The sequence below is a fragment of the Physella acuta genome, unplaced genomic scaffold (genome assembly GCF_028476545.2).
Source record: "Physella acuta isolate Inbredline_101_S28 unplaced genomic scaffold, ASM2847654v3 ptg001099l, whole genome shotgun sequence".
In the NCBI taxonomy this organism is placed as follows: Eukaryota; Metazoa; Mollusca; class Gastropoda; family Physidae; genus Physella; species Physella acuta.
The window spans coordinates 123,823-179,531 of NW_026732616.1; the positions used below are offsets into that span (position 1 = coordinate 123,823).

Below are 55,709 nucleotides of genomic sequence, written 5' to 3' on the forward strand. Positions count from 1 at the left end.
AGTCAACGGTCAACGTCTGTTGATTTATTAAATTTATTTAATGACAAACGTTAATAATTAAATTAATAAAGGCAGTGCTCTGCAATGTATACTAACAGTATATTAAAAAAAGTAACATGAAGTCAAGCTGAATGTCACGTAGATCTAGTTTATTTTAGTATTATTCTCTGTCCTCCCTGTAGTGAATTGTAAAACTTCACTGCTTTTTTAGGCCTGGGCCCAAGCTGTAAATCATAAAAATAAAATATCGAGAGTAATTTCCCTTAGCGGAATGATATCAGTGACCTCTTTGCGTACTAAACTCATGACGTCATTAATTTTTACACCGTCCATTTCAATGACGTGAACACAAGTGTCTGTTTATTTTTGGTTTTCTACGATAAACTGTTGAGTATTTCACATGGTTGCCTATCCAGTGTAAACAGAACAAAATAGCGGTTTCGATATGAGTTCTTTGGCATTTGTTGTAAGTGCATGTTTTGTTTATAAAATTGCTTTTTGCATGCATTGCTACTTAAAACTTAGGTGCTTAAAAATTAGGGCCTACCAAAATTCGAAAATTGAATGAGATTTTTTTGGTACAAGTCAAGCAAAAGCAAGATGAAATCTGTCAATCTGAATCTGATCATCATTGTTTTGTATGATTATTAATCATTGATCAATGATTCGATAAATGTTGAATATTCCAACAATAATCTCTCTCTCATCATCATCTACTAGACTACTAACTTACTAGATTCTAGTTCAAGACCTAGAGCCTATGCAATGGAATGAGCAGAATGAATCAATTTCTTTTTACATTAGTCTTAGTACTGATTACTAAACTTATTAACTTAACATTAATAGTTTAATAATTTAGTTTAATTTATAGTTAGTTTACTAGTTTAGGTTTGCACTAAACTTCAAGGACAATGACAATGATTCAGTTTTATCATTAGTACCAAAATTCCCCCCCCCCTCCCTTCTTCCCACAGATAAAAAGTTCCATTCTGCAGAAAATCTACAGACATTTAATTACTATTAATTAGTCCTAAAGTTATTCTGGAAAATGTGTTTTAAATAACATTTAACTGTAATTTTGCAGACACACCCCAGTGTGAGAATAAAAGGTACTGAGAATAGTTATACACCTTCCCAATGTCTTGATGATAGATGTCCAGTTAAAGCACCCCATCTACATTGTCCATTCTGTGTTAAAACTGATGCTTATCAAGACCCTGTCATACTCAAGGCGCATTACAGAGTTAAACATGTAGATAAGGGCATAGAATTTGCAGGTAATTGGTTTCCAATATTTACCAAAAATATACATTCATTATATTCTATCATAGTGTGTTTTAATAAAGATAATGCTAACGCTTTTTAAAAATAATGTAGGTTTGAAAATTCTTCGATGTTGTGATCAGTGTGACATCATTGGAATAATAAAAGGAGAAAAGAGATTTAAAGGAGCACATTGGCACTGCTACAGGTGCAGAAATGGTTTCAATAGAAGAGATGAGGCTATCAAACACTACAAAACCCATTTTCGAAATCCACAAACAACATTTCAGATTCAAATTACACAAGTAAGAAGTTTTATTTCAAGGTTGTTTTTTTTTACGTTATAAAAACCAAGCAATTATAATTATTATTTTACATTTCAACTTGAACAGACTCATGATTAAAACTAACTTATTTAAAATAAGAGGTTACAACCAATGTCCATTCTTATTTTCCAGGACTTAAACTCTCCGCCTGAAGTAAGGCATCATGATGATCTAAGTAACTCTAGTCAAGATGCTTTTGCGTCCATTGAAAATCCTGTCCAAGAGATTATTCACCCTACTCTTTCCCAGACCACCATAGGCTTAACAGATAAAAGTAAGTAATTGTTCGTATGCAGTAGTAGTTTAAGCAGTATATAGTTAGAACATATCTTCTGACTACTTTTTACAAAATGTACCATAATTTATCATCATTTTTTTATCACTCCTGCTGCAGTATGTGCCCTTTACTTCAGCTGGTTCCAATTCCAATTGGTGTTCAAAGTTCTTGTTTTTGTAACAATCTTTTATACTTCATGATTTATGCACTGTGTGCCCCATCCAACCATATCTCCTGTTTTTTTCTTCAGTAGGAAGTTTGCAGGTTGTTATTGGTTATATTAGTGTCATGCCTGTGAATATGGAGAATAGAGAATACTTTTAAGATTTGTTCAATAAACAATTGTATAAATAATGAACTTTTAAAAAACGCAAATAGGTTCCACTAGCAACAGGCATGGGAATGTACAAAAGATCAAAGTCAAACATGAGTTGCTTGGTAAGGGAGAAGGTACTGGAAACCATGAAGATGAAGAAACAATCATGATCATACAAGGGGATCAGTTGGAATCTGCATTTGCTAGTCATATCATTAATTCAGGGGTAAGTACTGTATTAGAAAGATGCATTATCTACAAATACCAGGACACTATTTTAAATTTATTATATTAACAGTCCTTGTATTCCTTTTCACAGGAGCTGACATCTTTAAGTAAAGGGAGTGTGGATCCTAGCTTATCCTGGGAAATCAGATTTAGGGTGGAGGAGGAGGAAAAGAACATGTACAAATCAAAAGCAGAAGAATACAAAGCCCAAGTAAAGCTGAATTTTATAGTGCTTATTTGTATTACATTATATTCACTTTAAAAAGGCCTTACACTTTTAATATAAAATTGGTAGGATAATCTTAGTTGCATGAAAATCATTACAAAACCCCATACTATTTAAACATATTATTTTAAGGTGGAGCTGCTTCAGCAGCAGTTAGCTGAGATGGAAGCACAACTTGCTCATCAAAGCCAACTCAAGCTTCAAGAACTTATTGATGCTCTCAGCTCTGGTGATGCCAATAAGCAAGGCTTAAGCCAACAGCTGTCTAAGTTCCTAGAGCAGTGTCAGATGCAACCACCACAAAATTCTGTGACCATCATCCATCAGGAGAATCCCCAAGAGATGCATCACCATCAGGAGCATGTTATCAAAGTTGAAGACAATTTAGGTCAGGATTTAGCAGAGAACAGTGACAATTCCTTGTCGGATAATTTAGAAGCTGCTGCTGTGCATCAGCTGGATGATGCTTCGACTGTCACCCACCTAAATGAAATTCCCGAAGGTTTTCACGTTTTGTGCACTACTTCTGAAGGCCACGTTGTCGTGACGCGTTCCATAGACTCTGTTATTTCTCTTTCAGCTGGTGATAGAAAATCCAGTTCGGAGAATAAAGTTGGTTCTAGTCCAAACAATTCTACGTCCACTGCTTTATCAGACACTGCTCAACTCATGTTTGGTCATGTTTTAACAGCGCAGGAGAGTGACAAATTATGCTCTAGAACCAACAATGGCTCTGGTGATGGACTAATCCAGCTAGACAATGATATGAAATCAGATGACCACGTGAACACGGTCAGCGGTCACCACTGTCACTTAGAAGTAGTAGCTGCAGCCGATGGTCTTGCATCCTTGGGTACAGATGTAACAGTAATAGAAGGTGCTAATGATGATCAGGAGCTAGGGGGAACATTTGTAATGGATATAGACAGTGGTGAAAGGATTTTTGTGCAAACCTCAGAAGAGAACATTAGTTTACAAATAGATCAGTCTGGGGAGGATGAGCAGTATGGGTCAGACGAACCTAAAGTAAAGCTCTTAAGATTAACATGATAGTTTGGTGCTGTTTGTGATATTATAAGTTACTTCTATACAGAATGAGTTTATTTATATTGATGTATTTTTTTGGTTTAGTAATATGATAATTTCAAACTGGTTTAGCTGCTTCTTAAGTACAGTATTTAATTGTTTTATTTCAGCATTTTATTGCACACCTAAAAGTAATTCAACAAAATTTCTTTCAATATCTGTTTAAATTTTGTAATTTTTAAACTTGTTTTTATTGCCTCACCATCTTCTAATATTACATGTTGTTTTTCTAAGTAGAATAAACAAATTGCTTTTATCTGTGTGCAGTTTCAGGGTTACTAACTTAGTTTTCGTTTATAAGTTTCATCAATAAAAAAAAAGTTAAAACTCACTTAATTTTCAACCTAAGCCCCATTGTGGCAATATCAGTTGGTTTAACAAGATTGAGGGATTTGTTTATTTATCAATGATAAAAATAAAAGATGTTGGTTGCATATCATCTGAGCTGAATGAAGTAAATGAAAGTGAATGAGGCTCTATAATTCAGTAAAGAAATAAATTTTCCTTGTTGTTCCTTTTGCTTTTGTTGTAAGTTTGTGTACACTTTACAAGAAGAAAGTTGGCTTGCTCTTTGTTTAGGCCATTAGCTTACCTTGAATTGTTTTTTTTTTTCAAATTAAAAAAAATTTGCTTCCATCCAGTTAAAGATGGACTGGCAGTGTCTATCAATTCTCTCCATCTTGTATAATTTGTTGTGTTTATACTGTCCATATCACATGTTTTAGTATATATTTGATGATAATACCATTGGGTATGCTTGAGAAAGTTGGTTTCATTCATTTAATCTTCATGATATTCAACTTAATGTTTATTTCTTTAGATAAATAAAATTTCTCATCAAACGTTATTTGCCTGATTATGTCATTTAAATTCTCCTGACAGACAGCTTCCCCTGGCTTTGAATCCAATGTCACTTTATATATTGGCTCACACTTTTAAACCATTTTTCTGCATTTGGTTTATCAACAATTAAAGACATTCTTTTTGGTTATTGGTGTAATTGTTGTATAAACCAGTAATAACACTATCAGCCTTTGGAGGAGTTGGTGCTAAATGTGTTGCATATAGTTATTGGAAGAGCGAGTGCTGTCATACATAGCCATTTGAAGAGTGGGTGCTAAATGTAGATAGTTGTATGTAGTTACTGAAGGAGTGGTGCTACATATTTGAACAAATCATAGCCATTGAAAGATTGTGTGCTCTATGTTGTACATATTTATTGGAGGAGTGGGTGTGATAAGTTTTATGATAGTGGGTGTGATATGTGTAAATGAATCACAATATAGTGGGTGCTGTATGTTGTGTGAATGAGCTTAGAGGAGTGGGTGCTGTATGTTGTGTGAATGAGCTACATGTGTGAATAGGAGAGACAGGTTAGGTGATAGACAGCTTACTAGAAAGTCTCATTTGTTTAGGACTGCTGAGTCTACCCAATTCTTATGGGTTCTGGTGTAAATAGTGACTGATACGATCTTCATTTTGGTAAAGACAAATGGTTAGTATTTAAAATTGTCTGACAAGATGCTTGATCACACAGTAAATATGTGCTGTTGTAGACTGGTGGTCTCTGATTCCATTTTGGTGTACTCATCTGTCTTTACAAATAACAATTTCCCTGTACCTTTGTCTAGATAGTGTGTAGTAACAACAGTCTAATATAGTTATTTATGCTACACTGCCTGCTTCCAGACACTCTTATTATGTGTGTATGTGCAGAAGTGTAGTGATCCATTCCAATGTATGGGGGCAAACTATCAATGTTGTGCCCCCTCCCCATGTATTTAGAGTTATTAACTTTGCCAGAAAGGAAAGGTCAATTTTGCTTTTTATCTGTCACAACCCCTTAAATGTTTTTGTTTTGCACAATTTATATAAAGACAGTTAGATACACCCATTACACCAAGAAGCAGTATATTTTTTAAACTTTGACCTTGTACAGTTCAGTAAAACAGCTATAATGTACTTTTTTCTACCCTGATTGGCTCATCACCTGGTCGGCTCCTGGGGTGGCAACTCTACCAGCTCTCCCTTAGCTATGTCTCTGTGTATGTGACTTTGTGTATCCCTAAAAGATATAATGTAACATTTTAGGTCATTTTTATTGGCTGTTTACAAAATTGACCATACCTGGACACCAAAGCTTATTCCACAGAAAATTTCAGCAGTATTTTATTTAGTAAAGAGTTGTGTCAATGAAGAAACTGACCTAGCCATGAGTTGATTTTTCCATTAAGTAAAATTGGAATTCATCAATAACTACACACATTAATTAATACTTTAACTTGCTACATACTCCCAACAAATGGTTACACAACGTGCCACTAAGTTATGCTTCCTGTTAACTAATGTTATAGAAATAAAGATGTTGAAGACTTGGGATTGTGAGATAGCTGTCACATAAGACTAAGAGAGAAGGGTGTTAAAAACATGGAATATAGCTGTCAACTACAACTAGATCTAGATCTAGGAGTCTTCCAGTTGGTAGGTGGTAAAGCTCATGATTGTTCGACCAAAAATTGCTGAATTCAAACCCATATAATGCCATATATCAAGGAGAGAACATTCCAAAATCAAACAACTGCTGCAAATCCAAAAAGGAAAAGAAGGCTCAGGGTATTTGGAGCATATTCCGCATAACCAGTTCATATTTATTTTTAATATTTTGATGAAATCATGAAGAGGAAAGCTGTCAAAAAGTTTTTTTTTTAAATAAGCTGGCAAACAGTAATTTACTACTCCCGATTTATAATTAATATGTGTTTCGTTAATAAATAATAATAATAAAATCTCATTTGGATAAAAATGTTATGTCCCATTTTATTTTGAGACATATTTTCAATAGTGCCATATTATGATAACAAATTCTACTTCCGAGTTTTGTTTACATTCTACTTTTACTCTCAACACGTTTGAGAGTTCACGACCAAAGTTACGGTAAGTTGTGCAATGACATCTGAAATATCAGTCTTGATCTAGTCTAGATCTAGATCCAAGTTTGGAGTCGCTCGGGGATTTTTCATTGTCGTGATTCATCATTCATGACTTGATTGATGATTGAATGATTGGATCTGATCATCATCTTGACCGGATCATCCTCCATCATTCAAACTTTTCAAACATAGTTAAATTATTCACATTAGGCCTAAATAAATAAAATAATCACTCACTCACTCAGCAGTGATCATTCACAATCTCTCTGCAAACTGAGTGAATCCGGTCGTGGTAGGATATTTTTGCTTTTTGTTTCAGATCTAGATCTAGAATCTAGTGACTAGTCTAGATTTAGAATTAGATTTTGTAGTGTTAAGAAGTGTACTACACTACTGACATACAGTGTACTTTCACTTTGAGTCCGTACTGTGTTTTGAAAACTCAACTCTATTCATCTGTTATTCAATAGGCCGATTCGAGCCGGAAAAAGATACGCTTGCACAGTGGAGAGAAACTACCGCCTTCATTCGTTGCAATGTTTTTGATGGTACTGCGCTAGTGTGTGTTTTACAAACAAACCGCAGAGCCCTAGCTATTAAAGTCACTATGCATGCGGAAAACTTTTGAGTTTTGTACCTTCTGCTGAATAATGTTTTTCAGAGTAGTCACTTCGTATTTAATATTAGTGTTATTTTAAAAATTTAGGGCCTATTGTTTACACACTAGTTTACAGTTGGTTCATTCACTAAGATCAAAGTCTCAAGTACTAAAGTAGCTTGTCTTGCTAAATTTTTTAAATTAAATAATTTCTAATTTACCATATTTTATCTAATATTTAGAACACTTTTAGTTGCCGTTTCATGTTCCTGGTAAAATGTCAGGAAAAATTGTACAACCAACCGGCCAAAAAAGATTAACAAATGTTGCTATTGTGAGATTAAAGAAAGGAGGAAAGAGATTTGAAATAGCTTGTTATCCCAATAAAGTCACTCAGTGGAGAAATAAAATGTAAGTAAAAATATTGCTCGTATTTGTTAAAAAAATTACACAAAAAAATGCTATTTATTGAAATGTTACTTTAGTGAAATTCATTTACATTTACATCTAGTATTACAATTTGATGTTTCAGAGAAACTGATATTGATGAGGTGCTTCAGACACCTAAAGTTTTTACCAATGTGTCCAAAGGCGAGTTTGCCAAACTGGCAGATCTTAAAAAAGTTTTTGACATGGATGATGAGTCTGAAATTTGCAAACTAGTAAGTAAAACCTTGTGCATTTAGGATTTAGGTATTATAGAAATTAAAAATAGTAGAGTAATTCAAGAATTTGATTTTTTGCATAAACTTAATTGATTAAATGTTACAAGCACTATAGTGTTAATTGATTATTTTTAACTGTTATATTTTTGTAAATAAAACCTTGAAATATGCCTTTCTTTCAGCTAATTTTCATGATGTATTATATCAGATTCTCAGTAAGGGAGAGCTTCAAGTTTCTGAGAAAGAACGCGCAGCCCAACTGGACGAGATGTTTCGTGATATCGCAACCATTGTGGCTGATAAATGTGTTCATCCTGAAACAAAAAGACCTTACCCTGTGACAATGATAGAAAAGTCTATGAAATCAATGCATTTCTCAGTCAAACCTTCCAAAAATACAAAACAGCAGGTTAATTTTTTCCTAATTACAGAATTACTATTAACAATAAATTGTTTGTCATAGGAATAAGATTTCTGCTGTATTTGTAATAAGGCTAACAGGTGTTCATGTATTTAGGCCCTTGAGGTAATCAAACAGCTGAAAGAAACTGGAACACTAGAAATACAGAGAGCCCATATGAAATTAAGAGTTGTTGTTCCAGGTATGTTATTTACCTTGCTAGAAAGTGTATGAATAAAAAAATTCTTTTTTTAAGATCTGTGGCTAATGGTGGAATTTAAAAACAAATTGTGTTTAAAATTGCAGGTAAATCTGGTAAGAAAGTCCGGGAGCATCTACGAAAACTTGCACTTGAAATAGAAGAAGACAGTTTTGAAGATGACTTAGAAATGGTGAGAAACTGATTTTTCAATTATTACTAAAACATTCTTCTGTCTGTTTTAGCTTACTTTAGTACTTATAGCTACAATAGAATTAAATACTTAAGAGCTGTAAAAAAAAAAAAAAATAATTGAATATTAAAAACTACAAAAGAATTAAATCTCCAGTTGAAGTAATCACTTGAAGATACATTAGAAAAAAAAGTAATTTAAATCTAAAAACCATTTTACGTGTTGAGTTAATTAGTTAATTAATATTTATTTCCTCAGGTTTTCTTAGTCGACCCAGGTTGCTACAGGGAAGTGTTTGACTTGGTGACATCAGAAACCAAAGGGAAAGGTCAGGTTGAGATGATGAGCTTAAAGGAAGTGGAGGAGGGGGAGGAGAAGTTGTAGCAGTAGCTGTAACACATGATTCGACCTATTGGCATAATGGACTGCATGGCTTGTTGTGTCGTTATCCTTGGCCCACTCTTGAGTTTTATTTGAACTCGTTGCTTTAGTGAAGTGGTTTATGGTGCTGTGTGTCCAGTGACTTGTGTCCAAACTACCAGTTTCAGCCACCACAAATTTGTCTTGGTGATGTTTCTATTTACAATCAAAATACAGGAGTTTGTTACGTATTTTGAAGCATGCTTTAATGCTACAGTATGTATATTTTTCTAAAAAGATAAATATTTATTTGGAGCTATTGTTTTTGCCCAACAGAATACAAAACATGGCAAAATGGATATGAGATTCATAGCTTTCTAAAAGTTTGTCATTCATTTGCTGTGAATGATTGCAGTCATTTAATGTAAATTTTATGTATTGTTAGTCTATGAAGAGATTACTTTAGTGGTTTAATGTAGATTTTATGTATTGTTATACAAAGACAACAGACAAAGAATTGTTCTGCATTTACTAGAAAATCATTGAATTTTGACAGTATTGTGTGAGTGATCCATCATTATTCATTCGAATAACCCCAAATATCCCTTGTATCCTTGTTTTTTAAAGTTTAAGTAAGCTACATTTTTTCAGCATGTTTTAAAAACATTCTTCTGTTGTTTTTTTTTAATGTTTCAGTATTTTTCATTAACATTAAATAAACATTTAAACTTAAACCAGATTTATTTTCTATAATACCAGAAGAACTGCTGTTGCCTTCAAACCTATTGTTTTAAAATTATCTAGGTATATGAACATCTATAAGGAGGCCATAGCCTTCAGTGGGCTGTAGGGTCACACAAATGATTATAAAACCTTGCTTAGTTCATATATTCAACATGAACATTTGCAAATACAATAAGTAACAGTATGATAAAGAAGCAAATTTTTTCAAAACATTTATTTAAATATTGCATGATTATTTTTCATTGTAAAAAGAATAGTAGAAAATGGTGGAATAAAATGAGACAATAAAAATAATTGTTCCAGTGTGTCTGTGATTGTTATAGAGATTCTGTTTGGAAAGAAAACCTGCTTAAACATCATATGTCATGTCTGTTTAAATTGTCAGTAAAAAAAAAAATTAATATATTTGCTACAATGTTAGCATCTCAAAGGCCAGTTAAATCATAAATTAATCTCAGCTACATAGCCTGCAGATGTGTTAATTTGCAAGCAATGTAGTTATTTTCTATGTTCCTTTTAGATGCTGTGATTGAAATGTGTTTTTTGTCTGTGATCATTAAAAGAGATAGAAATTCAAAGAAATGTTTCAAAATTATATTGATTTGCAATGTAAACATCTGTTTATTGAAGTGTATAAAAAAATTCTTGCTAAAATAACAAATTTTTTTTCTACTTGCCTAACCAAAAAAAAAAGACCAAACTATATTGAGCTGTGTATTTTGTAATCGGTAGTCAATACAAAAATTGATTTGCATATATTAACTATATTTATGTCCCAATTCAGCAAAACATGCATACATTATGAAAAAAAACCAAAAAACAAATCAACTTTTTCAAAAATCATGTAAATGTTTTAAAACAAATAAATACTTTGTACATTTGTAGTAACAGTTAATTTAAAAAAATAACAAAATAAAATGCAGTTCAATATATTTAAAAAATAAATACCCTAAAAAGTAAACGTCATTTGTTTTTAAATATCTCATCACAATTCTCTTAAAACGCCAGGACCACCAACAGAAATTTTTTTCCACACTTGATATCCTAAGTCAGTGAGTTCAGTCTTTAAACTTTCTATTGAATCATCAGATGAGCCTGTTTATGCAAAGAGTAAAAAAATAATACCAATGTTTATTTAAAGTATGTAAAGTTAAATGACTTATAAATATATCATATGTGCACCTAGCATTACATTACAATGATGCTATTTAAAAAAAGGTTTAATACAAATTGTAATTTTAAAAGTTCAGTGTATGGACATGCCATGCATTTTTTTAATGACAAAAAATGCCAGAATTCACATTTTGATTTTTTAACTAATTACTACATTCAGTTCTTGACAGGGACATAAAGGTGGGGTCTGTGTGCGTTTTCTGAACAAAAAAACATAAATTTGTCCATACCTTTCAGCAGTTAAACGAGATAGAACTTACTTGGTGGGACAAGAACAAAGGCACAACCACCACCCCCGGCTCCAGTCAACTTGGAATGGAATCCATGCTTCTTTGTAACGGCAACAATCTGATCCAGCGTTGGATGCCCAACTCCCATAGCATTGAGAAGATTGTGGTTCAACTCCATTAGTTCCTGGTAAAGAGCAATGTGTGCTATATGATGTTAAGTAAACTATTGGAAGAGACGGTGTGGTGAGAACTAGTGATAGCCATTATTAAGGGGTTTATATATATATTTATATATATTTACAATGAACCATTTATCAGTAGTTTAAGCCGTCTGTGGTCAGTATTTTAAAGTTATTTGCATCTGTTGTGATAGTGACTGAAAAAGTTTTCAACACCATTTTTACAGGTCCAATCCATTACCAATTTAAGATCAATAGATATGATATAAATTGCAGAAACAAAAAGCACAATCATACAAAATGTATGCTGTAACAATATTTTTTTTGTAAAACAAAAAAAAAACAACAGGTTTACAAAATGCAATTTTTTTTTAAAAAGTAAAAGAATCAAGTTTCAATATTATGATAATTTTTAATATTTTTTCTACTTCCACTGTTCAGAGAAAAGAAGGGTTGAAAACCAATTCATTATTTTATTTACTAGACTAAAGAAATTTATATCCATCTTACCCCAAGTGTTTTATAATGTTCAGGGCTAATAGACGACTTGTATATATCTTCAGCTCTCTTGCTAATGGCTTCGACAGCATTTAAAATTGGGTCCATTATATCTTGATACTATTAGTGAGGAATTCACGAAGCAATGTAAAATAAAAAGCTACCACAGTAAAAAATTTAAGGAAAGATAATTCTCGTTTTACTGTGCAGAAAGAATCAAATTTTAATTAAAATATATTGAAGCAACTAAAATAAAGCTTTTTAAAAGGAACCTTATATGGAACGAAAAAAAAAGAGTATCAAATCAAGTGGTAATTAATAAAATGGTGAGAAATAGACTGATATCAGAGAGACTAGGGTATCACATAAAATTTTTACCAAGTTGTGTTTTTGCCGAACCCCTGCCACCAATGTCATTGTGCTTCTGGGTACTTGTGTATTGACTAGCATCACTGATAAGGTTGGCATTCTACAATAATAAAAGTATCAATTAGCATGACTGATAAGTTGCCATTCTGCCAAAACAAAAGTATGAATTAGTATGACTGACAAGCTTGGCATTCTACAATAACAAAAGTATGAATTAGTATGACTGACATAAGGTTGACATTCTACAATAACAAAATCACCATCATTGATAAACAAGATTTAGCTGGAACTACGCAGACTTCCTGTTTTTTCTTCTTATAATCTACATGTGATTTCAGTGTTTAAGATAATTTACCTAAGAAATAATAATGTGGAAATCTCTTAATTAAGCAGTTACAATAATTTTGACTTAATCTAAAAACCTTATCAGCCGACATATTTCTAGTTTAAGATCTAACCAGAACAACACAATGTTTTTCTAATCCATTGAAAGGTGGAGAAATGAAACACATTTCATTTTAATTTTAAATGTGAAATTAAAAGAAATACACCACATAACTGAAATAAATAGTTTTAAAAAAAGGGACATACTTTTCAAATGCAGTTATGGTTCCACTTTGCATCTTTAAAGCACCACCTTAAAAAATCCCAACAAAGTTAGAGAAAAAAATAATGTATATACACAATATTATTTCAATAAAATTTATAGCAAAGAAACTGTAATAGCTTTTAAACAAAATGTAATAGAAGAAATACCATATGTGCTAATAGCATTATCAATGCCTGAGGGTCGCCCATGGATAATTTTTTCCCCAATAAAAGCCCATTTGTTGATGACAGTTTTATCTTCTGGTTTCCATGATAACCCTTCATCCTCTAGCTTTTGACTTTCAATAAAGCCTGCAAGCTGATCATACATTACAGAAATACATTTCAAAAGTTACAGTTTAAAAAATTAAAAAATTACATTAATTTATTATTAATTTATATATAATTTCTAAATTTTCTCAAAAACAATTCAGTCGAGCATTTTGTTTATTACACTAATTAAAAATCAAATAATCTCTGCTTCATTAGCTTACCTCAAGAAATGCTGCTGCCAAAGATACAGAGAATGCAGCAGATGACCCAAGCCCTGCTCCAACTGGCAGATCAGATTTCATAGAAATGGACATGGCTGGATATTCACTGAAAATGTAGACCAATTGGTTAGCATTTGAAAATAAAAGCAACTGTATTGAAACATTGTTAACTAAAGTTAATAAGATAAGCTATTAAATTTATATATATAAAATCCACCAGTTAACAAGAAAGCATGATTTAAAAAAAAAGGAACTTCCATTGCCAAGTATGAAGTAGTTAGGAAAGATTTAATAGTCATAAGGGGTTATGCCTCAAGTTTAAAATTATAGTTAATAATAACTACTCTGATTGTTCAGACATGAGAAGCTTGATTACCCTTTTTCATGGAAAATATTGCTATATAAATAAAGAAAAGCTACAATGGCCAAATTTTTTGTTTCTTTGTTCTCAGGATCAATGCCAGCAAACTTTTTAATTTTTAGAACTATGTCATCTGTTGCACCTGATGGGTCCTTGATTGAACCTGCAGATAACAAAAATAAATTATTTAATTTGGTATTTGTATTTACCTGTATATTTGCTAAGATAATGAGTAGCTTATTTGTAAAGGCCAAGCTGATAAAGGTAATTGAGGACTAGTTTAGGTTAGTAAATTAGAACTAGTAATGGAGTTATACAGACCAGCATCCATAAAGTTTTCTAACTGTTCTTTAATGGATAAAACTGACATCTGAGTGTTAATGTTTACATCAGGCAGGCAAAGTGAAATATTTGAATCTGACATCACCTTAAGCTTCAGAAAACACCTCACGTTTAAAGAAGCAGCTATTGCTGCCTAAAGAAATAAATTAAAAACGTATTAGGGCCTTTAAAAAAGATTAGAAAAATTAAAAGATTAATATGAAATCACTATCATCATCATTCCTTTGTGGCCCCTGGGGAGCAAAGGGCTGCAATTACACATTTCCAGCGGACTCGGTTTTGGGCTGCTCCCTTAATCTGAGCACCCTGTGAGCCCAGCTGTCTTAGCCTCTTCCTCTATCGATCGTTCTTTTCCATGTTTTCTTTGGCCGGCCCACTTTCCTTTTTCCCTGTTTTGCAATATTATCTTTTTCTCTTCTTAACATGTGTCCAATTCATCCCCATCTATGGGCCTTGATATCCTTATCTATTGGCTGTTGTTCTATAATGATGTGCAGCGTGGCAATGTGGTCAGTACATGACCTGTCTTGACGAAAACCAGCTTGTTCTTATCTCAGCTTTTTGTCCAAGGCATCTCTAAGTCTCTCTAGGATTATTCTTGTCAGCTCCTTACTTGGGACTGAAAGAAGCATTATCCCTCTCCAGCAGAGGCGTAGCGACCCTTCCCGGCGCCCAGGGACAAACTTTCAATTTGGCGCCCCCTCGGGAGTAAATTTGCACCCCCTCAAACTTTCGATTTGCACCCCCCCCTCAACTTTTCGATTTGCACCCCCCCCTCAAACTGCAAAAATGCAGCTAAAATGACATTTTAATTTATTTTTACACCCATTTTGGCGCCCCCTAAGGTTGGCGCCCGGGGACATATGCCCCCCCCCCTGCCCCCCCCCCCCATCGCTACGCCTCTGCTCTCCAGTTATTGCATTGTGTCAGGTCTCCCTTCTTTGGCAGTTATGTCAGGTAGCCCAGTTTCCCAACTCTGATGGGTACCTCACTAACGTTAGGGAAAGTAAAGGCGGCTGGGCATAGTGCTGACCACACTATCTCTTCATATGCCGAGGTCACAGAAACAAGTGAACTCTACTTCACTTCACTTGCCCCATAGACTGTCAGGTTTGAAAGGGAAACTTTAGTTTCCAGTCTGATGGGATTATCTCATCTTCCCAAATCTGCTTAAGTAGAGGATGTATTTATTAGTGAATAATTTAAATATGTCTGCTGGTACTGGTATCATACCACTGATACCAGGTATGGCTGGGTCTGCTTTGAGTGCCTCTGTTGGGATGCCGTCAGGGCCAGCTGCTTTGCCATTTTTCATGTTCTTTATTGCTCTTATTATTTCTAACTTTGAGTATGACATGACCATGAGTGAGTTTGAGTGAGAGTGACTGTCACTGTGTCTGTGAGTGTGAGACACACTTACTGACAGCGACAATAAAAAAAAAAAACTTAAGTCATACCTTTCCGTAAACAACGGCATGCTCTCCGTGAAGTATTACTTTCCCCGGAGCTGATATGTGAATTTCTTTAGCTGGCCATTCTACAGAAGACATGATTCACTAACAAGTAATATGATACCCGATGCCGTCGCCGTTCACTGAGAGATGCCGGCGTTATTACTTTGTTGAACGAATCGAAAGTAGGGAATATCACGCCATAAAATTTAATCATAAGAGTAATGTCCCTTCTATTTGTTGATTAAAATTTTAGTTCTTCATTTACCGAATAATATTGGAAAATACACGAATATATTTGAAAAAATGTGAAAGTGACCTAATATATGACCTTATATTATAATCTGAGTATCGGGGAGTTTCGTAAGTTTCTCCGTGTTGATACAAAAAAATGAAACAGTTGGCACCGCATGCCTATAAATTTATAATTTGTAAAGTGGTTGTAAATTAATATGTTGATGTCCTATTTAAACATTCCAAGCTTTGCTAAATTTGAAAAGTAATATGATGTACGACATTAACTATATTACTATATTTAAAAACTGAAAGTTTAATTAAATCAGAATATGAACATACAGTATTTTTACTTTTTTAGTAATTAATTTTATTTAATAAGAAAAGGGGGTCATCCATAAATGACGTCACGCTTTTTTGGACGATTTTTACCCCTCCCCTCCGTCACACGTCGTCACAAAAAGCCAGACCCCCCCCTAACCCCTAAAATGACGTCACACCTCAGCCTACAACTCCCCTCAAAACTGCTGTTGAGTTTTTCTTAAAACATCGATATTTTTTCCGAAATCTTGTCAGAACTCTGTCAAAATAGAGTATTTTGATCAATTCCTATAACAATTTATTAAAACCGTTTTCTTAAACGCAAAATAACGGCTAAAACTCGTTTTCTAACATTGCTTTTTTATAATGCTAAAAAGTGACGTCACACCATCTGAACCCCCACTCCCCCTCATCACACACCGTCACAAAATTACGGACCCCCTCCCCCTACGAGTGTGACGTCATTTATGGACGATCCCAAAGACAAAAAAGGAGACGTAATAAATCACGTCTTTCTCCTTTTGGGCGGGAGGGGAGGGGGGGGGGGGGAAGAGAGGACTCGGACTTTTGCGACGATGGAAGTTGTGGAAGTGTAACGCAACGCTGAAATCTTCAATATTAAATTGCGATGGGAAATATGTTCGGCAAAAATCAATTGGGCTATAAAATAATAATTTCTTAAATTTTTTTTTTATATTCATTGAAGACAACATTTTTATCAACACATTATTTTAAAGTAAAATGCAGTTTAGGGGGAAAGGGGCTGAGCTGTAGCGTTTTTGGTGAGTTGGTGTGTGTGGGTGGGGGAGGGTTGAAGGGATTGATTGGTGTGGCATCATTTATGGATAACAACTACGGGGTATTATTAATACCAGAAGAAAGATAATTTCAATGTGCGTTCATCCCTTCTAAAATCTATCGATGCTTTGTTTTCCGATAATAAGAATATAGAAATATAAATTATTGCAACAAATAAAAACGTCTGAACTTAATTTAAGTTTTCAATAGACATTCAATGTAATTTTGGAAAAATAAATAATAATTTAATTAAAAAAAATCACAAAATAGGTAAATGAGCCTATTCTGAATTGCTTTCCGGAATTAGTTTTCATGTTCTCTTGAAAATGAGATTTACGCTAATACGGAACTAGGCCAAACATCAGGCGACCGGCTTGACGATAATAGAACGGGATTTCGAATAGCTTGGGGAATTTTAGACTTGTATACTCTACTTTAGGCCTTTTTTCCACAGTTAACTGTACTAGCAGTCCTTTATAAAATGAACGGTTTAAAAGCTGCGTCTCAATTTATAAACATTCTTGTAAAACAACATGCACAAATGATCAGGTAAAAAAACATTTGAAAATGTAAACAAACTTTGCAGAACTTGGTCCACTTTCCCCTCTTTACTTTACTCTCTTTACACAGCTTTTCTTTTACTCAGCTTGTTGATCCCTCGGAATTTTCATTGATTTCAATTGTTGCAATTAATCAGTTTAATGATTTATTTTCATGTAATGTTTAGCGTATGGTTATTATAATCAAGTAATATAAAGCTATTTACTATTTAAACTTCATAGGCCTTTCTCAGTGCTGTAGTAAAAGTATTATTAATTTAAATTTTAGTTTGGTTTTGTCACTTTTGCAACCCTCAGCAATTCTTTCAAATAGTCATTACCCTAATCTATTTAATAATTTTTCCTTATTAAATTATGCCTACATTCCAGTTTTAGACCTAATCAATAAATCATCATTTATTAATTAATGTAGTTAGGCTTAGGCTAATGTATGTGTATTAAATTACTCTTGTGATGGTGAAACAACAGATTGTCTTGTATATTCTGTGCAGGGTGACCTCTCATCCTGTGAGGTATTTCAAAAAAATTTATACAAGAACTGGTGATAAAGGTAAATATTATATACAAGTCCTACTTTATATAGGCCTATTAGAAACTGCAGCCATAATTTTAATTTATTCTCTTTGTAAATTCTAGGGACAAGTATGACTTTTACTGGTGTCAGAAAGCCTAAGGATGACACAGTTTTTCATGCTCTTGGATCCACTGATGAGCTTTCCTCAGCCATAGGGTTTGTAATTTTTCAGTGTTTATTAAAAATATCACTGCAACATATCTATTATTTAAAATTGTTAATATTTTACTTTTATTTGTACACTGCATGCAATTTTATAACTTTTGTTTACAGTTTGGCTGCTGAGTATTGCAAAGAGGCAGGTCATTCTGTAGATGAGAAATTGCATCTTGTAAGTATAATGAAGTAGCAGAAAAGGTTAATAACACAAGAATAAAGAATTATATTTTTCATAGAAAAAATGTCAAGTAATGGATAAAGAATAAGGTTTTTAAAGCAGTTAGGTATTGTTTAAACAATGCTAAAACATATACATGATCCCTCAGATTCAGTGTGTTCTTCAAGATGTTGGATCAAATATTGCCACCCCATACAGTTCTGCCAGAGAGGCACATTTGAGTAAGTTTTCATTTCATCTTGTCTTTCAATTAAAGTATTTGCTAACTTGTGGCTTTATTGCTGTATGCTACTCTTAATTTTATATGTGAAAAAACTTTACAAGTACTATGTTAAAATACTACTTATTACATGTATTTATATGTATCATACAAATAGAAAGTATCTTCAGAAAAAAAATGTTTCAGTAGCATAATATAACTATTATAGTATCTAACTCCAATTGCAAACTGCTGAATTAATATCATAGAATTGGGTACAGAAATTTTAGTTGAACAACTTCTTTGGAAAAAAAAATTGCTACATTAAACATATATTTGATTTTTTAAATAATTTTCAGAACAAGTTCAATTTGACAGCAATATTATTAATGAACTGGAGTCATGGATTGATGAATTAGATGCTGAATTGCCTCCCTTGAAGAATTTTATCCTGCCTGTAAGATATCTGTTCACCCAATAATCTTTTTTACAGTATTTAATTACTATACAATTTAATTATTAGTTTATAATCTTGACATTTGCCAATGGAATTTATTTTTTTAATTGTGTGAAACTAAATGAAGCATTTGTTATTTAATGCTAATTTATGTTATCTGTTTTTAAGTACCAAACTGATAACTGTAATTAATTATTCCTAAAAGATGAATGTATACATTAATGTTACAGTCAGGTGGAAAAGCTGCGTGTAGCTTACATTATGCAAGATCTGTCTGTAGACGTGCTGAGAGATGGTGAGTTATTTCTTCTTCCCCTTTTTTAAAAAATTTGTTAACAAACACTTTTTTCATAAATGTTGTCACCTTTTTGGACCTGATAGCCGCTAGGGTAGATGGAGTAGAGCCAGCCACCAATCAGAGTTGAGTGGACTCAGTGATGTTTCCTGATTCAGAGACTTTTATGTTAGCAGTCGTGCTCTCCACGGTCCGACCATGCTCTTTCTTACATCTAATTCTTAATACTTAATTTTATGATTTTCAAACTAACAACTTCTGATAGTCACTGAATGTTGCACTAATAAATAGCTTCACAATAATTGGATGTACTGTTGATAAAAAAAATGCTAGTATGTTATCATTTTTTTCTGTTTTTTTTACAGGATGGCCCCACTTGTTAGGGACAAAGAAATTGATGTGGAAACTCTGAAATTTGTCAACAGGTTTTAATTGCTTTTAATTTTAATTAAGTTAAAATAGACTCCAAGATCTTTATTATTGATGTCATAGTAACTTGACTTTTAACAGCATTGGAAAATCTATCTTATTGACTTTTGAAATATTAGTGCATATTACTTTTGTATTTTTTGTGTGTTAATCTTTAGGTTAAGTGATTACCTTTTCATGGCTGCCCGATATTGTGCTATGAAAGAAGGCAGGGAGGAAAAGATTTACACCAGAGTTTCACGCCAGGACCCAAATGATAGATCTGCAAGGAACACAGGAACTTCCATAGGGAACATGATGACAAAGAACTGAGGCCTGACTCTTCTTGGATGTGGTGTTTGCAGCTTTATGCAATCATCTCTTGCTGCATGAGGTCATGATGGGAGACAACTGGTCATCAGAGAGAATTTCTCATGTTGTGGGATATTTATTTTAGGAACAGCTTGTCATGTTAGGATTTGTGACAACCAGGAGTGACTTGTCACACATTAGGACATGATTATCAGAAACCATGTGATAATCAGAAGCAATGAAATGCGATCATCTGATTTAAGGAAAGTAAGGATCAGTATCATCTGATTGGATATATAACTTAAAGACATTGTGTCTTGTTAGCGTAAGTGATTATAAGACATTATGTATATGTATGGTTACCAAATTTTTCATTGTGGTAATGAATTTGTTTTATTATACAAAAACAAAGTAATGTATGAAAACCTGAAGTTTAACTACATACATGTGATTATTTAGCCAAGTGCACATTTAGTCAAAACACAGTTATTTTGTGTAACCATTGCTGTCAACATTTTTTTGTGTGTAAAACATAGTAGTAGGGTAGACCAGAAAAGTTTTTTTTTAAATTGAGTGGTGTTTAATCTGCAATTTTTTTCGCATTTGGTTGTGTGTGTTGTTTTTTTTTTTACCATTGAGTAAATTACAATGCAGTCTTTAACTAAATTAGTATTACTTTAGAATACTTTATCTGGCTCATGCTTAAATTTAAATACTATATTTAACTAATTTATGTCTATCTCATTTATATGCTTTTGCATCTTAACATTTATTTAATCCTATATTTCTAAGATTTTAATATGTAAGAATGTTTGAAATATTAGATCTCCAGGCATGGCATGGCTGAATAAAAAGGGTAGTTATCAAGTCCATTTCAAATTTTTGATAGATGAATAGATGTTGTAATTAAAAATGATAGTCTAAATTTTCATTTAATTCATTGTAAAAATATACATAATACAGTTAATATAATGTAATTATGAAAAATAGACTTGTATTAATTTAAGAAAAGTAAATTATAATCCTGATGGCCTCATTGGTTGTAAAATCAAATTTTTTATTCTCTCCACAACCAAATTATGGCATGCTTTAATATATTTGCCTTTTTCCCATCAATAAACAGATTTCGACAAACATTATTATTATTTTAACTGTCGCTTTAATTTATATCATATATTCTTTACATAGATTTCTGTTTTGCTTTTTCTATTTTCATAAAAACATTTTTAAATAGTTCATTATTTATTTGCTAAATATGCACATTTTTAATAAATTGATCTTGCACAAAAAATCCATTCCATATCATATTACTTACTCTGACTTTTCAAACCACAAATGAAACTTAATGTAACTACATAATTTTTATTAATTTTCTATATTAATGTTAAAGCCTATAAAAAAAAATAGATAAACATGAACCAAATATTTTCTAAATTTTTAGTCATGACAAGCTAAAGTTTCTCAATTGTATATAATGTGCATTTGTGTTCTTAAAATAATAAAGATTATTGTATCTTTAAGTTTTGTTTTAAGAATTAAAATGTGTGTTGAAAACTATTGCCACTTTTATATATTTTCTATATCTCAAAGTGCATTTAACAGAAAATATTTTTTCTTTGCCTCTGCCGCCTTAAGTGTTTTTTTTTGTGTTTGGTAAAGATGGTTTTTATTTTTGAAGTTTTTAAATACGATTTACATTTATCACAGAAAATAGTATTTTTTGAAATACGTCCAGTAATTTTCTAAGAAACTTGAATAAACATCTACAATCATTGAAGATTTCTGTTGAATTTCATTTTTTAATAATAAATGAACGGCAAAATGAGAACACGTCTGAACAAGGGTTCATCATTGTCTGTATACAAAATGTTTGTCAATACTGATTTTGTGAGCAAAAACAGATGGATTACAAAGGTTCCTCTTGAATGGCTAGTTTATTAGAGTACAGTACTATGCCCAGCAACCTTCACTTTCCTTGTCATAAATTTGAGATGAGAGCTTGTGCAAAACTTCACTTAAGACTTTAGGTTTGAATTATATGCTCTACCACCTGACCAAAACATCCCATATATGTGCAGCAATATTTATTTTAAAATAAATGTTATGTATTTTAAGGGGGGGGGGGGGCATTTTCATTTTATAAATCTTAGCTTCAAAATAATGGAACCTACTAATAACTTGAAAAACACCGGAAAAATTGAATTATATGATCTTATGTGAAATTCGTGAATTAATTAATATAATTATACAGCTTTATATAAACAAAGAGAGATAAGTTATGTGGCTTTGTATGAAGAAGAGAGATTGAATTATATGGCATGTAAAGAACAATTTTATGAGGTAGAGTGATTGAATTAGACAGCCTTATAGTATAAAAGGAAAGCAAAAATCATGTTTAATGGGAAAGTATAATCTCTTCACTTAAATAAGTACATGTCTAAACAATTAAAAAGATATATTTTTTATCTTTGACCTTAATTCTTAACAGATCATGACAGAAATAATTAAAACTAGGTAGTTAAAAAAGCTAAAGTGTAAACAGATTTTGTTGATTTACAGAGGGTGAAATTCTTGATACAGCTTTTAAATTAAATACTTCTTTAAAAAATTTCGGAATTTTTATGTATGGACACAAAAAAGTGATGTTGTTAGTGTCAGTATCTAATTTTAAGTCAGTTATAAAAGACCGGCAACTCCAGTTGATTTAAAATTATTTTTTAAATGCGTTATATCCCCTCTATAACATCACCCAGGAAACAAAGTAGTTTTAAAATGGCCGATCAGGATTGTGTTGCAAAAAATTAAAAGGTCTTTTCAAATTTATCTTGGATAAACCAATTATTTAATCTGAATATCGACCTCTATTTTAATTAACGTTTTAGATTAGTCGATGGTAGATAATTGTTTTAATTGTTTAATTATTTAATAACATTTATCTTACTTTTCAAATGAATTTCAAATTAACATTTTAAATTAAAAAAAAAATTATAATTATTTAGGCCTCTTAATATTAATAATAATATACATTAAAATTATATGAAATATTCAATGTATTATTATTAATTATATAATATTACTATTTAGATCTAGATTAAATTAATGGACCCCAGTGGAAATAGTCATAACTGTTTTCAAAGTTTTGAGATCATAGAATTGTGGTTATTGTGGTTTTATGAAATTTCGACAGTAAAGTTTAGTGTCATAATATCACTTGTGTCATTTTCATTGCATTTAGTGACTAAACACAATAAAAATGACACAAGTGCACCATCACCAATAGTTTTAATGGACACCAGCGAGAAAAGTCTCAAAGGTATTTGAGAGGTGTATAAATTCATTTAAAAATCATGCACAGCGTAGTTACAATTAATATGGTTATAAAATCCTGTCTATCTGGTTTTTTTCGGACTTTACTAAAGATTGGATGTATTTGATGTTTATAATATTTTCGGTAACTAAATAAAAATTAAAAAAAAAGCAAAAACAATTTGGTTTTCACGTGTAATGGCGACATAAACAATGGCATCCTGCTATTGGATAGGCCGCCATTGATTTTATTGTACACATTGTAAGCTAAAAATAGAAAACTAGGTCATGGGGTTTTAAATTTGCATTATTATTTAAAAACTTGATCTGCAAAGTTTTGTAAACAAATAGTTATCGATCACTAAGTTACTGTACAGCCAATCAATATTTGTCTTACGAAAGTGAAACATCCGGTTATAACTTAGGCTTGATGAAAATAAATAGAAATGTAGCCTTAAACTCAACAAATTATTTTCAAGTTCTCTGGATTTGCAACTTTTATAGCATTTATTCTAAAAATATAAAATTTCTAAATTAATTTTAGGCTTAAGTTTTTATTTTTAATTTTTTTTACGGTCTAAATCTAAAAAAGCACGTTTTTATTCCATGTCAACAACATTGGGGACGGAATCTCGTCAGCTCGCTCGCCTCCATTTAGTTTGAGACTTAGTTTAGGATACATGTGGGGAGAGGGTTCTAATGCTCATAACACCTATTTTGTTTGCAAGTTGAAATATCTAGATCTATATTAATGGTATTCAGTATTTTGAACCATGTAAAACATAAAATAAAATATAAATCAGGAAACAAACTATGTTTAAGATTTTTTTCTAAGTAATACCACTAACATTATCATAAAATAAATCATTTATGTAAATACTCATGTACAATGAAATAATATTTTAAGATGAATGACTTTTTATAAACCACAAAAATAAAAATTCTAATGTACTAATTTTAAGCATCAATTTAATTAATTAGATCTATCTCCCACAAAGAAATGTAATAATCTCAGATAAATATGAGGCAACACTATCGTGATACAGTGCACAATTAAAAATGAACCATGTAATAATTAATGGAATGTTTCAATAGATCTTCTACAAGGATGAATAGTTAAACCAGACTCTAGTCACCGTCATTATGTCAAATCTCTACCCTGGTGTGGTGTTTCCAAATTCTGGCTTAAACAGGAAATCAACTCCAGTCAAACTCACCACAACACCATCAGAGATTGACCTTAAATTAGGAAGGTAACTAGAATTTATTTAGAAATTATTTAGTAGATTTCTAACATTGTAATTTTCAAAGCAAGGTTTTATAAAATATAACATCTCGCCATCTTGAACAATGTTTTTTAAATCAGATAGACAGGATTATATGATATAAACATTTCTTTTTCACTTTCATGGTGCTTAACACAACCTGGGTTGGATTGGGAGTTGGGGGGGGGGGCAGTCTTGTCGGGACTGGGAGGAAAGGTACTGGTAAAAGTATATATTTTCTATTTAATTCTATTTTCATTTTAGGGGGGGACGGATGGTTTAGACATTCTAAGAGGGGGGGGGGGGCGATAGAGATGCTTGAGAGAAACTCTGATAGCATACTAAAAATAAAATATAGTCAATTACATTTTTTAATGTTTTCTTTTTCAATTACAGTCAATTACATTTTTTAATGTTTTCTTTTTCAATTACAGTCAATTACATTTTTTTATGTTTTCTTTTTCAATTACAGTCAATTACATTTTTTAATGTTTTCTTTTTCAGGGGTGCCTTCAATGGTCGACCATGGCCAAAACCTAGTCCTGTGTCCACAGTGTATGACGTCAGTAACAGCAGCACCAGACTGATTCTCCTCAACAATAAACTTTCTAAGGTGATTACACTAATTAATAAGTATCTCCACTGTGTAGATGAAATAATAGTTTAAAATTTTAAAAATTGCTTTAACTAACCTTTATTTTGAAGAGTGAAGTAGTTGCCATAACATTTACATATTTAAAAAATGTTGATTCATCTAATATTAGGTGATAAAAATATAAAAACTGGCAAGTCATAATTGAACTTCATTTCATCCTTTAATAGCATTTTAGCTATTTCATTAGAACAATGTTGAATGATTATTTAAATGACACACAATTAATCTCTTAAACAAGTTTGTTATGTTAGTAAATATTTTTTTTTATAGGGGTCAAGACTCAGAGGTCAGACTGATTATTCAGGAAACATCAAGTAAGACACAGTTTCCCAGCTAATCTTGTAGCTAGAGTATGATATTTTGTCTACTAGTAATTAAAACACCTCATAATACATTTAATTTTTCAGCCAACCATCTCCAGAAAGACATTCTTCTGCAGGTATGTAAAAAGATTTTATTCCTCTTCCTTTACACCTTGCATTTATATTTTAAAATTGCCTTTATATTTTGAAATAAATTGTTTATTAAAATTATTATCCTTACTATTATCAGTTGGTATAAAACATTGGAATATTATTATCATTTATCCTATATGTTTTGAATCTACTACAATTTTAGAACTCAGTACTCTATGTTGCTCTTAGCATTTTCTGTTACCCTTATTTATCAGAATTATACATTTTAGACAATGATTTGAAAAATAAAGAAAACAATTAATGTCTAGGTTGTCGCAGCTCCAGCAAGCCTCGTCACAAAGGTTGCACTGCCTCAGAGCCTGAGAGGTTTGTTCCATCTATCCACACAAACACAAGCTCCACCCCAGCCTGGGTCTCTCGGTCAGATCGACCAGCCAAAAGTGCTGAAAGTATGTTGACATTTTTGCTTTTGTTCAGGTTATTGGTAGTATAGTTTATCAGTTCAGAGTTGTTAATTAGACCACTATCAAGTATTTTTGTTTGAAGTTAAGCAAGATAATTATCTTAAAAGTAACTGCTTAATCAATATTTATTTATTATAGGCAATATTAAAAATAACTGGATAACTTTATGTAAATGTTTAAAAACAAGACCTTGTTAGATATTGAAACAAAAGGACAGTATTAGATATCTATTTAAACAACAAGACACTATTAGTCATCTATTTAAACAACTGGACACTATTAGATATGTATTTAAACAACTGGACACTATTAGATATCTATTTAAACAACTGGGCACTATTAGATATCTATTTAAACAACTGGACACTATTAGATATCTATTCAAACAACTGGACAGTATTAGATATCTATTTAAACAGCTGGACACTATTGGATATCTATTTAAACAACTGGACACTATTAGATATCTATTTAAACAACTGGACACTATTAGATATCTATTTAAACAACTGGACACTATTTTTAATTCCAGCTGGTCATGGGGCCAACTCCAGGTATCACACAGACTGTAAGGACACCTTTGATTACAACATCATCAGAATCTACTCTGCCCTCCAACAACCCCGGAGGTTAGCCAGTGGAGGGAGGGAGAAGAGGAGGGCCCTCTCTCCTGTGTTACAGGACCCCTCCCTCAAGCCTGCAGACAGGAGATACCTCTCCCAGATAGCTCAGGTGTACAGTGTGGAGGAAATGAGGAAGAGAAAGATACAGCAGTACCAATGGCTCATGTGGAAGGAATACTGCAAAGGTTTGGCATGTTAAATATAATTATTTTTTTCCCTCTGGTGCCCTGGATACATGGGAGCACCATAGAAAGTTATTGCCACTTATGTCAGTCCCTGGCAAGATAGTCCAACTCTTGTCAGTTGATTTTTTTGGGTATGTTAATTATTAATGAATCAAGTATTATTTAACTAAGAATTGATCATATTTGAATTTTTAAAGTATTTTTGCCACTCTTTAAGTATTTTTTGTGTGGATAATTAAAATTAGTATGTTTATAATTATATCTGATACAAATAAACTTGAGATTTTTCAGCCATGTAATTTAAGTTAAACTAAAATTGGGAATATTCTAAAATATTCTAAATTGTTTCATTGTTTTGTATGATTAACAACAGATTAGTTTTTTAAATAGGAAATTTTCCAGCAAGTGAGAGAAAGAAGTATGAAAGTTACTTCAATCACCCAAGAAATACACAGCTAGGAGTTTTTGACCCTTCGCAACAGAAGAGTACTTCTGCACCAGGAAGTTCAAGATCTAGTACAAGAAGGTCAAATGATAAGGAAGATAAAGGCCACTCAAGGTGACATTTATTTAAAAAAAAATAGAAGTACTTTTAAAGTTGTAGGCTGTTTAGAAATAATAATATGTGGCTTCATTTATCACCAATTACTAAGGTTTAAATAAGAGATGAAGAATAGCATTGACAGACCAAGAAACACTAACTATTAGACATTTTATGTTTGACAATTAGCATTTACAGTGTCTTTTACTGTCTTTTTAAAAAAATAACCACAATTGTAAAAGTTTTATTTTATTCTATAGGGTGCGTAAAAGTAAGTCAGCTACATCTAGGAGTCCTTCACCTGGTAAGAAAAGTCAGAAAAATAAAAAGAAGAAATTGTCAGAAAAAAGCAAAAAGTCAGATAAGAAAAAAACAGAGCAAACGAGTCAAAGGGCAGAGGTCACAAGAGACCAAAGCAGTCACAGTGAAGCAAGTGATGTAGAAGATGAGGCCACTAAAAATGAAAGGAGAAAAAGTAGTTCCTCATCTGCTTCATCTTCTTCCACTGAGACAGGAAGTGGTGATGAGGCAAAGACAGAAACAGTAAATGAAATGGTGGAAAGTGATAGAAAAGAAAAGAAGAAGAAGAAAATCTCCAAAAACAAGAAATCTGAAAGTGAGGAAGAAATGGAACAAAGTGAAGAATTAAAACAAAAATCTTCCACCCCGTCTTCATCAGAGTGCAGTGAAGGGGAGACAAAGAGAGAAAACAGAGAGAAGGATAAAAAGAAGAAAATCTCTAAAAACAAGAAATCTGAAAGTGAGGAAGATACGGAACAAAATGAAGAATTAAAACAAAAATCATCCCCTTCATCTTCATCAGAGTGCAGTGAAGGGGAGACAAAGAGAGAGAACAGAGAGAAGGACAAAAAGAAGAAAAGAAAGAAAAGAAGAAAACAAATTATTTTGGCAGATGCCGATAGCAAAAGTGAAAGTAGTTTAAAAAGTAGAAAAGAAGAGTCAAAGAATGTAAACAAACAGGAAGAAGGAAGTGGAGAAGTTGAGGGAGAAAACTCTGATAAAGAGAATGAAGAAAGCAGGAAGTCTCCAGATGGTAGGTCAACATCACTGTCCGACAGATCAACATCTTCATCTGACAGATCAGGCTCAGATGTTGATGGATCAACATCATCTGTTGATAGATCAACATCACCTACAACTAGGTCTAAATCACCAGTTGATAGATCAACACCACTAGATGATAGACCAACATCATCAATTGATAGACCAACATCACCAATTGATAGATCAACATCATCAATTGATAGACCAACATCACCAATTGATAGATCAACATTATCAATTGATAGACCAACATCACCAATTGATAGACCAACATCACCAATTGATAGATCAACATCATCAATTGATAGACCAACATCACCAATTGATAGACCAACATCACCAGTTGATAGACCAACATCGCCAATTGACAGATCAACACCGCTAGATGACAAAAAGGATGAGGATGATGAAAAAAAACATCATGAACACACATCATCGTCTTCATCATCCTCCAGTAGTGACAGCAGTGATGAACATTCGGAGACAGAATCAGAACTAGAGACTGAAACTTATACAGAACATCATCAAGGTACACTAAGTTTAGAAAATTGTTAAATATTTAAAAAAAAAATGATTATTACAGAAGTTTTAATCTTTAAAAATGCAATTACTGTTTTAAATGAAGTATCTTTGAATACAAAATTAAACTTGAATTTATGCACCTTCATATTTGTTTGACAGAAACTAAGGTGGATCTTGACAGTGAAAGAAAAGAAGAAAAAAGCAGTAGCTCTCAGAATCTTCAGTAAGAAAAGTTTAAATAAAATCTATAACATGCAGTTTTTTTTTTTGTATTTGTTTAGTCAGAGATTACTCAACTTAATGTTTGAAATTCAAATTTTTAAATACTTTTATGTAACTTACATTTCAATAATATGTTTTTATATTTTAAAAATAGATCAGAAAGACCATCTTCTGGACTGGATGCAATAAATGGTAGTAAGAGTCTATTTCTACAATTATAATGGAGAAAGTTTCAAAACTTTTAAATATGTTTATTTTTCAGTGTACATGTAGTCTCAAACTCAAGTAATTTTCAAACATGAATATTATTTTTAGTGTCTTTGAAGTTAATTATTTTTTAAAGGTCACAAAATTGTTAGAAAAAAATTGTTTTCAGATTCTGAAGGCCCAGAGAAAACTTCTACAGATGCTGGTAAATCTGGCCAGGTGACCAATTTGGCACCTGAAAGTTCACATGAGGCCAGGTTGTCCAACTCCCCCAGCGCAAGTCACTTTGACGACAGAGGGGATTGTATGAATGACTTAGTTCAAGATGGCAGTAATAAAGAGGCCAAAGAGATTTCTATCAGTGATAAAATCCAGGGGGTCAGTTCCCTTGACTACAGTGCTACCAACACTGGTCACAATGATGATGAGAATAAAGAAAATGATGGAAAAGGTGAAGATAATAATGATGGTGAAACTTCAAATGATGAAAGTTCGAGTGATGAAAGCTCAGATGATGAAAGTTCAAATGATGACGAAAGTTCAACCTTTCCTATGGCAAAGTAGAGATAAAAAAAATAACTGATGTGCCTGTTTATTTATTTAAATTGTTTTTTAAAACTTACAATAATTTACCAAATGCATTCTTAAAAAAATAATCATAAATAATAATGAAAAAAACCAGAAGTTATTGGATATTACACATGGGTGGACAACTGGAAAAACAGAACTTGATTAGCAAGAAAGATAACCCAATTTTTTTCTGCAATATTACTAGAACTGAAATAAAATCCTTGTTAAAATTGTCAGATCTACAAGTACCAATAACATTTTATCTAATAACTTCACTTAGTTGGGTAAAGATATAAATAATTTTAAAATAATTTTTTCAAAATAATTTTTTTTAGTTATTAATGTAAAGAACTTTAACATTTTACACATTTTTAAAAATAGACGTTCGTTTATGATTTTTAATGCCTTTCTAGATTTGATTAGCACTAACCATTTCTTGATAAATTTGTTTAGACATTTCACTAATTTCTGTGATTTTAATTAAATGTCCGATAGCTCACTGTATGAATGTCATCGGAGGTTTAACTAGAAATTTCACAAATGAGGGTCTCCAATTTGTAGCCCCACTAACAATATATTTTTTATACAACGTTTTTATAAAATTATAGTGATGTAAGATACTGCTTGGGGGGTACCTATGACTCTGACTTTCATAGGAGGCAATTGGGTTTAGATAAATTTGATTTTTTAACACCGAGAAATATTCACTTTGACATGTTAAATGGATTTAAAAAAAAAATTGTTTTAAAAAAGCTGTTCATTGTTTTTTTATTGTAAAAAATTTGAAAGATAAAATCAGAAGACTAATTAGGTATAGATTTTATGCAACCTGAGATTTTTGTATATGATTTAGTCTTCATTAAGTCATTCTTTTGCTGAAATAATGAAATTATTAATAACTATCAGATATTGTTTTACTTAAATTTTTAGGAAAGTATCAAAGTATACCTTTAATTAAAATGTATACAATTCTCAATGTGATGACAAAGCATTTACAATTTAATCAGTATTTATTATGTGATTTTACTTAGTGATGAATGTATGTTTTGTTATTTGTAATTTGATTATACATTAAGATATTCAAAAACATGACATTCGTAATGATATTATTAAAATAAATTTACAAATTTTTCTAATATCAAACAGGTTTTAAACCTGCTAATGCATGAGCAGTATTCACGAAATATAATGTAATCAACTAATTAGCTAATGTTATGGTGTTTTTAAATGAGAATGCACACTTTCATCTATCATCAGTATTAAAACAATTTTAAAATTTGCAATACTACCAAGGTGTATTACAGTAAATATTTTAAAATTATATTAATATAACGTTACTTTCATTTTTGCATCTTTTTCTGGCCTTAAGTCACTCTCCTATTAAGGTGAACAGTTTTTAAAAATGTTTTGCTTGTTAGATATTATGGTCCAACTTTAGAATACACACCAGGAGCATAATACAATGGCATTTTGTTACTATACTGTTAGCAAAGGATTGAATCAAACAGGGTGCTGCAGCTGTGGCTTATTAACGAGCTAATTAATTTAATGCTAATTGAGCTGCACTGTAAAACTACATTTATAATCATGTGAGATTTGTTTTTTTTTCATTCTAGGCAACTAAAAACAAACTTGAAGTGTGCACTAAATATATTTTTCAGTTTCATGGAAGTTGAAAATGTATGTTAAATTAAGTTTTCAAATATTTTTGTATGCCAATAAATTTTTGTTGAGTATTTTGTAATTCTTAGCTTTCACTGCTTTGCTGAATAAAAAGAGATAAAATTATTTTTTTTTTTTGTGCTTAAAAAAAGACTATTTCTGTGAGTGATCAAACACCCCAAAATCTTTTACCAAGACATGTTGCTTAGACTTGATGATCAAAAGTCTTATTTTTGATTGATAACTAACCATGTCACCTTTGTCTAACTTAACTTGACAACCATACTCAGTTTTGAACACTCATATGTAACAATTTACATTATTCAGTTAAAATGAAAAACAAAACAAAATCCTCTACTTAGAAGTGTACTTTAATTTTACATCATATTAATGCAAACAAAAAAGTTATATACAGTATTTTCAAACTGCTATAATCTAACCAAATGATCCACCAACTCCTCTTCTAGTAGGAGGACCAAAACACTTTCAATAAACAAAATTCATATTTTAGCCATCTTTTAATGCAAAAATCTGGCCAGTCTATCACCTGCCAGATATGCTGGTATCAAGCCATTTTCTTAAATTAATTTCTTTTTACCTTGTGAAATTTTTAATCAAACAAGTCTGCAACACTGAAGTTTTTTCCAGCTGATAACTAAAAAAAAAAGGGAAATTCTTGTTACATCTGCTATTGCCTCGGCCCATCAAATGAAAATAAAACTGCCTGGCGAGGGCTATACGCGGGTTACTGATGTTAAGCAATAGAAACTATGAGTGCTAGTGATCAAAATACACCAAGACAAATGTGACACCCAGCTGACTATTTGATAAGGAGGGCTGTTTATGCTCCACACAAAACGAAAAAAAAAAGAGGCAAAAAATTGCTTTTAAAAAACGAAATAAAAAATTGGAAATAATCAGTGTAAAAGAAAAAACAACACGTATAATGGGTTATGAAAAATATACATGTCATTTCAATAGAGATAAAATTTTATGGATGAAAATAGCTGCTTTGTGAAAAATTTACCCCCCTCAAAAATATAAATGTTTCCCCATGAAACAGACAGACTGATATCTTAACAAATGCAAGTGATACAGGCCCTGCATTAGCGCAATGCCAGCAATATTTGTCAGTGGAGCTATAGGGGAGACAAGTCTTACGCCTGATAGATCTAGCTAAATAAGTCACATGCCAGAACTCATGTTCTACAGGAAAAAAAATAATTTCACAACTATAAGATAAAGATTTACAAACAGTAAATAAAATCTGGAAGCCCCCACCCCTTTAATGAAAGGCGCCAGAAAAAAAAATCTCGTAAATAATGCTGATCAGTTTTTATTTTCTGTTACACATATATTTTAATTTTTTTTTCCAAAGATTTCTTCTTTTAAAAAAAACCAAAAACTGTATTGCCATTGAAAGTTTTTTTTTAATGCTGCCAGTATGAAACAATTTTTAAAAAATTTCTCTTTTCTCAAAAGAGCGAAACATTTTAGTAAATCAATTTTAAGCATAATTAATAAAAGAAGATCATCAAGAAAAAAAAAATACGCAGGAAAAGAGACTGTCCAACGCAAGGCCTGTCAATGCCTGCAGATCTTCTGCTCCTGAAGGTTCAAATGATCAGCAGCCACAGTAACACATACAAATGTACTGAACTTAATCAAATAGATCTGAATTAAGAGATTTCTAAACCAAATTCTTTTTTTGCAGATTAGTTTTTTAACTGCTGAATGCTTGTAGAGAAAAGCATAAGCATGTTTGTGAAAATGAATCTAATTGAACATTTGTTACAAAAAAAAATAATCTCATAGCATTAGAGCAGGCTTTCATGATATGAAGCAGCTGTATGCATAAAAAAAATTCACTAAAATTTATACCATACATTGCAAGCCAATGAACATTTATTTATCAATAATTATTAAACTAAAAAAACAAACAACAGATGACTAAAGACATCGTAAGTTTTTTTAAAAATATGATGGACAAAAGACAAGATGTGTATTATTATTTCCTATTTCAACAACTCAAATTCAAATAAGTCTTTCTGTTTCTTTCAAAGCATATGTTACAAAGTAAAATTAAGGTTATTGCCAATAAAAAAATAAGTTGTATTTTCTTTTTCTTAAACACAAAGCACTATATTTTAGTAGTAACAAAAAATTTCAAATAAAAAAAATAGTAAATCTCAGAATCAATTAACCGATGATTAGAAAAAAGCAGCAAATTTGGATTTGGAAATTTCAACGTCTCCTCATAATGCAAGTTAGTACTGTTGTATTTAATGATACATGCAAAAAAATAGTAAAATTACACTATTTGATGTTACGTACACAAAAATAGTACAATTACACTATTTAATATTACATACACTGAAATAATACACTTACTGACTTACACTATTTGATACCACCCACACTAAAAATAAACTAAACTACTTTGTATGATGTGAAATGAAAATGACTATCTTTTTTAAGTTCAAGTAATAAAGACAGAGCAAAAATACATGAACCTGGGAGCAGGCTAAACAAATCTGTACAACAAAATAAGGAATTATACAACTTCTTCATATGCATCACTTATAGAATGTACAGTATTTTACAAAAAAAAAAAAAAAAAATTAAACCCAAAGGATTTTTATTTAAGCTTGAAAAACAAAACCAATTTAATTCTTGAATAAATTTGGTTCTAAATTTAGCATTTGAGACTGAATTATTAATACGTCACTTTCCAAGAAATGGAAAGAACTAAATTATTTCACCCCGTTTTTCAAACAAAAATTTTGAGCTTTAGAACAATTAAGAATTATAAGTTGTCTTTAGTAAAAAAATATATTTTTAAAATTATATTGAATTTAATTTATTTTTCGCTTAATTTGATTGTCATTGAGATTTTCTAAAGTCGTCTACGGTTTGTCCAATCTTCAAATCAAGAAAACAATAAAATGGTACTGACAGTCCAATCTATATAAAAAAAAGAATAAATAAATGAAACAACAAAATGTTATTGCATTGAAAAAACTGAAAGCATGGGGACAGTGAGACAAGACACTGACATGAGCTAAGTTATCAAATACATTGAGACAACATTACCGCTACAATGTACAACACTCATTATAACTGCATTATATCAATTGTAGTCCCAAAACAAAGAGTATCAAGAAAAGCAAAGGGAACTAATCCTCAGACAGATGCCATCTCCCATAGAAACAGTTAGTAAATAGTTGATTTAACAAGTTGTCAAATTGAAAATGAAAAGGCACAATTAATACACAGGTTTCAGATTCAAGAAACTGAGCTGTAAATTTAAAAAAAAAACAGTATTTGTAATTTACTTTTATTATTTTATCATAAAAACTGAAAAACAGTCTTAATAATGGAAAGACATCTTTGAATAAATTTAAAAAAAAAAAAAAATAATTTAAATTATTAATGTTGCTAGCTAGAAATTAAAAAAAAATTGTTTAACAACTTTTCTTAATTAACTTGATGTCTTTATTGAGAGATGGCCAGAGGTTGTTAGCTAAAAGACCAAAACAACATTACATAATGAGACAGGTAAGATATGTACTTGACCGCAAAGGCAAAATTTGTTTATGAAGAGTAAAATATTACACAATAAAAACTTTGACAAAAATATCAGTTCTCTGTTATGTATTTTTTTTTCATATTGTCAATGAAAATTGTTTTTCTCATTTTGTTAATGACAAATATATTTTTTTTTCTCCATACTGTCAATGACGAACTTTATGTTGTCATGACGAATATTTTTTTTTTGTTACTGTTGTGAGATTTAAGTCCCATGACATGTTAGAAAATGTTAACACTGTCACTGATGAAATCCAATGTTTTGAAAGACCTATTGGGATTTATATTTGTGGACATTAATTGTTTCATTTAAAAAATAGGCCATACTTTTTATTTGTTTCATTTAAAAAAATTGGCCATACTTTTTATTTCATTTAAAAAATAGGCCAAATTTTTTTCTGGCTTGTTTTGAAAAAAAAAAAAAACTGTCTGTGCCCAATAAAATGAATAACATTTCCATTGTGTGTCCACTGTACCAAAAAAATACAATATAGAAATATTGAATTGGCCAAGTTATAATTTCCTGTTGAAGCTGACCGGTGTGGCTGAATTAAGTTGCTAGGAATGCCAAGTTTTTATTTTATTTTTCAAAATTGTTGTTGTTCTATACAAGTTGTTCACATTCAAAACAAACACTCCTAGTTGGATTTAAAATGTGAAATGAAATCACAGACTGTCCGACGGTCTGGGTACAAGAATCAGGTACAGTGATCTACTCAACCAGTTCCATACAGCAGAAGACTAGCCAGTTATCTCCCTTTAGTTACCTCCCTTCGGAGTCAACGCCCACCTCATAATACTCATCAACTGCCAGGCATATGTAAAGATGGAACTTGCTCAACAACCACAAGGGGGGAAAATATAAACTCATGTCACAGTGAAAAACAATGTGAAGTGAAATATGTAGTCACTCTTTTCCTTCAAGTTTAGATCAGTTGACCACCGTCTGCTACCATCTAGTACAAACAATGAGAATCAAGCGCTGGCCGCCCCACATCCCTACTGGCCGGTTGACCAGACAACCATGAGCAACCACCTCAAGTAGCCAGCCACATCGCAACTTTGGTCATGTCATCCTTGACGGTTCTCCAACCGGCGTCCAGAAGTTTCCGTGACACACCAGCAGAGATGTGGGGGAGGGGGGGCGTTGGACTACTCCCAGCCATTGTCCTTGATCATGTGAGCCAGCTCAATGATGAACTTGCCCTCCTTGTACTTCTGGCTCGACTCAAAAGCATGTTCCTAGGGGGAGAGAACACACAAAATTATCACTGTAACAAGGGTCTTATTTTAGCAATGCATAAACGGCAACAGAAATATATTTTACTATATTTTTTTAAAAACAAAAGTCCTATTCTAATGTCCTTGGTCAAGTGTAAATGACAACACTAGTATGTTACTGATAACATTGATGATGAGTCAAATTTTAATTTGAGTCAAATTTTCATCACTTTCAGTATAAAAGATAAATATTTAAAAGATTAACTTAAAAAATAAAAATAAAAAAATAAATAAAATATAAATAAAAGAGTCGTAGATGCTAAAGGCTAATATTTGTACAAACTGTAAAAAACATTCATCAGGAAAAGAAATGGCGTGACTCATTAACTGCCCCATGCACATGACTCACATATTTCCAGCCCAGCGTGGTCTTACAAGACTCGCAGTAGATGTCAGCCACTGCGTGCAGGCCTGTCAGCAGGACCCTCTCCTCAGCTGGACCACACCCCACATTCACCCTGAAACACAATCAGTAAACATCAACCCACAGTCATTAAACATCAATCCACAATCATTTAATATCAACCAAGTCATTAAATATCAAAACCACAATAATTAAACATTAAACCAACAATCATTAAACATCAAACCCACAATCATTAAATATCAACCCACAATCATTAAACATCAAACCCACAATCATTAAACATCAAACCCACAATTTATTAAACATCAAACCCACAATCATTAAATATCAACCCACAATCATTAAACATCAAACCCACAATCATTAAACATCAAACCCACAATTGATTAAACATCAAACCCACAATCATTAAACATTAACACACAATCATTAAACATCAACCCACAATCATTAAACACCAACACACAACCATTAAACATCAAACTCACAATCATTAAACATCAAACCACAATCAGTAAACATCAATCCACAATCAGTAAACATCAATCCACAATCAGTTAACATCAACCCACAGTATTTAAACACCAACCCACAATCAGCAAACATCAACCCACAATCATTAAACATCTACCCACAATCATTAAAAATAAAACCCACGATCATTAAACATCAACCCACAATCATTAAACATCAACCCACAATCATTAAACATCACCCACAATCATTAAACATCACCCCACCATCATTAAACATCAACCTACAACCATTGACCATTACCCCACAATCATTAAACATTAACCAACATACACCCTAAAAATCATTAAACCACATTTTCCATGTAACACAATCATTTAGAATTTTACCACAACAAATTATGGCAACATTTAATATATTTAAAACAGATACATTGGCTGTGTTTTATATTAGGCTAAAAAAACAACTTTCAAACGAAATCTTTCAATATAAAATATTTTAAAAGCTATATATAGAAACGAGATAAAAAGATTCAAACAAAAAATCCCACAGCTCTGTATAACTTATACAACACACTGCAGTTGCATTTTAAAAACCCAACATTGTGCAAAATACATTTCCATTTGGCTAAAGGATTATCTGGCAACTTTTAATAACATGACCTGCCATGGCCAGGTACACGACTCAACAAAGCCAAATACCAAGAGCAAACATGTTTTTCTGATTTCCGTCGGCGCGTACTCAATTCGTGACGACTGCTTTTCCAAAGAACATTCTTTTGTCCCTATTCTAAAAATAACCATACTTGCGAAAATAAAAACATCATAAAAATATTTTCACGAGAATTCAGACATTTTCAAAGAAATTGTTTTATTGTTCATGATACAAGAGACAAGGAACTAAAAATTATTATTGTCGGGGGTTAACAATTTTGAACAATTAAAAAAAATCTATAATTCCATTCAAACTGATCGAAAACTTGTCAAGATGAAAACAAGCAAATTCTCGCGAGATGTCAGCAACGTCATACAGTCTCAAGAGTTTGTTACTATAAATAGACGTCACGTGGGCACCTGCAGCTCTCGAAACAATTTCTCATAAAAACAAATGGTAGCTGCAGTGAGGTTAATGCAATTAGTAATAAAACAGATGGCTTGAATGAACAGATATCTTTCACCTAACCAACCCCCCCCTCCCGCATACACCACACCCCCTTAACCCCACCCCTGTACGGTGTCCAAGCGTCCTTCTCACGCGTCTTTTCTTTTGGATATCGTGGCTAGCAGACAAGACGTGTTTTCACTGTCGAGCTAAGTCAAAAAATGTGTTACTGTTTGCCTTTATTTGTCTAATCTGTAACCACACTGTTGTGTGCTGACGAAGACCTTGGGTCGAAACGTCCATATTACTTGTAACTGTCTTAACTTGTGAGGTAACTAACACTATCTGTTTTATTACTAGAAACCATTTCTCAGCAATGTACGTTTTTTTCTTAATATAAAACTCAAACAACAAATAAAATGCCAACTTGTTTCAAATGTGTCAGACATGATCGAGTAAAATTAATAGTTTGTTATTCGTTTTTTTTTTCGAAGGCTAATGATTATCTAAAATAACATGAGGGTTAAAAAAAAATTAACCCCTAACTAACCCCATTGTTAATATTGAGTTTTGCGACATTGAGCCTCCTTTTCCGTCTCACTAACCGATGTTAATCTGTCCAGCCGCAAGCGATAGTGTTCAATAGGCCAGGAATAGTGGCCAATGGTCCAAAAATAGCGGCCAATGGCCCAGAATTAGTGAGCAATGGCCCAGGATTAGTGGCGGATGGCTCTGGAATAGCGGCCAAAAGTCTGGGAATAGTGGCCCTTGAGAAATTGGTATCATATGCTCATAATGAGACGATGACGAAATGATCCCCCCCCCCCCCAGACACAATATGGCTGGCCATCAGCGTTTGATGAGGTACAACAACCAGCCTTCAATCTCCCACTCATCTGGCCAATTACCACGCCGGCTCAGGCTTAACTGGTAGTTTCAGTCACCAACCAAATACAAACACAGGCCAACCAACAACACACACACCAACCAACCACACACACACACACACAAAAACCAACCACACTCACACGCTAACCAAACACACTCACACACAAAGCAAACACACACACCAACCAACCACACCCACACAACAACCAAACACATAAACAAACACACCAACCAAACACACACCAACCAACCACTGTTAGAGGCCAACCAACAACTCTTAAAACACCAACCAACTAACCCAACACACACACCAACTAACCACACACACACACACCAACTAACCACACACACACACCAACTAACCACACACACACACACACACCAACTAACCACACACATCGACCACACTCCAACCACATTCAGACTTGAATAAATCCGACACAACTTTGGTACAATTATTTTCACTAGTTGAACAATCGTTCGCATTACAGCATCCCCCCCCCCCACCTCTATCCACTCAATGTTATTACTGACATTAATACTACCCAACGTAGACTAGGTGTTTCCGTTACCGTTGTCATGGCGACAACTAACCGCATCCGTCTAGCAGTGACGTAAGACACGCAATCGTTTAAGGGGAGATAATGTGGGTCACGTGTCGCCGCCCATGCGTGACATGGCAACAGGGCCGTTAACTAATGGCTAGGTAGGTCATGTCCACCTATAGCAACAGGTCAGTTAACTAATGGCCGAGCAGGTCATGTCCACACATACATAGCAACAGGTCAGTTAATTAATGGCTAGGTCATCATGTCCATACATAGCAACAGGTCAGTTAACTAGTGGTTGAGTAGGCCATGTCCACCTATACATAGCAACAGGTCATTTAACTAATGGTTGAGTAAGTCATGTCCATCTATAGCAACAGGTCAGTTAACTAATAGCTGGGTAAGTCATCATGTCCACCTATACATAGCAACAGGTCAGTTAACTAATGGTTAGGTCATCATATCCACCTATACATAGCAACAGGTCATTTAACTAATGGTTGAGTAGGTCATGTCCACCTATACATAGCAACAGGGCCGTTAATTAATGGCTGGGTAGGTCATGTCCACCCATACATAGCAACAGGTCAGTTAAATAATCGCTGGGTCATCATGTCCACCCAATTTTTTTTTAAATTTCCAAATACAAGAGTGGGTTATCTCCGCCATGCCGGGCCAGCTAAATGATTCATACAATTAATTACGTCTAGATCTAGAAGACCCTCTAATGCCAACCACCAGAACAGCTAACACATCCACCTGTGTAACCTGGGGCAGGTCACGTGACGATGCCCGCAGACGTGAACAATTCGGAGAACAGACCAGGCTCATTAGCCTGATTGACACGATAACGACCCAGTGCCGCTCCCCCCCCCCCCCAACTGCTGACGGTGGGTTACTCTTCAACTCCTCTGCCCCCCCCCCCCATTTTACTCCCCAGCCCCCAGGGCATGCTGTGTCTTAACTTCCAATTTTCAAGCACACATCTTTCAACAAAGGCATAGTCGCGTTTTGTTTTAAATTCGTTATTTTAAAAAGGGTTTCTTTCATGTCCATTTACCACATAATTGATTCAGCTAGTACAGAGTTTCTTTCAGGAATCTTTCTAAGTCTCCTACCTGGACCAAGTACACAAATATATTAATATATCACATATATATACTTTAACCAGTGCCCCCCTCCCCATACACATATCTAAAAGAAACCCTGAGCTACTAGGCTGTTCATCGAGAGCGATACTTAGAAAAAAAACAACCTAGACCTATCTTACACAAACATTAGCCTTAAACCTATCTAAAACCCTTATCTTACACTCTTAACCAAAATTAACCTATGCACGAAATTATCGTTATTCATAAAATTTACATAAGGCGTATGTGGATATAGAAAAATCGATAACAAACACATATAAAAATATGTTACGATCAAGTAGTATTGACCAGTTATGCGGATAATATATAACATTTTTCGGACATCTGGTGTATCAACACCCCCCCCCCCATTTTCTCCATCATATGCAACGGTTATGTCGTGGGAATGCGGCCTGTCAAAATGATTTAGATCCCATTAAAAAAGCCAGCACTCAAAGGTGTAGCCCAAGGGGAGAGCAGTCACACCAATGTTGTTCTGGCTACGTCAGGATGCAAGCCAGCTCTTCAACGTTGAAAGACCGCATTGACAGCTGACCGAAATATCAAAGGTCAGCACCACACGACAATTTCAAATGATCTACTTCCGGAGGCCACAGAGAAATTAGAGCGAGTATCGATTCTAACATTGCAATGAAAACAACAAAAAAGAAAAAAAACCAGGGAGCAGAATCTTTCGGAAAATACAAAATCTGACAACATTGTATATTGTATTGTCCTATGTACACCTGAGAAATAAATCTACGAACCGTATCTCGAGAATGCTAAAAATAAACCAAAAAAAAAAAAAAGACGATACACAGCCTCAGTGTTGATACTGTGTGTTGCGAAAGATTGAACGACGTCAGCAAACGGACGTCTAAAAATAGCTGGCGGTAGGATGATTGGCTGGCCGTGCTTGCGGGTTGGAGAGTAGATTTATAGACATTTTTTTTAGCCTGGTAAGATTGACTTTGTCCTTGGGCAGTATCGATTGCCAGCGCTTGGGATCGAAATCAAAAAGGCTTATACCTATCTTCATAATAAGAGGATTAAAACCAAGTATATGGGTGAAAGTTACAAAGGCATAAACGGGTTGAGAATCGTGCAAATATAAAACAGATGGGACATTTTCGATCAACCTATTGCGTTGTATAAAAATTTCCATTGACCACTTATTCTATATCTAACACAAATAAACAAAGCAAGATAAAACGCACTAGAGTAATTAATTTGAAAGAAAATCTCTTTGTTCAATTCGTAGGAAAAAAACAAAACTAAACAAAACTTCAACCTGTGCTTACAGAATGAATGTGTGCATTGGTTGTGTGGAGACATTCCACGGATTATTTTGTATCAACTAAATTTAGCTCCAACAAGGACTGAGTTAGATTACACTGATCTAGCCGAATCCCCCCTAATCTGTCGGCTTAAGTAAAAAGTAAAGTTCCTTATAGAGCCTGACGGTACGTGTGGTACATGAAGTAGAGTTTACCTGTTTAATTGACCTCGGATTAGGTAGGGATAGTGTGATGAGCACTATGTCCTAACTTGAGTCCCGTACTCATCAGAACTGGGTGGCTATTGGCCTAAACAAAATGGTAAACCAACCCTCACTCTCCTATTTATTATGAGCAGGATCTCATATGTATACATGGTTTATTTGTATAATCAAATGGTAGTTTAAAAAAAAATGAAGCAATTTGTGTGAATTAGGCTTTGCTTTTAGAGAAACCATTGTCGAGGCAATACAACAATATCGTATCCCATGTTTTCCTTGCCTGCATCGGTTAGGGTCAAGGCCATTTTAGCGTTTGCCATAGTAAAAACATCGCTGTGTTATACCAAGTGCATTCAACCTGATGGTAAATGTCCGCCAGTAAAAAAAAAAAACATTTAAAAAATCAGCATAAAAAATACATTTCTGTAGAAAAAAAAATTCATCGAAAATTCCACAAAGACTAGCCGATGACTAAGACGCACGGACTACTATCGGTCACATTTATATGCACGGCACGGCGGATATCGTTGTCGGTCGAGGCGGTGGAATTCTTACTCATACGTTGGCCAAACTTGGTTTTAATTTGGCTTATACTTCGGCCAAACTTATGTTTGATTTGACTCAAACAAGTTTTTGTGATACAATAGCCAAAACTGTGTCTGATACAATGTGATACAATGTCCAAAAATTGTGTTTGATACACAGGCCAAAATTGTGTCTAATACAAAGGCTAAAATTGTGTCTGATACAAAGGCCAAAATTGTGTCTGATACAAGGGCCAAAATTGTGTCTGATACAAAGGCCAAAATTGTGTCTGATACAAGGGCCAAAATTGTGTCTGATACAAAGTTAAGTACTGACTATGTGTATGATGTATACCCACTGACAGGCAGTGACAAGCGACAGACGGTAACAATGTGTACACACAGGAAGATGTACAAGTGTACGTGGGATGCTAATACAGTCGGCGACAGCCCATTACAATTTTCAGAGACAATTATTTTTGTGACAAGCCGCAGGAAAAGACGTGGGGGTGAGGGGGAGCGATTGGTTATTGATTAACTTGAGCAGGTCTATTTTGGGAACCAGCGGGTGGGGGGTTGGGGGGGGGGGGGGGTCATGGAAAAGGAGACAAAGATGACCGGAAAAAAAAAAGAAAATGGAGATCTAAATAACGGAAACAAAAAAGGACAGATGACAGTTAGGGGAAGGGGAGAGAAGGTTTGCAACATGCACACGGGAGACCTGACACAAAGGGGAGGCAATGGTAATTAGAAATAGGAGAAACAGGCAAGGGGAGATCATCATAAGGAGGAGGAGCATGGGTATACCCCGGGGACAAAGTGGCACAGATTCCATAACGCCGAACGAGAAAATGTATATTAAAACAAAAAGTGTAATGGAAATAATCGAGCAGACGTGAGCTGTGACGTCATGAATCACGCGGCGGCGACTGCCGGGCAGACAGACGTCAGTTGACCTGAGGGAATACATTGGGGTCAATGACCTATAAGACCGACGATTTAACCGACAACCTATTTCTAAAAAAAAAATCCTTCCGACTTTGTTTACAAATTGAATTAACAATTACTCTGACATTAAATAACTCAAAACTCGCCAGGCCTACAACCTGCCCATGCTAACGCGTTAGGTGTGGTGGGGGAACTGCGAACAAGCGCAATGTTTTGTTTGTAAACATGCATGTTGTGTGCAGCTAACTACCGGCATCAAGTTCAATCCAATCCATCTTTTTGTCACTGCCATCTGTAGCACGGCCACCCGCTGTGTGACAGCTACCAGAGATTTACCTCCCTTGAATAAAAAATAAAAAGATGACTAGTGTACTCTCCCCTTATTTACACCAGACGCGTCGAGTTGACCGAAGTTGGTCAGTGACCTGTGTTGTGCGCATGCGCGAAGACACAATTGTGTCACACAGGAAGTAAGTAAATAAAAAGATAAAAGCTTAGCTGTAGTGTGGTAGACCGATGTTAAATTCATAAATCTAAAACCGAAATCTTCCATGGAGTTTGATTCGAAGTTTCCATCAGCTCTTAAAGTCTGTATCAGCTTCTAAATTCTGTAATATTGACGATTTATAATGAGTGCCCAGACCATCACCCGGTTTTTTAAGCACTACTTTCGAAAAAAAATTGATAAAAAAACGTTTTAATAACAAGCTTTTAAGTAATAATGCACTAAAAAGTAGAAAATAAATTATAGACTACTATTTAAATTACTATATGGAAAAGCGTGGGCCACTTTAGTATCTATTGGATACCTTTACTAATATTTAGGAAGAGACCCACGCTCTTCTTTATAGGAATTTAAATAGTAGTGTATAATTTATTTTCTACTTTTTAGTGCATTATTACATAAAAGCTTGTTATTAAAACGTTTTTTATGTGGAATGTTAAATGTAATCAATGTACATGTGGTATGACATTGTGAAAATGTATAGGGTAGTTGACATCTATGTTAAAGTGAGATCTACAAAGTAGATAACATATTCATAATTCAAGGAGATGCCATATTTTTTTTTACAAGAAAACTACTTTGTTGGTCAGAGAAGATGGACAATTCAAGAAAACCTGAAACCGCGTTACTATAAGCAAACAGCAGACACTAGACACCATTCAGCACAGATACCATACAGTACACACCAGACACCATACAGTACACACCTGTGACCTACTTAGGTCGAGTCATTTTTATTTTGACATTGTATAATTCCTTATATGGAATGATGGTGTAACACCTGGGGTTTTTCCATTGACTATTAAGGTGTTTGAGACATAGAAATTTTCCATTAAAATCTGATTGAATGATTCTGATCAGATGATTATCCCAACCAATGGCGACATGAGTTGAGGATAACCTCCCCTGTCACAGAAGTCTTTAATTGCACTGCACACTCGCAACACGAGGCACTTTATCTTGACCTGGCAGTCTACGAGGCAGTTTTACCTTGATCAGACAGCCGTCCATATTGTCCGGCTATAGACTCTGACCATTTGAACGTGAGAGTACTTAAGACCTGTGTGTGCCTTGCTTTCTTAAGTTGATTTAGTCTTCTAGTTTAATATTACTTGTCGCTAAGTAATTCTAGAAGCTACAACAGTGTCGTGTGGCCTGTAGCTGTTCTTTAGACAGTGTAGAAATCTGTGATAGTGTTTTTTCCTACATTGTGTAAGTTGGGTTTTGATATTTTATACATTAAATAGTTTATTTAGTTCAACCTTGTGTTCTGCCACTTCTGAGTTCGCTGATTAAAAGGTCGTATGTAGATTGGATGAGCGTTAATTACAATAGTATCACTAGCTTCCCTAGACATTAATTTCGAGCCCTAGTGGTCGTTGTGTTAAGTGTTCATCCACTTTGGCCGTAAGGCATTTGCATATGACCCCGAAAAAAGAATCCGGGGACGTTCTCCTTCTATTTGGCTGATAGATAGGTTAACGTTACACACCAGACACCACACACCATACACACACAACAAACACCATACATCACACACCATACACCAAACGTAGAATACAGCTCGCCATGTAAACACGACTTGACCCAGTTACATCTAGAGGAAGGTCAGACCCACAAACTGTAACGTTTGACTTTCAACGAACTCGGTCGTCAACAAACTTCACTCTGCAACAGATAGCTTGCTCTTTAAAAAAAAATCTCGATATCATTACAGTTTTAACTAAATCTGTCGTCAACAAACTTCAATTGTAAACCACCAATCTCGATTTAAATTTTTTTATCGATCCTTCTAAAGTATCGATACTCAAATAATGTGCTCTTTGCGATACCGCAAAATTAATAACAATACTTGAGAATCGGCAACTAGGAAGAAAAACGGAGTTATATTCATACTTATCGAGCTAAGCGTTTAACTGTATATTGTTTTTGTTTTTATTTCTTTGTTGGCATACCCTGAATATGTGCCACCTATGTTGACCTTAACATTGAATTAGCTCTGTCGCTTGTTTACAAATATTTCTGACCGTCCGCTGTTAACATATTTCTTACGCTGTTCGTTCTAACACTTTGTTCGCGCGAAATGTATTGACGAGACCGCCGCTCGTCTGAAATTTATGTCTCCGTTGAATTGATTGCCGATCGCTAGTCTGTACAGCTTGTTTCTGCTTGTTACGTCACAACACGGCGTTCCACATTTAGCGCGTGCTGAGTTTGTCGTGTCCATAATGTAGGCAAAGGGGTGATTTCTAACGAGTGATATCATTGGACTAATTATAGACACAGTGACGTCCTTGTACCCAATCGCTGTCCGGCTTAGTGGAGAGGAATAAAGAAATCAACACATTGGTACACGAGTGTAGTTTTTTTCTGGGTCAGTCTAATGTAGTCAGTGAGGGGGTGCTAGGAGGTGAAGCGGGCAGACAGGATTAGCTTAAGTAGTTCACTGCCAGCACACCTGTCAAATGGGACGTGGTCACGGCTGGCTGACGACATGACAGGTATGACACGAGGCCTGTGGCACAGTGTACTGGCCAGCGGGGTTGCTTTCAGATATTTTTTTAATATGTTAACTGCAAGGAGGGCCAAGCCTTGACTCATTGACAGAGTCACACATATAGTGTCATACTGCCACACATATTTCAGAAAGATAGTGTCACACTGACACACATATTTCCCACAGACAGTGTCACACTGCCACACATATTTCACACAGATAGTGTCACACTGCCACACATATTTCACACATATAGTGTCACACTGCCACACACATTTCACACATATAGTGTCACACTGCCACACATATTTCACACAGATAGTGTCACACTGCCACACACATTTCCCACAGATAGTGTCACACTGCCACACATATTTAACACATATAGTGTCACACTGCCACACACATATTTCACACATATAGTGTCACACTGCCACACATATTTCACACAGATAGTGTCACACTGCCTCACACATATTTCACACATACAGTGTCACACTGCCACACATATTTCACACAGATAGTGTCACACTGCCTCACATATTTAACACATACAGTGTCACACTGCCACACATATTTCACACAGATAGTGTCACACTGCCACACATATTTCACACAGATAGTGTCACACTGCCTCAAATATTTCACACAGATAGTGTCACACTGCCACACATATTTCACACATATAGTGTCACACTGCCACACATATTTCACACAGATAGTGTCACACTGCCACACATATTTCACACAGATAGTGTCACACTGCCTCACATATTTCACACAGATAGTGTCACACTGCCCACACATATTTCACACAGATAGTGTCACACTGCCTCACATATTTCACACAGATAGTGTCACACTGCCACACATATTTCACACAGATAGTGTCACACTGCCACACATATTTCACACATATAGTGTCAAACTGCCACACATATTTCACACATATAGTGTCACACTGCCCATACACATTTCACACAGATAGTGTCACACTGCCCACACATATTTCACACATATAGTGTCACACTGCCACACATATTTCACACAAATAGTGTCACACTGCCACACATATTTCACACAGATACTGTCACATTAATGCACATATTGTAAATGTCGCACTTCTTCATGTTTAAAAATATCACACTTCCGCCTTTGTTGTTTCAATATCCCCTCCAGCTTTTAATCTAGCCGACTTATCTGCATTAAGAAAGTACAAAGAACTTTTTTTTTATCCTGACCCAGTGACCCACTTGCATTAATCGCTGCCAACATTTACTGTCGTTATTCTTTTACGACTGGGGAGGTCCCGTAGGAGTCGTCAGTCACGTGATGAGGTATAGCTGTTGTATCTAGTCGTCAGTCACGTGATGAGGTATAAATGTTGTATCTAGTTGGCAGTCACGTGACACTACCCCCCCCCCTCTTTTTTAAAATGTCAGTGACTAGTTAATGCTTGCTATAGTTGATATACGTCAAGTAAGTACAGAGTACATATAAGACAGGTATTGTAAGGTAAACGGCAGATACAGTTTCTCTCAATAAGCAGGCTATTCAAGAAATATTGCACCCCCCCCCCCTATCTATTTCAGTAACTAGTTGGTACTTGCTGAAGTCGATATACGACAGGTATAGTAAGGTAAACTGCATATACGGTTGCTCTCAATAAGCATGTTATTCAAGAAATCTTGCACCCACCCCTCCCCTCACCTACGTCAGTGCTAGTTGGTACATAATAAAGTCGATATACGCACCTTGACGTACGTATATGACAGGTACTGTAAGGTGAACTGCAGTAACAGTTTCTTGCAGGATATTCAAGAAACCTTGCACCCCCCCCCTCCACTTCGGAGGCTAGACATAGGCCTTAATTTGCAGAGCCATTTATTTAAAAAAAAATTAAACACTCATCTGAATTGTCCCCAGTATGATTACAAACTTAGTTGTAAAAGAAAACGATAAAAAAACCCCAGAAAATAACATATGTAGGGTTTGGGTGGATGCTTTAATCTTTATAACAAGTTAATGTATAGGAGGGAGCGGAGTAGTAGCGGGGGTAGTGTGAGGGGGTGGTGTGAGGGGAGGGTGGGACATGTGTTTTTAATGTATGTGTCTATTGGCTGGTATAGGTCATGTGACAAGTGGCTAGGTCATGTGACAAGTGGCTAGGTCATGTGACAAGTGTATAGGTCATGTGACAAGTGGATAGGTCATGTGACAAGTGTATAGGTCATGTGACAAGTGGATAGGTCATCAAGGCCATGAGTATTAGCCTAGTTAGCATGACGTCCAACTAGGACACGTGGCTGACGCCATTTCCAGGGTAATCAATCAGTAGGCCAATTAGGCACTTGTCCAGTAATGGGACCAGGTACCAGACAGGTGTGAGGTGAGTAGGGCAGACAGGTGCAAGACATACAACAGACAGGTGCAAGACATACAACAGACAGATGCAAGACATACAACATACAGGTGCAAGACATACAACAGACAGGTGCAAGACATACAACAGACAGGTGCAAGACATACAACAGACAGGAGCAAGACATACAACAGACAGGAGCAAGACAAACAACAGACAGATGCAAGACATACAACAGACAGGTGCAAGACATACAACAGACAGGAGCAAGACAAACAACAGACAGATGCAAGACATACAACAGACAGGTGCAAGACATACAACAGACAGGAGCAAGACATACAAGAGACAGGAGCAAGACATACAAGACAGGTGCAAGACATACAACAGACAGGTGCAAGACATACAACAGACAGGAGCAAGACATACAACAGACAGGAGCAAGACATACAACAGACAGGAGCAAGACATACAACAGACAGATGCAAGACATACAAGAGACAGGAGCAAGACATACAAGACAGGTGCAAGACATACAACAGACAGGTGTGAGGAGAGTAGGGCAGACAGGTGCAAGACATACAGACAGGTGCAAGACATACAGACAGGTGCAAGACATACAACAGACAGGTAGGCAACAGGTACCAATACATTGAGACATCTATACTTACACAGAGTTAAAGAGGTACGCCCGTCCTTGACTTCCCTGGAAGGACTGAAACAAAATAAAACAGATGTTATTCGATGAGTGGGATGGCTTTAATGAAATCTGATGGGTGGGATGGTATGGATGAAATCTGATGGTTGGGATGGTATGGATGAAATCTGATGAATGGGATGGTATGAGCGTAAAACTAAGTTACAATGTTCGACAACAACCAGACACTGCATATTGTGACCTAAGTTTAAACTTGGAAAAGCAAATCAACCATCAACGATGGAGGTCACGACAGTCAAGGTCGACACCAGTTTGACCTCTGACACAAGGGGTCACGCAGTTAACCAGGTGTGTTGATCCAGCATCATGATGCACCATGGGACCGCCACAGTGCACCCACCTGCTCCTCTCGTAAACAACACCCAGTGTTTTTGTAAATTAAGTCTAAGCCTACTTAAATATGGGGGGGGGGGGGGGGGGGGGGAATAGGCATGGTTGGGGAAGTGGTCTGATATAAAAAAAAAATACCGGTGTTTAATAAAACAGTAAGTTGACTCAGTGCTTTTAGGAAGGGCTGGTTAATAATTTATTATCTTATTACCAGAGTGAAGCCAGGTTAAAAACATAAACAAAAAGGGAAGTCACTCCTAACTGTTATCACATCATGAGGTTACACACTGACAAACCCAAGGTATTTACGATTCAGTGTTGATCAGCGCATACAATATACGTCCCGGGTCATGCCTAACCTCTGACCCATCGGTTTACGACATCCGAGCTAGCAGGATGTCATTTCCGGACACGCCCACTTCTGATGTCATGTGACCTGACGGACGGTTTTGGTTGGCTGGGTCCAGACACGCGCGTTTAAAAGTGCACTGTCAATCAAGGACGGAGTAAATATCACCGTGTTTAACTCACAACAGGTGAATTTTGGCAGTTTCATAAACACATAAATTAGCTCACAGTTAAGCTAGGAACAGCGGGGATGAAAAGTTGTTATGTAGAAAGAAAAGCTGACTAAAACACAAGGAAAAAAAATAAAAAAAAATCTAGCCCATGCGGATATAATGTCAAACTTTGACATATCATGCTAAATTAATGAGGGAGGCTAAACGGATAATTTGAGGCGGGGTCAGTGGCCGCTGAGAAGGGTAGCATTTCGTTTATCGATCGCACAATCGATCGGAATTAAAGTGTATCATTTTCTGTTTTTGATAACGATGCTTTTCTGTCCACACTAGCGAGATGGTAGTGAATGGATTGGGTAGTGAAGGGGAAGTGTTACATGAGGGATGGCCAGACAGAACACAGTTAAGATGGCCAAACCACAGTTAAGATGGCCAGACCACAGTTAAGATGGCCAGACCACAGTTAAGATGGCCAAACCACAGTGACCCAACCGCAAGGTTTTAGAGATCCACCAGACCAGTGATCCACCAGAGCGGTGATCCACCAGAGCGGTGATCCACCCGATCGGTGATCCACCAGACACAAGTGATCCACCAGACCAGTGATCCACCAGACCAGTAATCCACCCGACCGATGATCCACCAGACCAGTGATCCACCAGAGCGGTGATCCACCAGACCAGTGCTCCACCAGACCAGTGATCCACCAGACCAGTGATCCACCAGACCAGTGATCCACCAGACACCAGTGATCCACCAGACACCAGTGATCCACCAGACACCAGTGATCCACCAGACTGATCCACTAGCCAACACCAGAACGTTCACATCGCTACCAGCCGCCACAACACCTGCAAGGTGTGACATGACCCGTACAGCAGCCCGCTGTAACAATGTCACGGTCACCCTGACCTTGAGGCCGACACAAACCTGAGCCAGCGGTCAGTGTGACAAACAAGAGACACACCCACAACAGACACACCCACAAATTGACAGGCGAGCAAGGCCAACTATCAGCCATACACGGGTTAAAAAAATTCTGAAAGATAACGTAAATAAAAACCTTTACAATAGCAAGCTTTAAAACGCACTGACTGTTTGAAATTGAGATAGTGTTGCATTGTCATCGGTGATGCCCTGATCAGCAAAGTTAAAAAGAAATCGCCCCTGAAGTCATGGGTCAAAGGTAATGAGTTAAAAGATGAAGCCACAAGGCGATAGACACTATGACATAAATATAAGCATGCAACCATACACTTTCGGTAAATCGTTCATCTACTTTGTAAACCATGCTCCACCACCCACTTTAGAAAAACTTGTCAAAAAATTTATAGAGCCAAACAAGTAGGCCTATTTTGAACCCCCCCCCCCCCCCCCCACCCTCACTTTAAAAAAAAATCGTCGATATTTCATTAAAAGCATATTTGTGTACAGTATTGTAAACCAAGCCACTCACCCGATTTTTTAAAAAAAAGGTCAACATTTCAAAGAGCCTAAAATATTTTTGTATCCCCCCCCCCCCCCCCCCAATATGTTGAAAAAAAAACCTGTCAAAATTTCATAGAGCCCAAAATATAAGTACTTTGTAAACCCCCCCCCCCCCCTCCCTCACCATATTGAGAAAAAAACGTGTCAAACTTGTATACAGCCTACCAGGTACTAAAACAACCCCCTGATCATGTGACCCTGCCAACGTCTGCACAGATTTTGACACCTGGTCTCGCCCCTCCCCCGGAACAAAGACAGCAAACACAAATACATTTTTAATACGGGGACTCTGGGACATCTTTCATAACAGATAATCAATAGTTGTCTCCGGACAAATGAGGCGGTCTCACAGCGGTTCTAAATATGTGGGGGGCAGTACATGGGGTCTAAATATGTGGGGGGGGGGGGGGGGGTACGGTACATAACAGATAATCAATAGTTGTCTCCGGACAAATGAGGCGGTCTCACAGTGGTTCTAAATATGGGGGGGGGGGGGCAGTACATGGGGTCTAAATATGTGGAGGAGGGGGGGCGGTGGTACAGTACACGGGGTCTAAATATATGGGGGAAGGGGGCTGTGATACGGTACATGGGGTCTAAAGATGAGGGGGGGGGGGGCGGTGGTACAGTGCATGGGGTCTAAATAAAGGGGTTCTTGATGTGTGGGAGACATTACGGGGGTTCTCAACAGAGGAGGGGGGCTGAGCTGTAAAAATCAACCTATGAGAAACCTAACGACGAGAAACCTATCAGTAAGAAATCTACCACTTAAAAAACCTACCACGAGAAACCTACCCCCAGTGAAAAACCTACAAATCATAAACCTACAACCAACAAGAAACCTACCACCAGTGAAAAACCTACAAATCAAAAACCTACAACCAACGAGAAACCTACCACCACATATGAGACGTACCAGTGACAAACCTAGAGAAACCAAACAATATCTCAGAGAAAACATACGGGGCTAAAATACAGCACCGGTAAAGTTCAAATAAATAGGTTAACGACCTTCAACTTGCAGTCGAATTTGGCTCACGCTAAATTTAGTTGAGTTTCCCACGCATGCGCGGACGTGGTGTAAAAGGAAAAGGCAGAGCTGAGAAAGGGAAAAAATGTTCTTTAAATTCTCTCGAGGTAAAGAACAAAAAAATTCCACCTGTAACTATTGTAGCAGGTAGACTTTAACATTTGTCACAGGTAACTGTAGCAGGTAAATGTACACATTTGTCACAGGTAACTGTAGCAGGTAGATGTACACATTATGTCATAGGTAATACCAGTCGTTAAGGGATGTGAAAGGCCAATGGTGAGGTAAATGGTGAGGTAAATGGTGAGGTAAATGGTGAGGTAAATGGTGAGAATAATGGTGAGGTCAACGGTGAGGTCAACGGTGAGGTAAATGGTGAGGTAAATGGTGAGACCAATGGTGAGACCAATGGTGAGACCAATGGTGAGACCAATGGTGAGGTGAATGGTGAGGTGAATGGTGAGGTCAATGGTGAGGTCAATGGTGAGGTCAATGGTGAGGTCAATGGTGAGGTTAGTGGTGAGGCCAATGGTGAGGTTAGTGGTGAGGCCAATGGTGAGGCCAATGGTGAGGTCAATGGTGAGGTCAATGGTGAGGTCAGTGGTGATGTTATTGGTGAGGTCAATGGTGAGGTTATTGGTGAGGTTATTGGTGAGGTCAATGGTGATGTTATTGGTGAGGTCAATTGTGAGACCAATGGTGAGGTTAATGGTGAGGTTAATGGTGAGGTCAATGGTGACAATGTCTGTTGACAGCCTGGTAACAAATCAGTACCGATAAACAAAAACAGTGCAGTAACCGAGTAATCTACTGCGATTATCGTCCAAGTAAATTAACTGCCACTGTTAAGAAATCTACTGCAGTAACCCACGGGGCTTACTTCCAAAAAAAAAAAAAAAAAAAAAAAAAGACGCGCCAAAAGTAGATGATCCAGTCACAAATGCCCCCCCCCCCCTTACCCCAGTGGAAACTGCACACCCTTTTCATTTTCAGAATTTTTTATTTTTTACAGTAAGAAATATCTGATAGCACGAGAACGTGATAAGTGGAACGGTCGCACGTAAACATTAGAGGGATATGGATATGTGGATAGATACAACAGAGGGATGTGGAATATATGGATAGATACAACAGAGGGATGTGGATATGTGGATAGATTACAACATAGGGATGTGGATATGTCAGCTCGCGAGCCGCATGCCGCTCTTTTGATATCAAGTTGCGGCTCTCCAGCTCCTTGCACAAATACTAGGTAATAATCTTAATAAAAAAATAAAATATTTGAAATAAAAAAATGTTAGTGGCTCTTTAAAACCAGGGAAATTTTGAAAATTGTAACTTTTGGCTCTTCCGCTCAAAAGGTTGCCGAACCCTGGGATATGTAGATAGATAAACATGAAAGAGTTGTGGATATGTGGATAGGTAAAACATCAAAGCATTTATAATTACAACAACTGATAACGTATGTTGGTAAATATTTCTCAGGTGCCGAACATCCAAGTAGAATCGATAGAATCCACTGATATCGATATATTCAAGTAGCATCGATACTTATGTGTACATCTACCTGCTACTACAGTTAACTGTGATAAATGATATCGATATATTCAAGTAGCATCGATACTAATATGTACGTCTACCTGCTACTACAGTTAACTGTGACAAATTAGTATCGATATCTTCAAGTAGCATCGATACTAATGAGCACATCTACCTGCTACTACTGTTAACTACGACAAATGATGTCGATATATTCAAGTAGCATCGATACATCCCAATAGTTCGACAGTAAAGAGAATCAGTGTACACGAATATGAGACAAAATAACAGGTATCAAATTAGTTTAGTTAGTAGTGATGTTAGACATTAAACTACAAAGCCCCTTCATACTACTCGTCACTATTTAAAGCTCAATATGTAAACAAAATACGCTCTAGTTAATAACGACTATCTATATATATAATTCTCTTCTGGGAGCCGTTAAAAAAACAAGCTGCAAGCGCGCCGTACAGTCCCCTCTCTTCCTCTCTATCACCCCCACCCCCACATGGTCTGGTGAGCGGTGTTCACTCTAAATGTTTACATTCGTAGAGCCGGGTTTAGTGACGGTTATTAGGGGCAGATAATTTAGTTTGAAACGATTTTAAACTTAGAGGTGGTAACTAAGAGGAGGCTGCTTTCACGGGGGGGGGGGGGGGGGGTAATAGGGTAGGGGTT

At 35.0% G+C, this 55,709-nt stretch overlaps 6 protein-coding genes across 10 annotated transcripts; 4 read left to right on the forward strand and 2 right to left on the reverse strand.

Annotated features, from left to right (window-relative positions):
• Positions 1–294: 294 nt before the first annotated feature.
• Positions 295–4,613, forward strand: LOC131955737 (uncharacterized). The gene is made up of 7 exons (XM_059319970.1): positions 295–466; positions 1,085–1,277; positions 1,378–1,568; positions 1,722–1,863; positions 2,245–2,408; positions 2,502–2,621; positions 2,769–4,613. Exons 1-7 carry the CDS (start codon positions 446–448, stop codon positions 3,684–3,686), a joined length of 1,749 nt encoding a protein of 582 aa, XP_059175953.1. The 5' UTR covers positions 295–445; the 3' UTR covers positions 3,687–4,613.
• Positions 4,614–6,592: 1,979 nt separating this feature from the next.
• LOC131955748 (ribosome maturation protein SBDS-like) lies at positions 6,593–10,014 on the forward strand. Of its 2 annotated transcripts, none has more exons than XM_059319988.1 (7): positions 6,593–6,656; positions 7,493–7,661; positions 7,783–7,912; positions 8,124–8,324; positions 8,433–8,517; positions 8,622–8,707; positions 8,966–10,014. In XM_059319988.1, exons 2-7 carry the CDS (start codon positions 7,528–7,530, stop codon positions 9,089–9,091), a joined length of 762 nt encoding a protein of 253 aa, XP_059175971.1. In that variant the 5' UTR covers positions 6,593–6,656; positions 7,493–7,527; the 3' UTR covers positions 9,092–10,014. The 2 variants fall into 2 exon arrangements, with proteins under 2 accessions (XP_059175971.1, XP_059175970.1); XM_059319987.1 differs by lacking the exon at positions 6,593–6,656 and adding an exon at positions 6,711–6,944.
• A 509-nt stretch (positions 10,015–10,523) lies between these two features.
• Positions 10,524–15,699, reverse strand: LOC131955747 (mevalonate kinase). The gene is made up of 10 exons (XM_059319986.1): positions 15,503–15,699; positions 14,025–14,178; positions 13,719–13,866; positions 13,343–13,448; positions 13,017–13,167; positions 12,852–12,897; positions 12,270–12,360; positions 11,904–12,011; positions 11,245–11,398; positions 10,524–10,906 (listed from the first exon to the last, which is right to left on the reverse strand). The coding sequence occupies exons 1-10, from the start codon at positions 15,593–15,595 to the stop codon at positions 10,797–10,799; spliced, it is 1,161 nt and encodes a 386-aa protein (XP_059175969.1). The 5' UTR covers positions 15,596–15,699; the 3' UTR covers positions 10,524–10,796.
• A 1,509-nt stretch (positions 15,700–17,208) lies between these two features.
• On the forward strand, positions 17,209–21,757 carry LOC131955749 (corrinoid adenosyltransferase MMAB). Its single transcript, XM_059319989.1, has 9 exons — positions 17,209–17,398; positions 17,901–17,959; positions 18,046–18,139; positions 18,257–18,314; positions 18,469–18,541; positions 18,879–18,976; positions 19,207–19,271; positions 19,637–19,696; positions 19,859–21,757. Exons 1-9 carry the CDS (start codon positions 17,331–17,333, stop codon positions 20,010–20,012), a joined length of 729 nt encoding a protein of 242 aa, XP_059175972.1. The 5' UTR covers positions 17,209–17,330; the 3' UTR covers positions 20,013–21,757.
• A 981-nt stretch (positions 21,758–22,738) lies between these two features.
• On the forward strand, positions 22,739–30,363 carry LOC131955750 (micronuclear linker histone polyprotein-like). Of its 4 annotated transcripts, none has more exons than XM_059319991.1 (12): positions 22,739–22,799; positions 24,405–24,550; positions 25,067–25,175; positions 25,488–25,531; positions 25,625–25,656; positions 25,942–26,082; positions 26,630–26,905; positions 27,296–27,464; positions 27,707–29,040; positions 29,193–29,256; positions 29,410–29,450; positions 29,632–30,363. In XM_059319991.1, the coding sequence occupies exons 2-12, from the start codon at positions 24,441–24,443 to the stop codon at positions 30,024–30,026; spliced, it is 2,715 nt and encodes a 904-aa protein (XP_059175974.1). In that variant the 5' UTR covers positions 22,739–22,799; positions 24,405–24,440; the 3' UTR covers positions 30,027–30,363. The 4 variants fall into 4 exon arrangements, with proteins under 4 accessions (XP_059175974.1, XP_059175973.1, XP_059175976.1 ...); XM_059319990.1 differs by having other exon boundaries at positions 22,752–22,799; positions 24,393–24,550; XM_059319993.1 differs by having other exon boundaries at positions 22,752–22,799; positions 24,393–24,550; positions 29,410–29,447.
• A 6,071-nt stretch (positions 30,364–36,434) lies between these two features.
• LOC131955740 (protein yippee-like 1) lies at positions 36,435–47,147 on the reverse strand. Its single transcript, XM_059319977.1, has 3 exons — positions 47,005–47,147; positions 36,913–37,021; positions 36,435–36,524 (listed from the first exon to the last, which is right to left on the reverse strand). The coding sequence occupies exons 1-3, from the start codon at positions 47,145–47,147 to the stop codon at positions 36,435–36,437; spliced, it is 342 nt and encodes a 113-aa protein (XP_059175960.1).
• Positions 47,148–55,709: the final 8,562 nt, after the last annotated feature.

Coding starts and splice junctions, on each gene's coding strand:
- LOC131955737 (XM_059319970.1), top strand. CDS start 446: ATGAGTTCTTTGGCATTTGTT. Junction 467..1,084: donor TGAGTTCTTTGGCATTTGTT/GTAAGTGCATGT, acceptor GTAATTTTGCAG/ACACACCCCAGTGTGAGAAT. Junction 2,622..2,768: donor CAGAAGAATACAAAGCCCAA/GTAAAGCTGAAT, acceptor TATTATTTTAAG/GTGGAGCTGCTTCAGCAGCA.
- LOC131955748 (XM_059319988.1), top strand. CDS start 7,528: ATGTCAGGAAAAATTGTACAACCAACCGGCCAAAAAAGATTAACAAAT. Junction 7,913..8,123: donor AGTCTGAAATTTGCAAACTA/GTAAGTAAAACC, acceptor GTATTATATCAG/ATTCTCAGTAAGGGAGAGCT. Junction 8,325..8,432: donor CCAAAAATACAAAACAGCAG/GTTAATTTTTTC, acceptor TCATGTATTTAG/GCCCTTGAGGTAATCAAACA.
- LOC131955747 (XM_059319986.1), bottom strand. CDS start 15,595: ATGTCTTCTGTAGAATGGCCAGCTAAAGAAATTCACATATCAGCTCCG. Junction 12,361..12,851: donor ACCATAACTGCATTTGAAAA/GTATGTCCCTTT, acceptor TTATTATTGTAG/AATGCCAACCTTATCAGTGA. Junction 11,399..11,903: donor AACATTATAAAACACTTGGG/GTAAGATGGATA, acceptor GCTCTTTACCAG/GAACTAATGGAGTTGAACCA.
- LOC131955749 (XM_059319989.1), top strand. CDS start 17,331: ATGAACGGTTTAAAAGCTGCGTCTCAATTTATAAACATTCTTGTAAAA. Junction 18,140..18,256: donor GAGCTTTCCTCAGCCATAGG/GTTTGTAATTTT, acceptor TTTTGTTTACAG/TTTGGCTGCTGAGTATTGCA. Junction 18,542..18,878: donor TGCCAGAGAGGCACATTTGA/GTAAGTTTTCAT, acceptor AATAATTTTCAG/AACAAGTTCAATTTGACAGC.
- LOC131955750 (XM_059319991.1), top strand. CDS start 24,441: ATGTCAAATCTCTACCCTGGTGTGGTGTTTCCAAATTCTGGCTTAAAC. Junction 24,551..25,066: donor ATTGACCTTAAATTAGGAAG/GTAACTAGAATT, acceptor TTTCTTTTTCAG/GGGTGCCTTCAATGGTCGAC. Junction 25,657..25,941: donor AGAAAGACATTCTTCTGCAG/GTATGTAAAAAG, acceptor ATTAATGTCTAG/GTTGTCGCAGCTCCAGCAAG.
- LOC131955740 (XM_059319977.1), bottom strand. CDS start 47,147: ATGAGTCAAGGCTTGGCCCTCCTTGCAGTTAACATATTAAAAAAATAT. Junction 37,022..47,004: donor GACCACGTCCCATTTGACAG/GTGTGCTGGCAG, acceptor ATTGTGTTTCAG/GGTGAATGTGGGGTGTGGTC. Junction 36,525..36,912: donor CCACGCTGGGCTGGAAATAT/GTGAGTCATGTG, acceptor CTCTCCCCCTAG/GAACATGCTTTTGAGTCGAG.